This window comes from Polypterus senegalus, chromosome 1, assembly GCF_016835505.1.
Source record: "Polypterus senegalus isolate Bchr_013 chromosome 1, ASM1683550v1, whole genome shotgun sequence".
NCBI classification, from domain to species: domain Eukaryota; kingdom Metazoa; phylum Chordata; class Cladistia; order Polypteriformes; family Polypteridae; genus Polypterus; species Polypterus senegalus.
Genome location: NC_053154.1, coordinates 37,712,422 through 37,764,201, shown reverse-complemented (window position 1 = coordinate 37,764,201; position 51,780 = coordinate 37,712,422). Strand labels below are relative to the sequence as shown.

The 51,780-nt window shown below is 37.3% G+C and overlaps 1 protein-coding gene and 2 long non-coding RNA genes across 3 annotated transcripts in view; 1 reads left to right on the top strand and 2 right to left on the bottom strand.

Moving 5' to 3' along the window:
• LOC120521910 (butyrophilin subfamily 1 member A1-like) overlaps positions 1-8,212 on the top strand; it is a 19,953-nt gene extending 11,741 nt beyond the window's left edge. The window contains exons 5-6 of the mRNA XM_039743342.1: positions 7,779-7,924; positions 8,072-8,212. Of these exons, the coding sequence (XP_039599276.1) occupies positions 7,779-7,924; positions 8,072-8,212 (287 nt within the window). The remainder of the gene's footprint in view (positions 1-7,778; positions 7,925-8,071) is intronic.
• A 4,105-nt stretch (positions 8,213-12,317) lies between these two features.
• Positions 12,318-36,518, bottom strand: LOC120524782. Its single transcript, XR_005632850.1, has 5 exons — positions 36,490-36,518; positions 28,618-28,659; positions 27,307-27,333; positions 13,658-13,699; positions 12,318-12,373 (listed from the first exon to the last, which is right to left on the bottom strand). It is a non-coding gene; the product is annotated as an uncharacterized LOC120524782 (long non-coding RNA).
• A 10,153-nt stretch (positions 36,519-46,671) lies between these two features.
• On the bottom strand, positions 46,672-51,680 carry LOC120524800. The gene is made up of 3 exons (XR_005632854.1): positions 51,052-51,680; positions 49,313-49,314; positions 46,672-47,176 (listed from the first exon to the last, which is right to left on the bottom strand). It is a non-coding gene; the product is annotated as an uncharacterized LOC120524800 (long non-coding RNA).
• Between the last annotated feature and the right edge of the window lie 100 nt (positions 51,681-51,780).

The window sequence follows — 51,780 nt, the reverse complement described above, 5'->3', positions numbered from 1 at the left end:
TATTTATACTCAGTTTGTATACTCTGAACAAACTATGTTGTTGCTTGCTCTCTATTGGTCATTTTTGACTTTCAGCCACCTTATTCCCTCTGGCCTTATTTTTTTATTTTTTCCAGCCATCTTACTCACATTATGTGATTTATCTTTGAAACAGTACTATTAGTGACAAAAGTCTCTCTATTTTGGCGCATAGCTTCTGTGCATCCAAGTGGATAACTGGGAATACCCAAGAGAGTGAACACTCAGTGCAGGATGCTGATTAGATTAACACTCAAAAACAACATATAAACATTAGTGGCTGCATATTTAAATATGTCACCTTGTTAGAAAGACTGAAATTAAATTTATACTTCAACTGCCCCACAATATGGTAAAGGTATTTTTTCCATCATCAATCTATCTGAACATGCAGCTATTACAACAGTATACATTATTATGAACAAAATGTATGACAGATATTCAACAAAAATCTTGCATGAAATGAGATGAATTAGCTTACTTTATTATGTAAAATATTAAGAACTTAAATGAAAACCTACATAAATTACCAATGAGGATTCAAGTGAGTGAATCTGATTCAATAAAATAACACATTATTGTGCAATGCAACATACTGTATAAATCTCAGTACATTTGTTAGCTGGCTTCTGGGGCAAAGGAAAGACAAAAATTTACAACCATTGATCAGAAAAGAATGTGGACATTCAAACACCAAAATGACTTATGCAAAAATCCCATAAAATAATTTTCACTGATCTTTCAAAATTCTCAGTGGGTTAAAATATACAGTACATACAGTATATACAAAGCTAGAAAAGAAAAGGGAACATTTTAAAAATAACGTAACATGACTGTCAATATACAGTATTTGTTTTGTGAGTGTTACTGAGTGTTGCTGTCATCAAGGATTTGATTATCATTATTTCTTTCAATCAGGTTCGTATTTGTAGGATGTGTTGTGTTCAAGTTACATTCCGTGTTTGTCAATCGTTGTAAAGATGACAGGTTTCATTCATCGATTCGTTTCTTACTGCATCAATAAACAGCTCGTCTTCTTCTTTATCTGAGACCTGACACACTGCATGCACGGGTTTTTTTTACACTGTCTTCCTTTAGCGGGACATTGACTTTTTACAACGTGTGCTTTGTTTCGCAGTAGTTGGATTTATGAATATGCTTATCAGACGCTTCATATTTTTTGCTGCCTTTTCAATTGTGTAATTCGGTTTTTGTTCAGCGTTCTTTGGAACTGTTGCTTTTATCTGTGCACTGCGTCAGTTCACGTGAGCCACTCGGTGTACATGCATCGAAGGTTCCCAGCTGTGCTGGTGCCATCTCGTGCTATGTCCATGGCTGTATTTAATGTTACCTTAGCCCTGGCACTTAAAACTTTCTCTCGCAGTTTCGCTGAGTTTGTGTCAAACACCACCCTGACCATCTCATCTTCCTCTCCATAAGCACAGTCCTTCACCCGTGAATATTTACCCGTGGCAGTTTGCTATTGGATTGCCTCTGACGGACGGCCTTATATGGGCAGGCACTAAATTACAAACGCCAGCGCAGCCTGTCTATGAACTTAATTTAAAGTGTAGGTTTACATCGTGCTTTGTTTCAGTAGCAGAACTCATGAATATGGTTGTATATGTCACTCGCCGCTTCTTATTGTTTCGCTGCCTTCTCAATTATATAATGCATGTTTTCTTCAGCGCTTTTTTGAGGTCTTCCTGGTTTTCTATGTACTGCGTGATTACGTGGGAGGCGTGATGATGTCACACGAAACTCCGCCCCCACAGCATTGAAGCTCATCTCCATTACAGTAAATGGAGAAAAACTGCTTCCAGTTATGACCATTACGCGTAGAATTTCGATATAAAACCTGCCCAACTTTTGTAAGGAAGCTGTAAGGAATGAACCTGCCAAATTTCAGCCTTCCACCCACACGGGAAGTTGGAGAATTAGTGATGAGTGAGTGAGTGAGTGAGTGAGGGCTTTGCCTTTTATTAGTATAGATATATAAATATATATATGTTATAAAAAATGGAATGAATGACTAGTAGATCGATACGTGATCTTCACGCTAAGATCACAAAAGACAAATAAATGAACCATGAGACAAAAGAGAATGGGCAAAAAACCAAAACAGTAGTTTAAAGGGACACAGATACAAGTGTCTCAGTCATTCAATGCACAAAACGTAGATTTACACAATAATGGAACATACACTATGAGATTCTGTGAACCCGCAACAGTTAAAGCAACGACACGTTTAATTTCAAAGAAAACACAATTCGGTCAGGTGTATATTTATGATGACAGAGAAACGATCACAATGCGAGTAGCAGAGACACAAAGTAGGAAAAGGACAGCGGCTGTAAAGGCTTTAAAAGATCGAAGGGCAGCATGACAGCAGCCCCCTGCAAGTGAGCGAGCAGCATTATAAGTCCTGCAAGAGAGAATTTAACCACGCCGGGCTGTAAATAAAGGGACAAGCATTGTTTTAGAATGTCATGCGAGACCAGCCAGCGAGCCATCATTTAAAACATGTCCACAGACATCTAACCCTAGCAGTTGTTGGATTGCATCTGTCAGACAAGCATCATGTGCTCCCAGCTCTTAAAACAATGACAAGAGACAAGCAAAACATGCAGCTCGCCAACAGGAGGAAGACAGCAGATGATGCGACAGCATATCCTTATCATGCTTTTCAGACGCCCCTCCCCTTCACAATGCGAGCAGCGTTATACGACTGGTGAGGAAGAGATGTAACCACATTGCCTGCCTAAGGTAAAGTCATCCCTGATGGAGGCTCGCAGGAATCGAGGGAAAGTGGGGTCCTTTCATCGGATTAGCGCTATTTCAGATGTGGAATAGCCAAATGGGAGAGGCAGCTTGATGAATGAGGTCTCCAGGACTCTGAACAAATCCAAATCATATTATGTGATATCATCTAAAGTGAAATTCTACTCCGTACTTCTGTTCTATGTATTGTACTGTATTGTATTGACCCCTTCTTTTGACCTCCGACTGCATGCCCAACCTACCTGGAAAAGGATCTCTCTTTGAACTGTCTTTCCCAAGGTTTCTTCGATTTTTTCCCTACAAGGGTTTTATTTTGGGAGTTTTTTCTGGTCTTCTTAGAAGGTCAAGGCTGGGGGGCTCTCAGGAGGCAGGGCCTGTTAAAGCCCATTGCGGCACTTCTTGTGTGATTTTGGGCTATACAAAAAAGAAATTGTATTGTATTGTATATCCGGTAAACCAAACACGGGGTGGGCGAAGTGAGGCAAATACAATGATTTTATGAATATATAACATCATGATGTTGATGATATAAAGTCAGCATTGAAATATATAAAGTCATTCCGGTATATATATGTAGTCAAATCCTGATTATATAAAGTCAGCGTCGGAATTTATAAAGTCATTCCTGAAAATATAAAGTCAAAACTTGAATATATAAAGTCAGTCCCGGAATATATAAAACAATTCCCGAATATATAAAGTTAGGCCAATTCACAAATAAAATGGTCTAGTTGCATTAAATATTCTCTAATTACAGTGCTTGTCATTTTACTTGTACTAGTGAAAGGTAAACTTTGACAGCAGCCACTCATTGTCGATCGGGCTTGTGAGGCTCGTCCAAAAATGCACCCATACAAAAATAATAAATATAGTGTTCAAAATGCCTGGCACATATATCATTTTGAATACATTAACTGAACAGTGTTTAAATATGTACACAGACACACACACACACACACACACACACACACACACACACACATATATAATCTGACACTGACTTTATATAATTCGGGAATGACTTTATATATTCCGATGCTGACTTTATATAATCAGGCTTTGACGTTATATATAATCAGGAATGATTTTATATATTCTGATAATGACTTTATATATTCAAATTTTGACTTTATATATTCGAGAATGATTTTATATATTCTGACACTGACTTCATATATTCAAGAATGATTATATACTCAGCAAAAAGAAACGTTCCTTTTTCAGGACTGTGTATTTCAACAATAATGTTTTAAAAATCCAAATAACTTTACAGATCTTCATTGTAAAGGGTTTAAACAATGTTTTCCATGCATGTTCAATTAACCATAATCAATTAATTAACATGCACCTCTGAATGTCGTTAAGACCTTAACAGCTTACAGAAAGTAGGCATTTAAGGTCACAGTTCTAAAAAGCAGGACACTGATTTTAATGCGGACATGGCAATTTATTGCCTTAGCCACATCAGCAGTCCTCATACCTCCCTGCAGCATGCCTAATGCATGTTCACGCAGATGAGCAGGGACCCTGGGCATCTTTCTTTGGGTGATTATTTATTTAAAATGGCCTTTACTAAGCAAGCTGTGGACCCGCTATACCACACCCGACCCTATGATCTCACTTTCTGTCTTCCCCTTTAAAAGCCTGCACCTTTTCCCTATTCCCTCAGTTCTGTTCTGGACTCAGTTTTGTGCACAACAGTGCTGTATTCATTTGTTCGAAATTTGCAGCCAGGAAACCAATTAGATGGGTGGCTGCCCCAAACCTTTCCATGACTCTGTGTAGAGTTTCTGACATTGGCGTAGTCGGCAGGATGGAGATGTCCTGGAAGAGAAAGGAACAGGACCTGCAATGTACCCAGGTGGGACCGCATCGGGCATTTTCAGGTGGGGAGGGTGCAGCGTGACCCGGTACAGGCTCTGCTCCCGGCACACGTAACTAGGCCACCTAGAGAGGCCAGGGAGTGTGCGGGAGGGGCTCACAGAGTTGGGCTGCTCCAGAGGGAGGAGGCAAAGGGGCTTATTATGCTCCCTTGGAGGAGAGTGCCTGCCTCCCTGTGAAACCAGAGCCCCAATTACCACCTAGGGGTGCCCCAGACTGGCAGGCGACTAAAATAAAAAACTGGAGGTTGGACCCAGATCTGCCGACTCTCAAACAAGCCTGGTCCTTCTGGGCAATGGTAAGGCAGTGGCTACAGCCATTGGAGAACAAGCCCTACCAGATAATAGAGCAGGTAGCTTGCTATCTCCTCCTGAAAGCGCTTCCCCGTGGCTTCACCCAGCTGGTCTGGGGAAAACAGTTTATGAACATGGCTGAGCTCATAGAGCTTCTGGAAACTCAAAGGACGGCCTTGCAACCTGAGGGAGCAAAACCGTTCCTTTGTCAAACTCAGCTGGAGTACGTCCCAAAGCCTAGCCAATTACATCCTGGAGCTTGTGCTGGCGTCCCCGGAGTCACGGGCGCACAAACTGCTTAGAAGCGAGGAGGGATGGAGGTGGAGGAGGGGTTGGTGTGCTCTGACTAACCCGTTGGCGATCCCACATACAGGTGTGGTGATCGTAAATGGATACAAGACCACGGCTCTATTCGATTCCGGTAGCAACATTACTATTGTTGCCCGCTGGTTTGTGCTGCCGCGACAGTGGTTAAAAATTAAGACCAGTATAGCCTGTTTCCACGGAGAAATCCGTTGGTACAGCTCCGCTGCTTGTCACATCAGTTACAGAGGATCAGTACAAAAACTAACCATGGCCGTCCTTCTGAATCCACCACACTCCGTGATACTGGGGCAGGACTGGTCGAAAATTAGATGCAGTAACATACATACCACTCCTGGTGTTAACTTGGGCCTAGTTATAGACAGGGATGAGCCATCTCAAGCTGCCTCCACGGCGTGTAACCAGCCGGCAGACAGAGACGAAGCGGCCCCCTTGAGTAACGTGGTAACACCCGGACCGTCGCATGCCGATACGTCATCCACCAGTGGCGCGACGGAACGGGAGGAAACCACACCCCTTGAGGTCGTCCCAGACCCTCTCTCCCTTCTGCGGTTTCAATTTAGAGAGACGTCGGCTTCTTTTAAAAGGGAGTAATGGAATGACGACTCCCTAAAGTTTGCAAAAAATGCAGTGGTCCTAGTCAATGGCCAGCGCACTAGCCAGTCAATGCCACAGGGCCCTCACTTTGTGTTAGACAACGACCTTCTCTATCGCGTAGCAGTGTATGATGGGCAGGAGAGAAGGCTACTGCTAATCCCACGGACCTTCCGGCGGCAGGTCTGTGAGTTAGCACACGCCCACCTCCTAGGTGGCCACTTGGCCACCGAGAAAACCCTGGAGCGGATCAAGCTCCGTTTCTATTGGCCGGGAATTAATGAGGAGGTTCGTCGCTTTTGCACTTCTTGCCTGGAGTGTCAATTGCAACAAATTCTTGCGACAAGTTCCTATTCCCCTGATTGATATTCCCTTCCACAGAATTGGGGTCGATTTAGTCGGACCCCTAGAGCCCTCAGCCCGAGGACACAAGTACAATTTAGTCCTCATGGATTATGCTACCAAACACCCCGAAGCTGTTCCGTTGCGCTCAGCTGCTTGTAAAGCCATCACACGGGAATTGCTGAGGGTCTTTGTGTAGTGAACCCCACAGGCAATACACAGTCCCAAAAAGCACTTCATTTAACACACACTCTTCTGGCACCACCACTCCTCCCGTCTAGCTTTGTCCTCCACCTCCCAACTCTAGCTCCAAGAGTGGGGGCTGCTGGTCCCTTTTATAATTCACCTGGAAGTGCTCCAGGTGCTTGATTGGCTTGTTCCGGCTTCACTTCCGGGTGTGGTGCATACGCATGCGGGACCCAACAGGGCTGCCTCCAACTCCCGTGGAGCCCTGCACCTCTCCAGCCCAGGCGGAGGCCATCTAGCGTCCAGGGGAGATATTGCACCATCCAGGGCTGCTCTCCCTGAAGATACAGTGCAGGGCGTCCCGACTAGGCATGGAAGCCAGCAGCGTGCCACAATATATATATATATATATATATATATACAGTACAAGCCAAAACACTCATTCAATGTGTTTTCTTTATTTTCATGACCATTTACATTGGTAGATTCTCACTGAAGGCATCAAAACTATGAATGAACACATGTGGAGTTATGTACTGAACAAAAAAGGTGAAATAACTGAAAACATGTTTTATATTCTAGTTTCTTCAAAATAGCCACCCTTTGCTCTGATTACTGCTTTGCACACTCTTGGCATTCTCTCTATGAGCTTCAACAGGTAGTCACCTGAAATGGTTTTCACTTCACAGGTGTGTCTTATCAGGGTTATTTAGTGGAATTTCTTGCTTTATCAATGGGGTTGGGAACAGCAGAACTATATATATATATATATATAGTCATACACGTGCGCATGGGAGCCAGCTAAAGGACTTGAATGAGGGTAATTCAGAACCACTGACTCTTTACCTCGCTTTTATGCAGACCGTTGACAGGAAATTCAGCCTGGCCCTGATAACGTCACTTCCAGTTCTTAGCCTATAGATGAAGACCATTCCGGTTCCGGCCCCTCTGATGTCATTTCTTATACTGGCCTTTAAAAGCCACCACCTTTCCCCTATCCCCTCAGTTCTGATTTGGACTCCGAGTTGTGCACACCAGTGTTATCACTTTATTCAATTTTGCTGCCAGGAAATAATATATGGGTGGCTGCCCCAAACCTTGCTATGGAATAATAACTTCTTCTTCTCCTTCTACAGAAAGAATGATTGTCACTTCAGTAATCCATCAACCTGGACCTGTCATTTCCTCTTAGAATGCCTGACATTTGGCAAAGCTGGTGTCTTAAACAGACGACCCAAAGCAGCAGTCTGGATGGCTTATTTCTCTGCTTATTACACGTGTTTTTTATAATTACAGTTATACAGGGTTGGCTATAAAATGCCTTGAATTGTTGATTTTATCCTGGTCTTTCTTTTACAGGAGGCACAGTCAGCAGGACTTTTAGCAGGCATGACAGAATGACTAAGTCCCAAGATATTGGCTCTGTCATACAGGCGATGGCTGCCAAGATCCAAGCATTAAAGGTCCAGATGGGCAAACAGTGGACCCAGCTCGCTAAGGCAGAGGTATGTAACCAAGCATGTGTTGCTCTCCAATGGGACTTCCAGATGGGATCTGCCCAGGTGTTGTTGCCACTACATTTGGATGATGATATTGAGACATACTGTATTGGTGTTTGAAAGAACTACCACACAACTTCATTTGGATTGTAGGAATGGGTGCACATACTGGTGCCTTTCCTGAAGGGACTGACACAGCAGGCCTACTACAACCTTGATGAGCATGCGGCCAGTAATTATGATCAACTAATGGCCGAGGTGCTGCTACAGTATGCAATTAATCTGGACCAGTAGGCAAGGGCGTGTCACAAATGGACTTACGAGCAAGAGAGGCTGAGCCGCTCCCAAGCATACGACTTGTAGGGCAGATTTGGGCGATGGCTGAAACCTGAGGTAAACTCAACCAAACAAATCACCAAGATGGACACATGTGACCTACTTCTAAATGCCCTCCTCAGCTAGCCTGTCTGGAGACAAGAGCACATGAACTTGGACTCTATGATAGCAGCCCTTGAGTGCCACTGGGTCACTTTGCAAGTCAAGCAGACATAACGCTTTACGCTTCAGGTTCCGTCCTGGATGTGTCGCCAATCAAGAGACCACCCGGCACATTATAGAACCAGTGGTGCATCCCAAAGAAAAGCACACAACACCTCCCCACTGTTATAAATGCGAGGAGCTAGGACATATCATCCCTAACTGCCCCTTCTTTGGCGAGCCCATGGACTGCAGCTGGGTGTAAGGAGAGAGGTACTGTTTTTTAACTAGTCCCCTGTCTCTTCTGCACAATAAAGTAGTGTTTGTGAATAGACATTGGGTTTCCGCACTCATTGATTGCAACATCTCATTTAGACCCCCAAAAAACATCAGACAGAATTAAACTATGGTTCTATTGGCCAGGGGATAAGGAAGAGATCCATAGCTTTTGTTCTTCCTGTCCCAAATGCCAATTGTGACAGATTCTTTGGAAGGATCGTGCTCTTCTCAGCCCTGTCTTGCTCATAGACATTCTTTTAGAGCGACTATGGGTTTGATATTTTAGGTTCCCCTGCACCTTCTGTTGGAGGGCATACAGTGGCATTCAAAAGTTTGGACAACCTTACTTACAATATCTGTTACTGTCAACAGTTAAGTGAGCTGAAGATGAACTGATCTCCAAAAGTCATAAAGTTAAAGATGACACATTTATTTTCACCATTTTATTCAAGATTGGTGTATTGTTTTTGTTTTGTACAACTGTACAGTGAAAAAAGGAAAGAAGTACCATGCAAAAGTTTGGGCACTCCAAGATATTTGAGATCACAGATAACTTTTACCAAAGTCAAAGACCTTAATTATCTCATTACGGCTATGGCTTGTTCAGTCATCATTAGGAAACCCCAGGTGATGAAAACTGCAAAGCTGTATAAATTCTTTGACTTATTAAACATTGTTCTAGCAAATAGCAGCCATAGGCTCAACTAAGCAGCTACCTACCACTCTGAAAAGTAAAATAATTGATGTTTAAAAAGCAGGAGAAGGCTATGAGGAGATAGCAAAGTGTTTTTGGGTAGCTACAGTTGTACAGTACATTTGTCATGTTCAACTTCTGACAAAATAAACAATATTTAAGAAAAAATTAACCTTATGATATCTTCACATCTCACATAGGAGTAAAAAGGAAACTTAAAGCTTGACAACATGAAATAAAATATTTCCATATCACTCAGCCCTACTAGAAAGGCAAATAAAAACCCCTGTTTGACTACAAAAGACCTTCAGGAAGATTTAGCAGACTCTGGAGTGGTGGCACACTGATTTACTGTGCAGCGAACACCTGTACAAACAGGACTTTTATGGTAAAGCCAGTAGAAGAAAACCTCTCCTGGATCCTAGCCACACAATTCAGCACCTGAAGTTTACAAATGAACATCTAAACAAGACTGATAAATTGTGGAAACAAGTCCTGTGAACTGATGAAGTCAAAATACAACTTTTTGGCCACAATGTCAAATGTTTGGAGAAAAAAGGGTGCCGAATTCCAGGTACATTTCTACAACTATGAAGCGTAGGGATGGATGGATCATGATTTGGGCTTGTGTTGCAGCTGCACAGGGAACATGTCATTATTAGTGGAAGAATTCAAATAAATACCAGCAAATTCTGGATACAAACATCACACTATCTATAAAAAAGTTGAAGTTAAAAAGAGGATGGGTCCTACAAGAAGATAATGATTCAAAACAAACCTCAAGATCTACAATGGAACACCTCTGGAGGTGCAAGCTTATGGTTTTGCCATGGTCCTCACAGTCCCCTAACCTAAACATCATTGACGATTTGTGGATAGATCTTTAAAGAGCAATGTATGCAAGATGGCCCAAGAATCTTGCATAATTAGAAGCCTTTTGCAAGGATGAATGGGTGAAAATACCCCAAGTAAGAACTGAAAGACTATTAGCTGGCTAAAAGAACCGTTTCTAATCTATGATACTTGCCAAAAGGGTGTGTTACTTGTTACTAAGTACTGACCATGTTGGGTGTCCAAACTTGTGCTTCGGGCCCTATTAATTTTTTTGCCATTTTGTGCCTGTGAATATTGTAAAAGAAAATGCAATCTTGCTTAAAATATTATTGAAATGTGTCATCTTTAACTTTATGCCTTTTGGTGATCAGTTCATGTTCTGCTCACTTAACTATTCACAGTAACAGACATTTTAAGCAAGGGTGCCCAGACTTTTGCATGGCACTGTAAATATATTCTTGTCATAGTGGATTACACTACTCGTTATCCCGAAGCCATCTCTTTACAAGTGGCTAATTCTAAAACTTTTGAATGGGAACTTGAAGGGTCTTTGCCTGTGTCAGAATCTCTAAAGAAATCCAAATGGAGCAAGGGATGCCATTCACCTCAGATATTTTGAAGGAGGTTGCCAAGTTACTCCAAATTAAACAGTTAAGTATGCCACCCTCAAACTGATGGTCCAGTAGAGAGGTGTAATCACACCCTCATACAAATGCTATGCATGGTGGTCAGCAAGGATGGACGAAACTGGGATCAGTTGATTCCCCTTGTGTTGTTTGCTTATTGGGAGGTTCCACAACAGTAACAAGAGCTGGAAGCAGACATCTCATTTATCACAGAAGTGATAGATGAACGACTAGCAAATGTCATTATTGCCTACTTTAAGCCAAACATGCAGAAGTGGAACTTGAGATCAGACACATGCTGGATCTTGGGTGTGATCGAGGATTGTTTTAGTCCCTGGTCCAGTCTAGTTGGTACTTTTGCAATGACTTCCGTTGGTTGAATCAAAAGTCCTGATTTGATGCCTACTCAATGCCCCACATGAAAGAACTCCTTGAGGGGCTTGGGAAGGCGCAATATCTGACCACACTAGACATGAGTGTAAGGTCCCAATATGATTTTTATACCATTCTCTGAGTCTGCACCAGTGATTCTCAACCCTTCTGGTCTAAGGCTCCACATTTTATCAATTTTTATTCACTGATAACTCATTATTATCAGTAATTTTAAAGTAAATTAACCAGCATTTTTCTGTGAATGGGACACATTAACAAATAACAGTAAATACATAGTCAGCATTTAAATACATTGTATGCGTAAAGATTAAATACACATGGTATTCACCTTAAAATAACTTGACATGTGCATATTTAATACTGGAACAAATTTAGTTTTGATTTGTCTTTTCAATAGTAACCTACACTCATATCTGATTTTCACAACTTTTCCAAAATCAGGGTAAGTACACAAAATCAATGAGTAATATGTTTTATTGTGCTGAGGCTGACTCGTCAATTTCGGTGCAGATATCAACTGCATAAGGCAAGACAAACTGTTTTTCAATTGTGTGCGCTTTCTTATATTTGGCAATTGAATGTGCAATGAGATGATGCCCTAGGTGCATGCTGGCTTGTTGTACAAACATACTAAAATGTTTTTTATGAAGAGTTAAGATTTTAATTATTCATTTTAAAAAGTCAAACAATTTAGTTCTTTAAGTAACATATTTCATTTTCAAATGTCTTTGCTGCTGAAGGATTCATGAATTTGTTTGGTAGTGTCGCATCACAGATAACCAGAGAAAATGCGTAATGGCTGCTGCTCACCATACCTCAGTAAATATGGGTTGTATGTTCTTGAAACATTCCTATTTCGTTCAAGTTTTTAGGATGAATGTTGTGAGTCTAATACAAAGCATTTGAGGAACTTGTCCCTACTCACTGGCTTTCCTAAAGAAGCAATGGCATTTTTTAAAATTAAAGCTGATGACGATTTAGGGGTAAAACCCACTGGTTGAGAAACTCTACTTTACAACATACCAAACCTGTCCATCTTTGATTCACTTGCTGTACTTTAAGAAAACTTTCATTAAATGATCAAGTCGAGCAAGATACTGTGCATCATAAAATTAACATTCTTACCATATTTAGCCTTGAGTGCATCATATTCTGAAAGAAAAATTTTTTAATCACTTGTCACGCATTATGCACCAAAATAATTAAGATGGATAACAATTATGCATTTTCTTATATTTGGAGAATTCTGAAAGATTATTAGAATAAAATGAAAAGAAAACAAAAAAAAAAAACACATAAAATATAGACATACATAGGAAGTAAAGTCTTTCCAGAAAAAACTGTTACTGAAGTGTATATATTTTCAGATATTTTCTTTAGGTTTTAATGACACTAGTTATTATTCCAATGCTTTTTACTATTAAAAGTTGTTTGTTTTTAAACTCAACCTGTTCTGCAATTGCAAAAAAATGTACAAATGTTTTCCCAAACCATTCTGAACTATCTCTTATATCTACGCTGTGCTGTGAGCACACATTATGAACTCTGCTTTTTGGGTGTCTTCCCGCTCTTGTAATACTGTCCAGTATGACATAATAATGCTTTTTAAGAACCTGTGTGATCCTTGTGTTTAGCAGATCCAAATGTGCCAAGACATATTCCTTTACCTAACATGTACTGTTGAATTAAACTGATTTTTATTCTCACTTGATACCATTAAATCACATTAATAACTTTAATTACTAGGACACCTTATCTCTGGAAAAGACACTAATCCTCACTTGACTTGTGCAAGGTTAATACTTGAAGTGCACCTTGATGAGGATCCTCTTTTTACCCTGAGGCTGCAGTAAGAGATTTGGAAAGAAACCTTGCAAAAGATACTCCTGTTTGTGTCATCAAAAGACAATGACACACAATGTTTCTCTCTCTATTTTGCCTGAGAATAAACTGAGGTAGCATGGACACCTGCCCTTCATCTGTTACTGCTGGACTCCACTCCACTCCACTAAAGTCCTCAATAACCTTAAACTACACACAGTGTTAAGAAAATTTATATAATATAATGTTCCAGTTTTTTTAATGCCACTGCTGAAAGAATATTACCTGTAAATGTTTAGAAAGAGAAAATAATAAAGTACTGAACATAAGGTTGAGACTTACAGTGTAATCAAACAAAGTACATTTCCAAAGCAGGCGATTCTTAGTATATGTTTAGGCTTTAGAAGTAATGAAATCCTAGTTGCAGAAAACTGCATTTTCTACTCATGTGTTCTTGCAAATGACTCAGTTTTACATTATTTAATTATAAAAAAAAAATGCTAAATAAATTTAAAATAATTCATTTTATGTGCTCCTCACATTTAGCTTCTGTTTCTTGGGATTTTGTTAAAAGTCAATGTTTCATATACTGTGAATTTAAACATGAATACATACCTTCTTTCCATTTCTTATTGCCATCACACTTGACTAAATCATCTGTAATAAGGTAAAATGAAGGAAAAGAATGTTAATGTAAACATTTTTTAAGAGAGTTTTTCTTTTCATAAATGTGATAGCCGTTTGGGACATACAGGTTTAAGGATGGTGACCTTGAAGAGAGTTCACACATGCAGACTTTCTTCCAATATGTACTTGCCTAAGGTTCAAGGTTTTAATTTAGTCATGTTTAAAGAAGAAAATGTAAAACTTGTCTTCCTAGTTGCATCTAATAACAGACAATAATGAATAAACCCAAACAAATAGAGAAAAGACAGGTTAAAAACTGCAACATTTTTAATAATTTGAAAACGAGATTCTTTCCTAACCAGTTCTAGCTGTGTGATAGTGCATTTTACCTAAAATGATTACATCATACCAGTGTTAGTCCTTATAATAAAAACTAAAAAAAAAGTATGTTGTTAATGAAAAAAAAATCATAATTTCCTTGAATGAAAACTATAACTAAATAAAAATGAAAAAACAAAAACAAAGTTGAAGCTATTTTTTGTAATTTTAACTTTCACCACACTAGTCTTTGTGCATAATGTATACACAACTGTGTGGCTGCTGGTATATTTATTAAATAATATTTAAAACCTGTCTGTGCAGTCATAAATTTAGTTAAGAATGTTCATTGATTTGTGTGCATGTGTTAAGTATCCCTCACTGCTGGCATCTGAGACTGTGGATTTTATTGGTGTTTTCATCTATCAGTCAAGCTTTCCCTTCCAGAACTGAATACAAAAGCCTCAACACTTGTCAATGACTTATTCAGTGGATTTCATTTGCCAAAATTGACTGTCAATCAAAAGTGTTCCACTGTCAGCAAATGGCAGGCAATTTTCACTACACTTCAATTAAAAGGCACTTAAATTAAAAATGCCACACATTTGGAAGATATAGCTAAATTGTCTAAAGAATTAAATATGAGGAGGATTTGTTAAGTTTGATGAATAGTCATTCCCACGCTTCAAATTCAGGCATTGGCACGTAGACTTATCTTGCTCAATGGAAGAATCCTAACTCTCCACTGTTAAGTCATTGGGTAACTGATGTTATATTCTATTTGAAACTGGAAAAAATCTAATTCGCACTTACAGGATCTGTGCAGAACATTTTCAGAACCAGGCTGGATCTAATCAATAACATTTTAGAATAAGCATTTAAAGCACTGAGGAAGCAGATTCTCTCCCCATTTCAATTTCTTCTCCATTTATCTTTATTTACTTATTAATTCTCTTTCTCAGGGGTGGGGACTGATTTGTTTTCAGTCCTATTTTTGTAAAAACTGATCTGTTTGTATGTAATGTTGTGTGGTTACAATAAAATCAATAAAAGTATTTAAAAAATCAGTCATTATTTAGGCTGGAAAAAAAATGGTATCTTAATACATCAAAAAATGTACGCACGTCAGTCATTTAACCTTACTTCAAAACAGATAATGCTCATTTATTGAATGAAACTTTGCAGTGACAAATTAAGCAGATGCAGAGCACGCAGTCAATGTTATCAACCAAGGTGACATTACACATATGTGCTTAGTTTTAATTAATAATAATAATTCTTTGCATTTATATAGTGCTTTTCTCACTACTCAAAGCACTCAGCAATTGCAGCTTAAGGGCCTTGCTCACGGACCCAACAGAGCAGAGTCCCTTTTAGCATTTTACAGGATTTGAACCGGCAACCTTCCGATTGCCAGTGCAGATCCCTAGCCTCAGAGCCACCACTCTGCCTAGATAGGTTATTAGTACTGATATTTTGTTGTGGGCGGTAGGGTGTCGCAGGGAACATTCCTGCTACACTATCATGATGAACTGCTCTATGTTAAATATTTCATTGATAGCAAATTAATGATGTGCAATAATCTTAATATATTTAGAATGATGCAGCTTTGTAAAGTTTTTAACAGAGGATCTCCCTTCAAGTGTTTACTTTGCAGTAGGTCTAGCAGATGAAAAGTCATTAAATGGCTGAGACTACAAAACTGATAATGAAATCCACTCTTATCCTATTCATTGTTCCTTATTCCAAGTGTCTTGGGTAATTGTAACATCAACAATTATTTTCCTACATGTAGATGAACAAAAATCGTGTTATTTGTTCAAAGTTTTCTTTTTCTCGTTAGGAAGGCAGGCTCTATTGTAGGAATGAAGTTGCACAGTTTAACATCTGAGGCAGAGCGACGGGCGCTAAGCAAGCTCCTGTCAATCATGTAGAATCCACTGCATCCGATGAACAGTGTCATCTCCAGGCAGAGGAGTAGCTTCAGTGACAGACTGCTGTCACTGTCCTGCTTCACTGACAGACTGAGGAGATCGTTCCACCCCCACACTATGCGACTCTTCAATTCCACCCGGGGGGTAAACGCTAACATTATTCAAAGTTATTGTCTGTTTTTACATGCATTTTTATTACTCTTTAATTTAATATTGTTTTTTTGTATTAGTATACTGCTGCTGGATTATGTGAATTTCCCCTTGGGATTAATAAAGTAAAAAAAAAACTAAATACCGCTCGGGTTCAGATCGGGGGGGCCATTCCTCCCAATCACGTCATTGCCCACATAAGCATTGAAGTCTCCCAGCAGAACGATCTGAACCCGAGCGGTGTTTTGTTATTGGACTTCTGTGCTCGTCACGGATTGTCCATAATGAACACCATGTTCAAGCATAGGGGTGTTCATATGTGCACTTGGCACCAGGACACCCTAGGCCTCAGTTCGATAATCGACTTTGTGGTTGTGTCATTGGACTTGCGGCCACATGTCTTGGACACTCGGGTGAAGAGAGGGGCGGAGCTGTCAACTGATCACCACCTGGTGGTGAGTTGGCTTTGATGGTGGGGAAGATGCCGGTCAGGCCTGGTAGGCCCAAACGTGTTGTGAGGGTCTGCTCAAACGGCTGGCAGAGTCCCCTGTCAGAAGTAGCTTCAACTCCCACCTTCAGCAGAACTTCGACCACATCCAGAGGGAGGTGGGGGACATTGAGTCCGAATGGGCCATGTTCTGTGCCTCTATTGTTGAGGCGGCTGACCAGAGCTGTGGCCGTAAGGTGGTCGGTGCCTGTCGTGGAGGCAATCCCGAAACTGTTGGTGGACACCGGCGGTGAGGGATGCCATCAAGCTGAAGAAGGAGTCCTATAGGACCTTTTTGTCCTGCGGGTCTCTGGAGGCAGCTGATAGGTACCGGCAGGCCAAGCGGAATGCGGCTTTGGTGGTTGCTGAGGCAAAAACTCGGACATGGGAGGAGTTTGAGGAGGCCATGGAGAACGACTTTCGGACGGCTTCGAGGAGATTCTGGTCCACCGTTCGGCGCTCAGGAGAAGAAAACGGTGCAGTGTCAACACCGTATATGGTGGGGATGGTCCGCTGCTGACCTCGACGTTGTGGGTCGGTGGGGGGAGTACTTCGAAGACCTCCTCAATCCCACTAACATGTCTTCCAATGAGGAAGCAGAGCATGGGGACTCTGAGGTGGGCTCTCCCATCTCTGGGACTGAGGTCACCGAGGTGGGCAAAAACTCCTTGGTGGCAGGGCCCGGGTGGATTAGATACGCCTGGAGTTCCTCAAGGCTCTGGATGTTGTAGGACTGTCTTGGTTGACACGTCTCTGCAACATCGCATGGACATCGGGGACAGTGCCTCTGGATTGGCAGACCGGGGTGATGGTCCCCCTCTTTAAAAAGGGGGATCGGAGGGTGTGTTCCAACTACAGAGGAATCACACTCCTCTGCCTTCTTGGAAAAGTCTATTCGGGGGTCTTGGAGAGGATGGTCCGTCGGATAGTCGAAACTCGGATTCAGGTGGAAGAGTGTGGTTTTCGTCCTGGTCGCGGAACAGTGGACCAGCTCTACACCCTTAGCAGAATCCTGCAGGGTGCATGGGAGTTTGCCCAACCAGTCTACATGTGTTTTGTGGACTTGGAAAAGGCATTCGACCGTGTCCCTCGGGAATCCTGTGAGGGGTGCTATGGGAGTATGGGGTACGGACCCCTGATAAGAGGTGTTCGGTCCCTGTCCAACCGGTGTAAGGGCTTGGTCCGCAGTGTCGGCAGTAAGACGAGCCCATTTCCAGTGAGAGTTGGACTCGCCAGGGCTGCCCTTTTCACCGATTCTGTTCATAACTTTTATGGACAAAATTTCTAGGAGCAGCCAGGGTGTTGAAGGGGTCCAGTTTGGTGGACTTAGGATTGGGTCACTGCTTTTTCCAGATGATGTTGTCCTGATTGCTTCATCAGGCCGTGATCTTCAGCTCTCACTGGATCGGTTCGCAGCTGAGTGTGAAGCGGCTGGAATATGAATCAGCACCTCCAAATCCGAGACCATGGTCCTCAGCTGGAAAAAGGTGGAGTGCCCTCTTAGGGTTGGGGGAGAGATCCTGCCCCCAGTGGAGGAGTTCAAGTATCTCGGGTCTTGTTCATGAGTGAGGGAAGAATGGACCGTGAGATCGACAGGCGGATTGGTGCGGCATCCGCAGTGATGCAGGCTCTGCATCGGTCTGTCGTGGTGAAAAAAGAGCTGAGCCGTAAGGCAAAGCTCTCAATTTACCAGTCGATATACGTTCCTACCCCAACCATTGGCTATGGGTAGTGATTGAAAGAACGAGATTGCGAATACAAGCGGCTGAAATGAGTTTCCTCCGCAGGGCGTCAGGGCTTTCCCTTAAAGATAGGGTGAGAAGCTCAGTCATCTGGGAGTGGCTCAGATTAGAGCCGCTACTCCTCCTCATTGAGAGGAGTCAGATGAGGTGGCTTGGGCATCTGATCAGGATGCCTCTTGGACGCCTCCCTGGTGAGGTGTTCCGGTCACGTCCAACCGGGAGGAGGCCAAGAGGAAAACCCAGGACACGCTGGAGGGACTATGTCTCCCGGCTGGCCTGGGAACGCTTTGGGATTCTCCGGAAGAACTAGAAGAAGTGGCGGGGAGAGGGAAGTCTGGGCCTCTCTGCTCAAGCTGCTGCCCCGCAACCCGACCCGGATAAGCGGAACAGGATGGATGGATTAATAAAGTTTTTATCTATCTATCTATCTATCTATCTATCTATCTATCTATCTATCTATCTATCTATCTATCTATCTATTCTTCTTAAATTAATTCAATACTTTGACTTTCAAATATTTGTTAATATTTCCTATTGGTTTGTCTCCTGTGTTAGTAAAGTCATCTTTGCTTTTATTTTTATGGTATTCTTTTGACTATTCTGAAGCACTCTGAGCATTCGAAAGGTGCTATATGAATAAAATGTATTATTATTAATAATAAAAATAATAAAAATAAAAGTAACAATAATAATATTACTATCATACGGGGCCATAAGTTCAGGTTTGATTGCTAGCCTGGCCTGTGTGTCTATGCAGTTTTAATGTTCTCCCCATGTGTATGTCACTGAGTGAACGTACCTGAGATATTGTTTATTAGAAGTTTTTCCGTTAAGGTCTCTCAATTGCCAAAATCTGTTTATTAACAGAGTTCAAGTAATGACTTAAACAGTATTTTTACAAAACAAATAAAATAAGAATTACCTGAAAAAAAAACACTTTCAGAGTTTCGAAATGGGTAGATTTCATATAGTTCATATAAGGAGATATCAAAAATAAATATAAAATAACAGGATATACATGCAATGATCTTACTGCTCGCAAAAGGAATCTCAAAGATAAAAAAGAGATTTTGAAATAAAAAAAAATGTAATTAAACTTGTTTCAAGATAATAGCATCACAGCACACTTGTTCTTTGATTCTTGCATTTTTTGATTATATCGGAAGCTTGAACTCTCACATTATGATAAGAAAATAAGAGTTTTGTCACAGATAGTAAAACTGTATGTAGTAACTTGACAGGTAAAACATGAATTACATCAATTTCAAACACTTTTAAAGAAAAACTGTGTTTTTACACTTGTCCACATTTTTGATGAGTTATGCAGAACTAAACAAAATGTAACAAAACTAAAAGTTGGTAACTGAATAACTAAAACTAAATGAAAAAGATGAAAAAATAAATAAATAAAACCTAAAACACATAATTAAAAACTAAATTAAAAACTAAAACTAAAGCATATCTTAAAACTAGAAAATCGCTCTGTACATGAATTAAGGAAAGGGAGACCCTTACAATCAAATGGGCTTTTAACTATCTGAGGTACTAACCCCATGGGATGCAAGTTCACTGAAAAAAGAGTGCACTGATGTTGAAAAAGGAGAGCAGTCAAGTTTGTGTATGGGTGTGGAAATTCCCCTTAGTGGATTCCACAGACTTGTAAATCAACAAAAGAGCACACAGTCCAGCAAAACATTGAACATCATCCATATAGTGTAAGATACCAATATGATTTTCATACCATTCTCTGAGTCTACACCAATGATTTTCAACCCTTCTGGTATAAGGATTCACATTTTATCAATATTTATTAACTGATAACTCAGCATTTAAATACAGTGTACATAACATATTAAATACACATTGCACTCATATTAAAATTACTTGAAATGTGGGTATTTAATACTGAAACAAATTTAGTGTTGATTTGTCTTTTCACTAGGTAACCTGCACTTATCTGATTTTCACAAGTTTGCCAAAATCAGGGGTAAGTAAACAAAATTCAAAGAGTAATATGTTATATTGTGCTGAGGCTGACTCGTCAATTTCGGTGTAGATATCTACTGCATAAGGCCAGACAAACTGTTTTGCAATTGTGTGCGCTTTCTTATATTTGGCCATTGAATGTTCAATGAGTATGATACCCTGAGTGCATGCTGGCTTGCTGTACAAAACATACTAAAATATTTTTTTTATGAAGAGTTAACATTTGAATTATTAATTTTAAAAAGTCAAACAATTTAGTTCTTTAAGTAACATATTTTATTTTAAAATGTCTTTGTTGCTGAAGGATTTATGAATTTGATTGGTAATATCGCACCACAGATAACAACAGAAAATGCATAATGGCTTTTGCTCACCATACCTCAAGAAATATGGATTGTGTGTTCTTAAAACATTCCTATTTGGTTCAAGTTTTTAGGATGAATGTTGTGAGTCTAATACAAGACATTTGAGGAACTTGTCCCTGCACACTGGCTTTCCTAATGAAGCAATGGCATTTTTCTTTTAAAATTAAAGCTGATGACACATTTAGGGTGTTTAATAACCCATATTTGGGGTAAAACCTACTGGTTGAGAAACTCTACTTTACAACCTACCAAACCTGTCTATCTTTGATTCACTTGCTGTACTATGAGAGAGCTTTCTTTAAATGATCAAGTCGAGCAAGATACTGTGCATCATAAAGTTAACATTCTTACCAAATTCAGCCCTGAGTGCATCACATTCTGAAAGAGAACATTTTAAACCTTTGGTTAGACATTAAGCACCAAAATAATTAAGATGGATAACAATTATGCATTTTCTAATTTTTGGAGCATTCTGAAAGATTATTAGAATAAAATAATAAATAAATAAAATACACACATACATAAAAAATAAAGTAGTTCCTGAAACAAGTGTTACTGAAGTGTATATATGTTCAGATATTTTCCTTAAGTTTAAATGACACTGGTTATTATTCATATTATGGGATTATTATTATTATTAATCATATTATCGGATATCATCTACTGTTAAATTCTGGTCCATACTTGTAAATTTCTTATTTTTTATACTGATTGAGGATTTGTTTTGTTCTGTGTATTGTATTGTTTTGACCCTCTTCTGTTTGACAACCACTGCACGTTAAACCTACCTAGAAAGGGGTCTCTCTTTGAACTGCCTTTCCCAAGGTTTCTTCCATTTTTTCCCTACAAGGGTTTTTTTGGGAGTTTTTTCTTGTCTTCTTAGAGAGTCAAGCCTGGGGGTTATCAAGAGGCAGAGCCAGTTAAAGTCATTTGCTGCACTTCTTGTGTGATTTTGAGCTAGACAAAAATAAATCGTATTGTACTGTATTCCCATTTTTAACTATTAAAAGTTGTTTCTTTATAAACTCAACCTTTTGTCCAATTGAAAAAATTACAGAAATGTTTTCCCAAACCTTTCTGAAGGATCTCATTGATCTACGCTGAGCTCTGAGCACATGCTATAAACTGTGTTTTTTGTGTGTCTCCCCACTCTTGTAATATAGTCCAGTGTGACATAATAAAGCTTTATTAGAACTTGTGTGATGCTTTTGTTTAGCAGTTCCAAATGTGCCAAGACATATTCCTGTACCTAACATGTGTTGAATTAAACTGATTTTTATTCTAACTTGATACCATTAAATCACATTAAATAACTTTAATTACTAGGGCATCTTATTTTCTGGAAAAGACGCAATAATCCTCACTTGGTTTGTGCAAGGTTAATACTTTAAGTGCACCTTATTGAGGATCCTCTTTTCTCTGAGGCTATAGTAATTGATTTAGAAAGATACCTTGCAAAAGATACTCCTGTTTGTGTCATCAAAAGGCAATGACACACAATGTTTCTCTTTCCATTTTGCCTGAGAATAAACTGAGGTAGCATGGACACCTGCATTTCATCTGGTATTGCTGAACTCCATTAAAGTCCAATAAAACCTTAAACTACACACAGGGTTAAGAAAACTTATATAATTCACATGGCAATTTTGAAAGGATATTACCTGTAATTGTTCACAAAAAGAGGATAATAAACTACTGAGCATAATGTTGAGACTTACAATGAAATCAAACAAAGTACATTTCCAAAGCTGGTGATTACTGGTGTATGTTTAGGATTTAGGAGTAATTATATCCCAGTTGCAGACAACTGTATTTTCTTCTTATGTGTTTTTGCAAATGACTCAGATTTACATTATTTAATTATAAAAATGCTAAATAAATTTGAAATAATTAATTGTATGTGCTCTTCACATTTAGCTTCTGTTTTTTGGGATTTTATTAAAAGTGATTGTTTCATATACTGTGAATTTAAACGTGAATACATACTTTTTTTCCATTTGTCACTGTCATCAGGCTTGACCGAATCATCTGTAATAAAGTAAAATCAAGGAAAGGAATGTTAATGTAACATTTTCTAAGAGAGATTTTCTTTTCATAAATGTGATAGCCATTTGGGACATACAGGTTTAAGGATGGTGACCTTCAGAAGAGTTCACATATGCTGACACTTCTACCTCTATGTACTTGCCTAAGGTTCAAGGTTTTTATTTAGTCATGTTTAAAGAAGAAAATGTGAAATTTGCCTTCCTAGTTGCATCTAATAACAGACAGTAATGAATAAACACAAATAGAGTCAAGACAGGTTAAAAACTTACTCAAACAATTTTAACATTTTTACTTCATTTGAAAACGAGATTCTTTGCTAACCAGTTCTAGCTGTGTGATAGTGCATTTTACCTAAAATGATTACATCATACCAGTGTTACTCCTTATAATGAAAACAACTACAAAAATATGTTGTTAATGAAAAAAAATAATTTCCTTGATTGAAAACTAAATAAAAAAACCAAAAACAAAGTTTAAGCTATTTTTTGTAATTTTAACTTTCACCACACTAGTCTTTGTGCATAATGTATACACAACTGTGTGGCTGCTGGTATATTTATTAAATAATATTTAAAACCTGTCTGTGCAGTCATAAATTTAGTTAAGAATGTTCATTGATTTGTGTGCATGTGTTAAGTATCCCTCACTGCTGGCATCTGAGACTGTGGATTTTATTGGTCTTTTCATCTATCAGTCAAGCTTTCCCTTCTAAAACTGAATACAAAAGCCTCAACACTTGTCAATGACTTATTCAGTGGATTTCATTTGCAAAAATTGACGGTCAGTCAAAAGTGTTCCACTGTCAGCAAATGGCAGGCAATTTTCAATACAATTCAATTAAAAGGCACTTAAATTAAAACATGCCACACATTTGGAAGATACAGCTAAACAGTGTGTAAAATTAAATATGAGGAGGATTTGTTAAGTTTGATGAATAGTCATTCCCACGCTTCAGATTCAGGCATTGGCATGTAGACTTATCTTGCTCAAGTGGAAGAATCCTAACTCACCTGCTCTAAGTCATTGGGAAACTGATGTTAAATTCTATTTGAAACTGGAAAAAATCTAATTCGCACTTACAGGATCTGTACAGAACATTTTCAGAACCAGGCAGGATCTAATCAATAACATTTTAGAATAAGCATTTAAAGCACTGAGGAAGCAGATTCTCTCCCCATTTCAATTTCTTCTGCATTCATCTTTATTTACTTATTAATTCATCTATGTACTTATTTTTACTAGCTTTAAGTTTTATTCTGCTGGCTATGCTCTCTTTCTCAGGGGTGGACACTGATTTGTTTTCAATCCTATTTTTGTAAAAACTGATCTATTTGTATGTAATGTTATGTGATTAGAATAAAATCAATAAAACTATTTAAAAAAATCAGTCATTATTTAGGCTGGAAAAAAATGGTATCTTAATACATCAAAAAAGGTATGCACGTCAGTCATTTAACCTTACTTCAAAACAGATAATGCTCATTTATTGAATGAAACGTTGCAGTGACAGATTAAGCAGATGCAGAGCATGCAGTCAATGCTATCAACCAAGGTGACATTACACATATGTGCTTAGTTTTAATTAATAATAAATTCTTTGCATTTATATACTGGTTTTCTCACTACTCAAATTGCTCAGCAATTGCAGCTTAAGGGCCTTGCTCATTGACCCAACAGAGCAGAGTCCCTGTTGGCATTTTACAGGATTTGAACCGGGAACCTTCCGATTGCCAGTGCAGATCCCTAGCCTCAGAGCCATCACTCCGCCTAATTAGGTTATTAGTACTGATATTTTATTGTGGGCGGTAGGGTGTCGCAGGGAACATTCCTGCTACACTATCATGATGATCTGCTCTATGTTAAATATTTCATTGATTCCAAACTAATGATGTGCAATAATCTTAATATATTTAGAATGATGCAGCTTTGTAAAGTTTTTAACAGAGGATCTCCCTTCAAGTGTTTACTTTGCAGTAGGTCTAGCAGATGAAAAGCCATTGAATGGTTGAGACTACAAAACTGATAATGAAATCCACTCTTATCCTATTCATTGTTCCTTATTCCAAGTGTCTTAGGTAATTGTAACATCAACAATTATTTTCCTACATGTAGATGAACAAAAATCGTGTTATTTGTTGAAAGTTTTCTTTTTTCTCCTGCATTCTTCTGAAATTAATTCAATACTTTGACTTTCAAAAATGTATTAATATTTGCTATTGGTTTGTATCCTTTGTTAGTAAAGTCATCTTTGCTTTAATTTCTGTGGTATTATTTTGACTATTCTGAAGCACTCTGAGCATTCGAAAGGTGCAATATGAATAAAATGTATCATTATTATTATTAATAATAATAATAATAACAATAATAACAATAATAATAATAATAATAATAAAAGTAACAATAATAACATTACTATCACATGGTGCCATAAGTTCAGGTCTGATTGCCAGTCTGGTCTGTGTGTCTATGCAGTTTTAATGTTCTCCCAATGTGTATGTCACTGAGTGAACGTAACTTCAGATATTGTTTATTAGAAGTTTTTCCGTTAAGGTCTCTCAATTGCCAAAATCTGTTTATTAACAGAGTTCAAGTAATGACTTAAACAGTATTTTAAAAAATAAATAAAATAAGAATTACCTGAAAAAAAACACTTTCAGAGTTTCAAAATAGGTAGATTTCACATAGTTCAAATAAGGAGATATCAAAAATAAATATAAAATAACAGGATATGCATGCAATGATCTTACTGTACGCAAAAGGAATCTCAAAAATAAAAAAGAGTTTTTGAAATTAAAAAACATGTAATTAAACTTGTTTTAAGTTAATAGCATCACAGCACACTTGTTATTTGATTCTTGCATTTTTTGATTTTATTGGAAGCCTTGAACTCTCACATTATGATCAGAAAATAAGAGTTTTGTTACGTAAAACTGTATGTATAACTTGACAGGGAAAACATGAATTACATCAATTTCAAACACTATAAAGAAAAACTGTGTTTTTACACTTGGTCACATTTCTGATGAGTAATGCAAAACTAAAATAAATGTAACAAAAACTAAAAGTTGGTAACTGAAAAACAAAAACTAATTGAAAAAGAAGAAAAAATAAAAATAAAACCTAAAACACAAAATAAAAAACTAAATAAAAACTAAAACTAAAGCATATCTTAAAACTAGAAAATCACTCTTAACATGATGCAGGAAAGGGAGACAGTCGCAATCAAACGGGCTTTTAACCATCTGAGGTACCACTGGGATGTGAGTTTACTGAAAAAGAGTGAACTGATGATGTGGAAAACAAACATAAAACATTAACCTTCAAAGGAAAAACAACCTAATTTACAGTAATCTAAAGCCTAATACAAAAGCATTTAAGATAATGTATAAACAATAGGATAATAATATATCCAATAGAAGAGCAAATAAAAGGAGGGCAGTCAAGTTTGTGTATGGGTGTGGAAATTCCCCTTAGTGGATTTCAAAGACTTGCAAATCAACAAAAGAGAACACAGTCCAGCAATAAAATTAACATCATCCATATAGTGTAAGGTCCCAATATGATTTTCATACCATTCTCTGAGTCTACACCAGTGATTCTCAACCCTTCTGGTCTAAGGCTCCACATTTTATCAATTTTTATTCACTGATAACTCATGATTATCAGTAATTTTAAAGTAAATTAACCAGCATTTTTCGTGAATGGGACACATTAACAAATAACAGTAAATATATAGTCAGCATTTAAATACATTGTACATAACAGATTAAATACACATGGTATTCACCTTAAAATAACTTGACATGTGCATATTTAATACTGGAACAAATTTAGTTTTGATTTGTCTTTTCAATAGTAACCTACACTTATATCCGATTTTCACAAGTTTCCCAAAATCAGTGGTAAGTACACAAAATACAATGAGTAATATGTTTTATTGTGCTGAGGCTGACTCGTCAATTTTGGTGCAGATATCAACTTCATAAGGCAAGACAAACTGTTTTTCAATTGTGTGCGCTTTCTTATATTTGGCAATTGAATGTGCAATGAGATGATGCCCTGGGTGCAGGCTGGCTTGTTGTACAAACATACTAAAATGTTTTTTGTGAAGAGTCAAGATTTTAATTATTCATTTTAAAAAGTCAAACAATTTACTTCTTTAAGTAGCATACTTTATTTTCAAATGTGTTTGTTGCTTAAGGGTTTATGAATTTGTTTGGAATTATCGCACCACAGGTAACCAGAGAAAATGTGTAATGGCTGTTGCTCACCACCTCAGAAAATATGGGTTGTATGTTCTTAAAACATTTCTATTTGGTTTAAGTTTCTGGGATGAATGTTGTGAGTCTAATACAAGTCATTTGAGGAACTTGTCCCTACTCACTGGCTTTCCTTAAAGAAGCAATGTAATTTTTTTTTAATTAAAGCTGATGATGCATTTAGGGTGTTCAGCAACCACATTTGGGGTAAAACCCCACTGGTTGAGAAACTCTACTTTACAACATACCAAACCTGTCCATCTTTGATTCACTTGCTGTACTTTAAGAGAGCTTTCTTTAAATGATCAAGTCGAGCAAGATACTGTGCATCATAAAATTAACATTCTTACCATATTTAGCCTTGAGTGCATCATATTCTGAAAGAAAAAATTTTAATCACTTGTTACGGATTATGCACCAAAATAATTAAGATGGATAACAATTATGCATTTTCTTATTTTTGGAGAATTCAGAAAGATTATTAGAATAAAATGAAAAGAAAACAAAAAAAAAAAAACCACATAAAATACAGACATACATAGAAAATAAAGACTTTCCAGAAAAAACTGTTACTGAAGTGTATATATTTTCAGATATTTTCTTTAGGTTTTAATGACACTAGTTAATATTCCAATACTTTTTACAATTAAAAGTTGTTTGTTTTTAAACTCAACCTGTTCCCCAATTGCAAAAAAATGTACAAATGTTTTCTCAAACCATTCTGAACTATCTCTTACATCTACGCTGTGCTGTGAGCACACATTATGAACTCTGCTTTTTGGATGTCTTCCCGCTCTTGTAATACTGTCCAGTATGACATAATATGCTTTTTAAGAACCTGTGTGATGCTTGTGTTTAGCAGATCCAAATGTGCCAAGACATATTCCTTTACCTAACATGTACTGTTGAATTAAACTGATTTTTATTCTCACTTGATACCATTAAATCACATTAATAACTTTAATTACTAGGACATCTTATCTCTGGAAAAGACACTAATCCTCACTTGACTTATGCAAGGTTAATACTTGAACAGCACCTTGATGAGGATCCGCTTTTTACCCTGAGGCTGCAGTAACAGATTTGGAAAGAAACCTTGCAAAAGATACTCCCGTTTGTGTCATCAAAAGACAATGACACACAATGTTTCTCTCTCTATTTTGCCTGAGAATAAACTGAGGTAGCATGGACACCTGCCCTTCATCTGTTACTGCTGGACTCCACTCCACACCACTAAAGTCCTCAATAACCCTAAACTACACACAGTGTTAAGAAAATTTATATAATATAATGTTTCAGTTTTTTTAATGACACTGCTAAAAGAAAATTACCTTTAAATGTTCAGAAAGAGAGAATAATAAACTACTGAACATAAGGTTGAGACTTACAGTGTAATCAAACAAAGTACATTTCCAAAGCAGGCGATTCTTAGTATATGTTTAGGCTTTAGAAGTAATGAAATCCTAGTTGCAGAAAACTGCATTTTCTACTCATGTGTTCTTGCAAATGACTCAGTTTTACATTATTTAATTATAAAAAAAAAATGCTAAATACATTTAAAATAATTCATTTTATGTGCTCCTCGCATTTAGCTTCTGTTTCTTGGGATTTTGTTAAAAGTCAATGTTTCATATACTGTGAATTTAAACGTGAATACATACCTTCTTTCAATTTCTTATCGCCATCATACTTGACTAAATCATCTGTAATAATGTAAAATGAAGGAAAAGAATGTTAATGTAAACATATTATAAGAGAGTTTTTCTTTTCATAAATGTGATAGCCGTTTGGGACATACAGGTTTAATGATGGTGACCTTGAAGAGAGTTCACACATGCAGACTTTCTTCCAATATGTACTTGCCTAAGGTTCAAGGTTTTAATTTAGTCATGTTTAAAGAAGAAAATGTAAAACTTGCCTTCCTAGTTGCATCTAATAACAGACAATAATGAATAAACCCAAACAAATAGAGAAAAGACAGGTTAAAAACTGCAACATTTTTAATAATTTGAAAACGAGATTCTTTGCTAACCAGTTCTAGCTGTGTGATAGTGCATTTTACCTAAAATGATTACATCATACCAGTGTTATTCCTTATAATGAAAACTAAAACAAAAGTATGTTGTTAATGAAAAAAAATCATAATTTCCTTGAATGAAAACTATAACTAAATAAAAATGAAAAAACAAAACAAAGTTGAAGCTTTTTTTTGTAATTTTAACTTTCACCACACTAGTCTGTGTGCATAATGTATACACAACTGTGTGGCTGCTGGTATATTTATTAAATAATATTTAAAACGTGCCCGTGCAGTCATAAATTTAGTTAAGAATGTTCATTGATTTGTGTGCATGTGTTAAGTATCCCTCACTGCTGGCATCTGAGACTGTGGATTTTATTGGTCTTTTCATCTATCAGTCAAGCTTTCCCTTCCAGAACTGAATACAAAAGCCTCAAAACTGGTCAATGACTTATTCAGTGGATTTAATTGGCCAAAATTGACTGTCAATGTCAAATGGCAGGCAATTTTCACTACACTTCAATTAAAAGGCACTTAAATTAAAAAATGCCACACATTTGGAAGATACAGCTAAACAGTGTGTAAAATTAAATATGAGGAGGATTTGTTAAGCTTGATGAATTCTCATTTCCACGCTTCAAATTCAGGCATTGGCACGTAGACTTATCTTGCTCAAATGGAAGAATCCTAACTCTCCTCTGTTAAGTCTGTGGTAACTGATGTTATATTCTATTTGAAACTGGAAAAAATCTCATTAGCACTTATAGGATCTGTGCAGAACTTTTTCAGAACCAGGCAGGATCTAATCAATAACATTTTAGAATAAGCATTTAAAGCACTGAGGAAGCAGATTCTCTCCCCATTTCAATTTCTTCTCCATTTATCTTTATTTACTTATGAATTAATCTATGTACTTACTTTTAGTAGCATTAAGTTTTACTCTGCTCGCCATGCTCTCTTTCTCAGGGGTGGGGACTGATTTGTTTTCAGTCCTATTTTTGTAAAAACTGATCTATTTGTATGTAATGTTGTGTGGTTACAATAAAATCAATAAAAGTATTTAAAAAAAAAATCAGTCATTATTTAGGTTGGAAAAAAAATGGTATCTTAATACATCAAAAAAGGTATTCAAGTCAGTCATTTAACCTTACTTCAATAGAGATAATGCTCATTTATTGAATGAAATTTTGCAGTGACAAATTAAGCAGATGCAGAGCACGCAATGTTTTCAACCAAGGTGACATTACATATATGTGCTTAGTTTTAATTAATAACTAGCAAAATACCCGCTTCGCAACGGCGAAGTACTGCATTAAAATTTTTATTAAGAAGAAAATTAAACCTTTTAAACTGAGGGAAAATATACCAATAATTATTTGTTAAGGATCACTTTCTATACCACATTGTGATTTCAGCCCTCCGGTTGTAATATGACCAAGCTGTACGCTGAGCTTACTCTTGAGCATGCAACTTACAGTTGGCCATGTGAACAGTAATCTTGTTTCAAATCTCACAGCTTGAATTGCTGCTGTCATAATCGGTTTGAGTTTCATGGTTTGTTTCGATTACGACAGTATTTGCAGGACTTGTGTTTAAGTGACATTCGGCATTTCTCAAGCGTTGTAAGCATACAACTGGTTTCATCGATAATTTCACATCCAGCTTTTGAGAGTTTAAACATTCATAAACATCAAAGTGTCCACTACTGAAATCGTCACCTGTGAATCTAAGATGTTTATGAGGCATTGGCAGTTGTCGAAAGGTGTAAAATATTTGGCCATTTTGGTACACTTAAAAAGCGATAACCGAACAATTCAGCAGCAGCCATCAACTCACATGCAGAACCATAGGTGAAGGGCTTAAGCATTTTACTCTTCTAGTGCTCCTGTATAGTATAATTACCTCCTGTACCGTCATCAGTCCACACCTTGATCCTATACCATTCATTCAATACATAAAACACAATGTTCCTCCGGATATCAAGAGTGAGCCTGATATGGCCGTGCAATATGTAACACAGAGAATGGAAAGGTAGGTGCCATGCCGGGCATGGAAACCACTCGGTAAGTGACAGATGTCTGATCAATGGTGATCACCTCGATAGACATGGCAATGGGGAATACGGTTGGAATGATAAAGGAAATGGGTACCTGAGCAATGTAAATTAAGTCTAAAATACCTACACAATAACTATAATCGTAATAAACGAACAATAAAACAGCGGAGAAGCCGAGGATTAAATAAAAGGCTGTAGTTATCAGTAGGGAGACGTGAATCCGTGGTGAAGCAAGGAAGAGAATGTAGAGACCGCAGCGACGGACGGCTTTATATAGGCAGGCAGTCAACAACGTGGGTCCCTTTCCCAACGCCGCCTCACACGGTGACCGAGCTGCAGGCTATGGACGATATATGTACGTAAGTAGGATTCAGTTAGCGCTGGGAACCCGTGTACCAAATTTCTTGAAGATGGGCCCATAAGTAACAAAGGCAGTTGAAAAGTTCAACATGGCGGCCGACAGTGGCATCATACCACTGAAATAAGTATGTACATCGGTTTTGGTTAGCTCAGGAAGCCTCCTACCAAATTTCGTGAAGATGGGGCCATAAATAAGAAAGTTCAACATGGCGGACGTTGTTGACCGTTATGACCGTTATGTGTAGAATTTCGAAATGAAACCTGCTTAACTTTTGTAAGTAAGCTGTAAGGAATGAGCCTGCCAAATTTCAGACTTTCTACCTACACGGGAAGTTGGAGAATTAGTGACGTTGGAAAGTTCAATATGGCGGCTCACAGTGGCGTCATACCACTGAAATAAGTACGTACATTGGTTTCGGTTAGCTCAGGGAAGCCGCCTACCAAATTTTGTGAAGATGGGGCCAAAAATAAGAAAGTTCAACATGGCAGACTTTGTTGGCCATTATGACTGTTACGTGTAGAATTTCGAAATGAAACCTGCTCAACTTTTGTAAGTAATCTGTAAGGAATGAGCCTGCCAAATTTCAGCCTTCTACCTACACGGAAGTTGGAGAATTAGTGACGTTGTAAAGTTCAATATGGTGGCTGACAGTGGCGTCATACCACCGAAATAAGTGCGTACATTGGTTTCGGTTAGCGCAGGGAAGCCGCCTAACAAATTTCGTGAAGATGGGGCCATAAATAAGAAAGTTCAACATGGCAGATGTTGTTGACCGTTATGACCATTACGTGTAGAATTTCGAAATGAAACCTGCTTAACTTTTGTAAGTAAGCTGTAAGGAATAAGCCTGCCAAATTTCAGCCTTCTACCTACAGGGAAGTTGGAGAATTGGTGATGAGTGAGTCAGTGAGTGAGTGAGTGAGTGAATCAGTGAGGGCTTTGCCTTTTATTAGTACAGTGGAACCTCGGTTTACAAGTAACTTGGTTTACGAGTGTTTTGCAAGACGAGCAAAAATTTTAATAAATTTTGACTTGATAAACGGCGATGTCTTTAAATACGAGTAGTATGGATACACTTTGTCTGCTGAGCGTCATGTGATCACAACTGAGCTGATGGTTCTCTCTCTCTTTCTCCTAATCTCGCCGCCAGCGCATCTCTCTCTCTCTCTCCTTATCTCGCCGCCGCCAGCGTCTCTTTCTCTCTCTCTCCTTATCTCGCTTACTGCCCAGCGTCTCTCTCTCTCTCCTTATCTCGCCGCCTCTCTCTCTCTCTCTCTCTGGCAATCGTCTCCTATTCTCCGTCTGAGTCTGTGTGCCTCACTCATATAGTCAACATCCGTGCGTATACTGTTTACTACAGCATTGTGACTGTGTGTGTGTGTGCGCTGTGAAGTGCGAGTCCCTATCTTGCTCACCAAAACACGAAGCTGAGTCTCAGTACTTTAACACCAGCTTTATTCAGCTTGAAACAGCAACAGCGCTGTTATTTATTGTAGCGGATCTTTATAATGTTCCTTGTATGACCAATTGACGACAGGCGCTAATAGCATGTCTGCGATCTATATGGATGCGCTTATACGCAAACTGCTACAGCGCTGGGAGACTGCGATTGCTTCGGGACGCTCTTAAGCGTGTCGTCCTGTTGGGTGGAATCCCACATGAGTTTAGAAACTCACACCAGCCATGATTCTTTTTAAAGGTAAAGTGCAGGTTAATTTGTATTATGTATTTTACTTTATATTTTGTATTAATCATTTTATATGAATAGTTTTGGGTTGTGGAACGAATCATCTGAGATTCCATTATTTCTTATGGGGAAATTCGCTTTGATATACGAGTGCTTTGGATTGCGAGCACATTTCGAACAATTATGCTCGCAAACCGAGGTTCCACTGTATAGATAATAATAATAATTCTTTGCATTTATATAGTGCTTTTCTCACTACTCAAAGCGCTCAGCAATTGCAGCCTAAGAGCCTTGCTCATGGACCCAACAGAGCAGAGTCCCTTTTAGAATTTTACGGGATTTCAACCGGGAACCTTCCGATTGCCAGTGCAGATCCCTAGCCTCAGAGCCATCACTCCGCCTAATTACGTTATTAGTACTGATATTTTATTGTGGCCGGTAGGGTGTCGCAGGGAACATTCCTGCTATATTATCATGATGATCTGCTCTATGTTAAATATTTCATTGATAGCAAATTAATCTTAATATATTTAGAATGATGCAGCTTTGTAAAGTTTTTAACAGAGGATCTCCCTTCAAGTGTTTACTTTGCAGTAGGTCTAGCAGATGAAAAGCCATTGAATGGTTGAGACTACAAAACTGATAATGAAATCCACTCTTATCCTATTCATTGTTCCTTATTCCAAGTGTCTTGGGTAATTGTAACATCAACAATTATTTTCCTACATGTAGCTGCATAAAAATCGTGTTATTTGTTGAAAGCTTTCTTTTTTCTTGTTAGTAAGGCAGGCTCTATTGCAGGAATGAAGCTGACCAGTTTAACATCTGTGGCAGAGCGACGGGCGCTAAGCAAGCTCCTGTCAATCATGGAGAATCCACTGCATCCAGTGTACAGGATCATCTCCAGGCTGAGGAGTAGCTTCACTGACAGACTGAGGGGATCGTTCCTCCCCCACACTATGCGACTCTTCAGTTCCACCTGGGGGGGTAAAAGCTAACATTATTCAAAGTTATTGTCTGTTTTTTACATGCATTTTTATTACTCTTTAATTTAATATTGTTTTTTTGTATTAGTATACTGCTGCTGGGTTATGTGAATTTCCCCTTGGGATTAATAAAGTATCTATCTATCTTATCTATCTATCTATCTATCTATCTATCTATCTATCTATCTATCTATCTATCTATCTATCTATCTATTCTTCTTAAATTAATTCAATACTTTGACTTTCAAATATTTATTAATATTTCCTATTGGTTTGTCTCCTGTGTTAGTAAAGTCATCTTTGCTTTTATTTTTATGGTATTCTTTTGACTATTCTGAAGCACTCTGAGCATTCGAAAGGTGCTATATGAATACAATGTATTATTATTAATAATAAAAATAAAAGTAACAATAATAATATTACCATCATACGGTGCCATGATTTCAGGTTTGATTGCTAGCCTGGTCTGTGTGTCTATGCAGTTTTAATGTTCTCCCCATGTGTATGTCAGTGAGTGAGTGTTAACTTGAAATATTGTTTATTAGAAGTTTTTCCGTTAAGGTCTCTCAATTGCCAAAATCTGTTTATTAACAGAGTTCAAGTAATGACTTAAACAGTATTTTATAAAATAAGTAAAGTAAGAATTACCTGAAAAAAAAACACTTTCAGAGTTTCGAAATGGGTAGATTTCATATAGTTCATATAAGGAGATATCAAAAATAAAAATAAAATAACAGGATATACATGCAATGATCTTACTGCTCCAAAAGGAATCTCAAAAATAAAAAAGAGATTTTGAAATAAAAAAAAATGTAATTAAACTTGTTTCAAGTTAATAGCATCACAGCACACTTGTTCTTTGATTCTTGCATTTTTTGATTATATTGGAAGCCTTGAACTCTCACATTATGATAAGAAAATAAGAGTTTTGTCACAGATAGTAAAACTGTATGTAGTAACTTGACAGGTAAAACATGAATTACATCAATTTCAAACACTATAAAGAAAAACTGTGTTTTTACACTTGTCCACATTTTTGATGAGTAATGCAGAACTAAACAAAATGTAACAAAAACTAAAAGTTGGTAACTGAATAACTAAAACTAAATGAAAAAGATGAATAAATAAATAAAAGTCTAAAACACATAATTAAAAACTAAATAAAAATTAAAACTAAAGCATAAATTAAAACTAGAAAATCGCTCTGTACATGAATTAAGGAAAGGGAGACCCTTACAATCAAATGGGCTTTTAACTATCTGAGGTACTAACCCCATGGGATGCAAGTTCACTGAAAAAAGAGTGCACTGATGTTGAAAAAGGAGAGCAGTCAAGTTTGTGTATGGGTGTGGAAATTCCCCTTAGTGGATTCCACAGACTTGTAAATCAACAAAAGAGCACACAGTCCAGCAAAACATTTAACTTCATCCATATAGTGCAAGACACCAATATCATTGTCATACCATTCTCTGAGTCTACACCAGTGATTCTCAACCCTTCTGGTCTAAGGATCCACATTTTATCAATATTTATTTACTGATAACTCAGCAGTTAAATAGTGTACATAACATATTAAATACACATTGCACTCATATTAAAATTACTTGAAATGTGGGTATTTAATACTGAAACAAATTTAGTGTTGATTTGTCTTTTCACTAGGTAACCTGCACTTATCTGATTTTCACAAGTTTGCCAAAATCAGGGGTAAGTAAACAAAATTCAAAGAGTAATATGTTATATTGTGCTGAGGCTGACTCGTCAATTTCGGTGTAGATATCTACTGCATAAGGCCAGACAAACTGTTTTGCAATTGTGTGCGCTTTCTTATATTTGGCCATTGAATGTTCAATGAGTATGATACCCTGAGTGCATGCTGGCTTGTTGTACAAAACATCCTAAATTTGTTTTTTTTCATGAAGAGTTAACATTTGAATTATTAATTTTAAAAAGTCTAAAAATTTAGTTCTTTAAGTAACATATTTTATTTTAAAACATCTTTGTTGCTGAAGGATTTATGAATTTGTTTGGTAATATCGCACCACAGATAACGACAGAAAATGCATAATGGCTTTTGCTCACCATACCTCAGAAAATATGGATTGTGTGTTCTTAAAACATTCCTATTTGGTTCAAGTTTTTAGGATGAATGTTGTGAGTCTAATACAAGACATTTGAGGAACTTGTCCCTGCACACTGGCTTTCCTAATGAAGCAATGGCATTTTTCTTTTAAATTAAAGCTGATGACGCATTTAGGGTGTTTAATAACCCATATTTGGGGTAAAACCCACTGGTTGAGAAACTCTACTTTACAACCTACCAAACCTGTCTATCTTTGATTCACTTGCTGTACTATGAGAGAGCTTTCTTTAAATGATCAAGTCGAGCAAGATACTGTGCATCATAAAGTTAACATTCTTACCAAATTCAGCCCTGAGTGCATCACATTCTGAAAGAGAACATTTTAAACCTTTGGTTAGACATTAAGCACCAAAATAATTAAGATGGATAACAATTATGCATTTTCTAATTTTTGGAGCATTCTGAAAGATTATTAGAATAATAAATAAATAAAATACACACATACATAAAAAATAAAGTAGTTCCTGAAACAAGTGTTACTGAAGTGTATATATTTTCAGATATTATACTAGTTATTATTCATATTATGGGATTATTATTATTATTAATCATATTATCGGATATCATCTACTGTTAAATTCTGGTCCATACTTGTAAATTTCTTATTTTTTATACTGATTGAGGATTTGTTCTGTTCTGTGTATTATATTGTTTTAAACCCCTTCTGTTTGACAACCACTGCACGTTCAACCTACCTGGAAAGGGGTCTCTCTTTGAACTGCCTTTCCCAAGGTTTCTTCCATTTTTTCCCTACAAGGGTTTTTTTGGGAGTTTTTTCTTGTCTTCTTAGAGAGTCAAGCCTGGGGGTTATCAAGAGGCAGAGCCAGTTAAATCCCATTGCTGCACTTCTTGTGTGATTTTGGGCTAGACAAAAAGTAAATTGTATTGTATTCCAATTTTTTACTATTAAAAGTTGTTTCTTTATAAACTCAACCTTTTGTCCAATTGAAAAAATTACAGAAATGTTTTCCCAAACCTTTCTGAAGGATCTCATTGATCTACGCTGAGCTCTGAGCACATGCCATAAACTGTGTTTTTTGTGTGTCTCCCCACTCTTGTAATATAGTCCAGTGTGACATAATAAAGCTTTATTAGAACTTGTGTGATGCTTTTGTTTAGCAGTTCCAAATGTGCCAAGACATATTCCTGTACCTAACATGTGTTGAATTAAACTGATTTTTATTCTAACTTGATACCATTAAATCACATTAAATAACTTTAATTACTAGGGCATCTTATTTTCTGGAAAAGACGCAATAATCCTCACTTGGTTTGTGCAAGGTTAATACTTTAAGTGCACCTTATTGAGGATCCTCTTTTCCCTGAGGCTGCACTAATTGATTTAGAAAGATACCTTGCAAAAGATACTGTCGTTTGTGTCATCAAAAGGCAATGACACACAATGTTTCTCTTTCCATTATGCCTGAGAATAAACTGAGGTAGCATGGACACCTGCCTTTCATCTGGTATTGCTGAACTCCATTAAAGTCCACAAAAACCTTAAACTACACACAGGGTTAAGAAAACTTATATAATTCACATGGCAATTTTGAAAGGATATTACCTGTAATTGTTCACAAAAAGAGGATAATAAACTACTGAGCATAATGTTGAGACTTACAATGAAATCAAACAAAGTACATTTCCAAAGCTGGTGATTACTGGTGTATGTTTAGGATTTAGGAGTAATTATATCCCAGTTGCAGACAACTGTATTTTCTTCTTATGTGTTTTTGCAAATGACTCAGATTTACATTATTTAATTATAAAAATGCTAAATAAATTTTAAAATAATTCATTTTATGTGCTCTTCACACTTAGCTTCTGTTTCTTGGGATTTTGTTAAAAGTCAATGTTTCATATACTGTGAATTTAAACATGAATACATACCTTCTTTCCATTTCTTATTGCCATCACACTTGACTAAATCATCTGTAATAAAGTAAAATCAAGGAAAGGAATGTTAATGTAACATTTTCTAAGAGAGATTTTCTTTTCATAAATGTGATAGCCGTTTGTGACATACAGGTTTAAGGATGGTGACCTTGAAGAGAGTTCACACATGCACACACTCTTCCACTATGTACTTGCCTAAGGTTCAAGGTTTTTATTTAGTCATGTTTAAAGAAGAAAATGTGAAATTTGCCTTCCTAGTTGCATCTAATAACAGACAGTAATGAATAAACACAAATAGAGTCAAGACAGGTTAAAAACTTACTCAAACAATTTTAACATTTTTACTTCATTTGAAAACCAGATTCTTTGCTAACCAGTTCTAGCAGTGTGATACTGCATTTTGCCTAAAATAGTTACATGATAACAGTCTTATTTCTGTTAATGAAAACTAAAAAATAAATGTTGTTAATGAAAAAAGTCATCATTTTGCTAAAACATAAAATGGTATTAAAAGAAAATAAAAATGAGAAAAAAAAAGGAAAAATAACTATTTTTGTAATTTTAACTTTCACCACACTAGTCTTTGTGCATAACGTACACACAAATGTGCGGCTGCTGGTATATTTATTAAATAATATTTAAAACCTGTCTGTGCGGTCATAAATTTGGTTAAGAATGATCATTGATTTGTGTGCATGTGTTAAGTATCCCTCACTGCTGGCATCTCAGACTGTGGATTTTATTGGTCTTTTCATTCATCAGTTAAGGTTTCCCTTCTAGATCCGAAAAGAAAAGCCTGAACACTGGTCAATGACTTATTGTGTGGATTTCATTTGACAAAATTCACGGTGAGTTAAAAGTATTACACTATCAGCAAATGGCTAGCAATTTTCAGTACACTTCAATGAAAAGGCACTTAAATTAAAAATGCCACACATTTGGAAGATATAGCTAAATTGTCTAAAGAATTAAATATGAGGAGGATTTGTTAAGCTCGATGAATAGTCATCCCCACGCTTCAAATTCAGGCATTATTTAGGCTGGAAAAAAATGGTATCTTTATACATCAAAGAAGGCACATACGTCAGCCATTTAACCTTACTTCAAAACAGATAATGCTCATTTACTGAATGAAACTTTGCAGTTACAGATTAAGCAAATGTGGAGTATGCAGTCAATGTTATCAACCAAGGTGACATCACACATACAGTATGTGCTTAGTTTTAATTAGGTCATTAGTACTGACATAAAATTATGATAATGAAATCCACTGTTATCCTAAATTCATTGTTACTTATTCTTACTGTCTTGGGTAATTGTAACATCAACAATTATATTTCTACATGCAACTGAATTTGTTGACAGTTTTCTTTTTTCTCCTGCTTGTTTCTTACTTTAATTCAATACTTTGACTTTCAAATATTTATTAATGTTTGCTATTAGTTTGTCTCCTGTATTAGTAAAGTCATCTTTGCTTTTATTTCTATGGTATTCTTTTTAGTATTCTTAAGCACTCTGAGCATTTGAAAGGTGCTACATAAATAAAATTTATTATTAATAATAATAATAATAATAACAATAATAATAATAAGTAATACTAATAATAATAAAAGAAATAACACTAATAATATTACTATCACACAGTGCCATGACTTTAGGTTTGATTGCTAGCCTAGTCTGTGTGTCTCTGCAGTTTCAATGTTCTCCCCATGTGTATGTCACTGAGTGAGTGTTAACTTGAGATATTGTTTATTAGAAGTTTGTCAAGTAATGACTTAAACAGTATTTTAAAAAATAAGTAAAATAAGAATTACTTGAAAAAACACTTTCAGAAATTTCAAAACAGGTAGATTTCATATAGTTCATATAAGGAGATATCAAAAATAAATATAAAATAACAGGATATGCATGCAATGATCTTACTGCTCGCAAAAGGAATCTCAAAAATAAAAAAGTTTTTGAAATTAAAAAAACTTAATCAAACTTATTTCAGGTTAATGGCATCACAGCACACTTGTTATCTGATTCGTGCATTTTTTGATTATATTGGAAGCCTTGAACTCTCACATTATGAGAAAAAATAAGAGTTTTGTCACAGATAGTAAAATTGTATGTATTAAGTTGACAGGTAAAACGTGAATTACTTCAATTTTGAACACTATAAAGAAAAACTGTGTTTTTACACTTGTCCACATTTTTGATGAGTAGTGCAAAACTAAAAAAATTTAACAAAAACTAGAAGTTGGTAACTGAAAAACTAAAACTAAATGAAAGAACCAAAAAATAAAAATAAAAACTAAAACACAAAATTTAAAATTAAACAAAAACTAAAACTAAAACATATCTTAAAACTAGAAAATCAATCTTTACATGATACACATGAAAACTTATACACTGCTGAAATATTGTATTATGTCCAATATTCCTTATTAAAAAATACATATGGCACTGGGAACAGTGAGAACTCTGGAGTGATATGTTTTGCTTTTTAAAGCAACTATCCTCTCCAATTTACTGAAGTTAAGTTGTATGTGTAATGGGTGTCTGTCATCAATGGATATGATCTCCAGTTTTTTTAACATTGTTCCCTGACACACACTTACTAAATCATCTATCTCAGCCCCAATAACTTTAGCTGCATGTTTCGTAATCTGCTGGACAGCTTTTAAATTTTGATGTGTCTCTTATCTTGGGTAGTTCTTAAGTATTTATATTCAATCACTATTTCTACCTTCTCCCCCAGAAACATGGTGGATGAATATGCAGATTTCTGCCTTTTAAAATAAAATATAATTCATTTGCTCTTTTTGACATTCAACTAAGGTAGTTCTTATTACACCAGTTTACTAAACAATCCACTTGTGATTTAAATAATGGTTTTCATCCTATGCAAATTTGTGTTCTATCAGCATGGTGTAATCAGTATACCGAATAGTCTCAGGTCACTTGTGCGAAATGTAAATAGTAATGGAGGCAAAAACAGATTTGAATAGACTCAGTAGTTAATAGAATAACTTTTGAAAAAAGTGTAAGATACTTTAACTACCTGGGAGCGATTTAAAAGAAAGTCCTGAATAAATAATGTAATAAATGGATTAACATTTATACTGTTTATCAATCAGTATGTGAGGCTGGATGGTGATGAAGTCTGAAAAAAAAATCCAAAAATAACGTTTTTTTGATTAAGTGTTCACAAAGTTTCTTTCAAATGGACTTCAAATATACAGTATGTGAACAAGGTGGGGCTCTCTATTTTTAACCAATTTAGAACTGAAGGATGACAGAAATCCACTGCATTTTTAAGAGCATGATGGCAAGACTCCACAGACGTTTTGGAATGTGAGAGACTATAATCATGTCATGTAAATTCCTCTCATTTACTGAAAAATTCAGAGTTTGTTGATGATAGTTCTGTTATCTTTCAATATACATTGGTACAAAATTTGATGTCATTTTTGAGAGTTACAGTACCTGTATAGTGTTCAGAAGGGTTGCCTTGATGGAGAATTCATTAATGTGTTTGGTATGCCCACATGCAAAAGTCCAAACTACTTGAAACAGAAGTGTTCTGTTGATAGAGGAATGCAACTTCGTGAACATATCAATGTGCACTTCTAATTAACAGGATTGGAGGATTGTCTGCTGGGACTGGTTTGAGAAATCCCACAGGTATACAAAAAAGCACAACTGACACTAGGCATTGTTCTTTTATCTTTTGTCTCTCATTTAGACAAATCTATGTTGTGCCTTCGTTGATCATCAATTAACCTCTTAATACAGTGATCCTCGCTATATCACGCTCGACTTTCGGCTTCACTCTATCGCGATTTTTTCTCATACACGCTTATGTCACTACGCATGCTTTCTGAGAACTTTTATCTAACCCCTACGATGGCTCCTAAACATGCTGCTTTTTCTAAGCCTTCTGACAATAAAACTAAGCGCGGAGGAAGATGCATACTATCCAGGAGAAGGTGAAATTCTTGGATATGATTAAAGATGGCAATACCCTACAAAAGCCTCCTCATGCATATGAAAAGACAGTGCCAGCAACTGCCTATCAAGATGTTCTTCAGCCGCACCCAGACACCCACTGCCTACTCCTAGTACTTCTTCACTGAAGACAACAACGCACCTGCTGAAGATACTGCACCACCTCTGAAGACTCTCCTACTGAGGTCGTGCCTTCATAGGTTAGTGGTTGTGTGCAATGAAATGTACAGTACAATAATCTACTATATAAAAGCGTTCGGGATTGTCCTTCCGTCCGTGAGTGCAAAGTGTAGCGGTATTCCGCTTATTACAGACTTACTACTTGCAGCTTGAGGTGCGGCGGCGATGTGAGCAGAGTTCTGGTGCTCTCATAGTTCCCTTGCTTTTGTGCGCGATGCGCTGGAAAAATAGACAAAATTATGTCTCTGGAAATAATTAATGTTGATGGAGTATAAATGCCTCACCGTGTAGTAAATATCAGGAGATGGTTCTTGCTTATTCTCATCTATAGCTTATTTAGTGCATGAAACTCCGTCTTTAGCGGTACAGATTCAGGATGACATTGTACGACTTTGGATAGGCACTTGAGGGGATAAAAAACTTAGGTTTTCAGGAGATGTTATGAATGGGCACTTTGATGTTCTCATTCCCTACACTTACATGCCTGATGTACACATGAAGCGCACAAAAATTGAGGATATAAGTCGGATCGAAGCCGGCGATGTGAGCAGAGTTCTAGTGCTCTCATCGTTCCCTTGCTTTTGTGCGCGATGCGCTGGAAAAATAGACAAAATGATGTCTCTGGAAATAATCAATGTTGATGGAGTACAAATGCTTCACCACGTAGTAAATATCAGGAGATGGTGCTTGCTTATTCTCATCTATAGCTTATTTGGTGCATGAAACTCCGTCTTTAGCGGTACAGATTCGGGCTGACATTGTACGACTTTGGACAGGCACTTGAGGGGATAAAAAACGCTGGTTTTCGGAGATGTTATGAATGGGCACTTTGATGTTCTCATTCTCTACACTTACATGCCTGATGTACACATGGAGCGCACAAAATTGAAGATAAAAGTCGGTCGCCTTTAAAGGCGAAAGCCTAGTAATATGATATTTGTAACATCTAATATGTCTTATTTTCTCTTATTTTGTCTAATATATTGGGTAATACGAGTGTAATGGTGACTAAAGGGTGTTATTTCATGTCTAGAGGGCTCTAATAATGTTAAAAAAACGTATTTAGAAGGTCGTAAACAGGTTTTCTATACTCTAACTGTGAAAATATTCGATTTATAAATAAAGAATCCTACTTCGCGAAAATTCATTTATCACGGTAGAGTCTGGAACGGATTAACCGTGATAAACGAGGGTTCACTGTATTTGTATTACTGGTGAAAGAGACCTCCAATCAATCTAGAAAGTGGAGGTAGATTTTAGGAGTCTAGTGGTGAGCCATTTACCGGTGGATTATTTTTAGTTTTTGAAGTTTCCCAGAGTATCTTTGTGGAGTGAGAGATGGAAAAGAATCAAAAGGATATTTTTTGTATTTTATTTGTTTTTGTGCTTTATTTTTTTTTTGAAGTGTTGGTGTACTTGAACTGCTTCTTTGACCATTAATGACTTGATACATGACTGTGATTTTTTGTGATTGGTTTTAATAAATAGTGTTAGCGTTTTTTTCTAACCATCCTTTTCTGAAAGGCAAAAATAAAGGATTGTGAGAAGCCATGTCTTAGAGCTTAGTTTTACATATTTTATAGATTTTCATTTTCATTATTAAACAGTTTTATACATTTACCTGGTTGATGTGAGGTGGTGAAGATACGCGAGAATCTGAGGCTAAAAGCGCTGACATCCTGGCGATGTTTCGGTATTGTGAATAGAGAGCTACAGGTTAGTTGCCATCAAGGTAAGGAAATGGATAAGAAGGGGGAGAGACACAAATGAGCTAAGGGTCCAAAGCAGGTACAGGAAAGTTACCTTTATGGAATTCAGGAGATATACGGGAGGGTTACCTGGATGGTGAATTTATTAGCGTGTTCATATGCCCTGCACGCACAAGTCTGAACCCCTTTAAATAGGAGTGCCTTCCTGATGGAGATAGCAGCATCATGAATATGGCGATGTGCGCTTCTATTGAAGGGGATTGGAAGGAGGTTTATTAGGATTGGATTAAGAGATCTCGCAGGCATATAAAATGACACAACTGACACTAGGGGTTGTTCTTCCATCTTCGTCTCTCATTTAGTAATCTTCTGAAGAACCTGTGATAAACAAGATAATGCAATGCTTGTAGTGGGTCCTTTCATCTTTAGGCAGATCATCCATTAAACTTTTGATTTACTACCTGAAAGAGAGAGTGGTGTGGTGTTGGTGAAAGAGACCTCCAGTCAATCTAGAAAGTGGAAGTAGATTTTGGGAGTCAAGTGGTGAGCCATTTATCCCGTTGGATTATTTTTATTTTGGGAGTTTGTTTTTCCATGAGTATGGTTCCAGAAGGGAAAGAAAGAAAAAAATCAAAGGCAACTGTTTTGTGTAATTTTTTATATATATACTTTAGTACTTTTTAAAGTGTTTGTTTGAGAATGAATGGCTTGACACATGACTGTGATATTTTCGCATTTATTTGAAAAACAGTTCTTATATTTTTACTACATCTGTGCCTTTGTCTCTCTACCACCCGGTTAATCCTGAGTTTACGAAATACAAGATGCCAATGTGAGTTGTGCTGAGGCCCCTGGAACATGCAGCATCATATAATATAGTGAAAAGCTAGGCATGTTAGTAAGAAGCAAAATAGTATTATGTCAAACAGTTTAAAATTTTCCAACAGACTCAATATTCCCACTTCCTTACTTAGGTTGTGGGTAGATTTTAAAATTGTAAATTCAAAAAGTGTTTTGGATTCAAAGTTCTGCTTCTCATCACCCCATAAAGACCACAACAGCACAAACTTATTACTTAAAATTTTATGGGTTGGTATTCAACTTTGAAGAAATTCTAGTAAATATACATGCATCTAATGTGGACAACAGAGAATTTATTCAAAATGCATTTGCACTAATACAAGCACTCATAAAATTAATGTATAATGGCTGGACATTTTAATTGGGTTTTAAATCCAGACATAAATAGGTCCTTAACAACAGCAACTTTAACATCTAAAACTGATTCTTAGCAGATGACAATCTCTTAGATCCATGCCGATTTTTATATCCAAATTCAACAGAACATTCCTTCTATTTACCCGTACATCGCAGTTATTTAATAATTGATTTTCATTGATAATAATTTCTTGCCCACTATCTCATCTTGTAAGTGCAATGCTATTGTTACTTTTGAAAAACTCTTCTTCTGGAGATTACATCATTATGTCCTTCGTACTTAACTCACAAATGGTGTCTTACCCCTGAATTTAATGGAATTACTCAGTAATCAAATTGATTACTTTTTGAAGACCAATGCATTCTAAGGTTTTCCATATGGGCACTCTGGGAAACAAAGATGGTTGTTTTAAGAAGACAGATTATTTAGTATCTCTCTTATAAAAACACACTAGAGACAAGGAAGGTTCAGAAATGATTACAGAGACTTCCAGAATAGATCACAAATATGTCACATTTCCAAGTGAGGTTCTCTGTAAAGAACAAAGACGGGACTTACAAACAGAATTGAATCTCTTGAGAACAAGAGAAACTGAACAACTTTTTTAAATTGTGGCATCTTTATTACAAACATGGAGAGATGACTAATAAGATTTTAGCACAACAAATCCACAAACAAGAAGTTCGCAATGCAATAACAGAAATTATCAACGCAAATGGTAATAAAATCAGTGAGTATAAAGATATAACAGACACATTTAGGGAGTACTATAAATCCTTTTATTCTTCTCAGTATAAAGAAGATGAGACATAAATTAAGAGTTTTTCGATAAATTACAAATCCATTACAAATATTCTAAGTGCACAAGAACTTGAAAAACCACTGACAGTGTTAGATATACAGGATTCACCACCAGATTAGTGAGGAAGTGGAACCTGGAGGCTGAAATGGCACTGAATGTCTGCTTCAAAATGACAGACTGGGAAATGATATGTGAGTCACATGGGGACAATATCAAGGGTCTCTTGTCACTGCATTACAGATTATATTAGCTTCTGTGTTGACGTAGCGGTACCCAAAAAGACAGTGTGTATATTTCAAAATAAACACGCTCTGGATTACAAAGGACCAAAAATTTCTCCTGAATGAGAAAAACAAGGCCTTCAAATCAGGTGACAAAGAGACAATGAAGGATGTACCACGTGTGTAAAGAAAAGGAAGCTTACAAAGCTAAAACAAAAAACAAACTCACTCAGTAACGTGAAGGATGTCTAGAATGGACTGGGCATAATTACTTCCTTAAGCAATCCAGGTGCTAAGAAGGGGCTATGGACAAAGCTAATGCCCTAAACCAATTCTTTAATAGATTTTCCCTCCCACCCTCCTCAAATTACCAACCTTCCTACACCATCCCTACTACATCAACAACTCCTACCATGTCAACTGGAATGGCCAGTGACAAGTTCAACTCTGACTATCAGTGTGGACTGTCCATAGCTGAAGACAGAGTAATGAGACAACTATGGATGCTACACATAGGAAAAGCTGTGGGACCAGATGGAGTGAGTTCTCGAGTTCTTAAGGGTTGTGCTGACCAACTTTGTGGTGTTCTTTATTACTTGTTCAATCTGTTTCTAGTCCTTCATAAATTATATTTATTTATTTAAAGAGCTTCTGTAAAAAGGCAAATTTCCCCTTGGGGACAAATAAAGTTTCTTTCTTTCATAAATTATGTACTCTGTGCTAAGAATTGTTTGTATTGTATGAATGATACAGTATAACTACAGATTATTCAATCATTTAATTTATTGGGAAGTTTTGTAACAGTCACCCCTTCCCAGTTTCCTTAGTTCCTCTGTACTACAGGTAAAGAAGTTCAGGGGATCATCCAGAGGATGAGGCCCTCAACATGTTCTTTGGATCCCTTTCCTACACCTCTGGTAAAAGCTAATGTATCATACATAAGCCGTCTCATTGCTGATATCATTAATCACTCTCTCCAGAGCAGCTCAGTCCCACTGGCCTTGAAATCTGCAAAAATTAGACCTCATTTAAAATAATCTTCTTTGGATCTTAAGGTTGGGTTCCCTTGGCAAATTCAGCATTCAGGACCATCCAGAGGAGCCGAGACTCATCAATGCGGATAACTTGCCTAGTCCAGTAGCAGACATGGCTGAGCAGCATGGCCTCAATGCTGGTTAATGAGTAGTGTTCCAGAATTTTGGTGTGTGGGATTCTATCTTCCCAAGTGATGCCTAGGATTGTCTGGATGCAGCAAATGTGAAACTCTTCTAAGATATAAATTTGTTTGCAGAAGGGAGTCCAGGACCTACCAACTTACAAGATTGTGGATATACACACCCTGTGATAGACCATAACCTTGACTACTGTGTGAAGATTCTGGTTAGAGGAAACTTTTTTGTGAATGTAGCCGAATGCAGAGGCAGCTTGTCAGAGGTGGTTAGTGATCTGCTTGGTCACAGGGGCATCACTAAATATTATAACCTGAGGTAAGAGATGGATCGCCTGTTCTCCTGTGTTGTTCCTGACATTCAGTGGAGGAGCTGTGTGCTAAAGGGCAGTCTGCAGGGTCAGCATCTTGGAGGTGCTGGCTTCCTGGCCTATCTAGATACAGGCCAAGTATAAGGACACAAAGGTCCTTTGAAGGCTTTCTGGGTATAAAAACATTTGGAGCTCATAGATGATTATATACTGTAGCCACCTAGCTGGCAGTGGAGTTGCAAACCCTTCAGCGGAACACAACGCATTTCTGGAGAGAAGAGTGACAACAACAAACAATGTTAAACAATATTGGAGCCAGGACACAACCCTGATCGACAGAAACCATTGTTTTTAAGGAAGCAAGTTCCCTATTAACAAGGACATTTGCTTACATTCCATTATGGAAGAAATGGAGCATGGTGAGGAATATCGGGGAACACCTGAACTTATGAAGCCCTTCTCAAAACATCTTACAGTTGATGGTATCGAATGAATTTTGCAGTTCGATGAAAGTGAAGTCGATGTCTCACTGTTGTTCCTGAGCATTCTCCAGGAGCCTTCTCCAGCTTGCAACTTTGGAGGTACACTGTCTAAAACATGACAAAGGAGCCAGGAAAGCATGATACAACCAAAGACTTTACCAGCAACATCCGGATGCTGAATACTGTGTCTGTTAAACCAGTCTGATTGACCCTCGTTCTTCATGTACATGGCAATAATAGTAGCAGGTTTTCATACATCAGGAATCTTTTCAAGCTTCCAACACAGAATAAAGAAGTCAGTCAACTTGACAAGAAGGTTAAGTCCCCTATATTTATAGATTTTGTGATGATCATTGCCTTCACGTTCTTCAAGGATTGGACAACAGGTTGAACTTCCTTGAGAGTTGGAAACTTATCTACTTCAGGGACCTGCTGGAGTAGGACTATAGGATCCTTCGAGGGCTCCCAAAAGGGCTCTGCCCAGAGATACAAGATCTCTTGTTTTTCAGAAATGTTGTGCCATTTGTGTACTGGACTGGAGCCAAGTTACATCAAGAAGGACTGTAAATTTCTTTGATGGCACTGTAGAACTCATAGGTCTTCCTTTCTGTAACCCTGTTGATCCAATAGTCATTCTGAATTTCACAAACCCTACATTGTGTAATCAATCTCACTTTTTTCCACTTTTGCAGAATTTTGGATGGATTTGCAAGGTGGGCTTGAATCGAAACTTTCTTGGCCTCCAGTAGGAGGAAAATCTCATCTGTGATCTCAATAAACTAGTCTGGATTCCTCCTTTTGGACAGTTCAAGGGCTTCATTGGAGGAGGACCGACAACACTGTAAGTAGTGTGGCAAACAGTTCAACGACATAAGGACTTGTAGCCATGATGTGATCATCTGTGGTTGGGAGTAGGGTATTGCCAGGCTGAGTGTGATGTTTAGTTGTCAACACGTCTCTGGTGTCAATGGTTGTATTGAATGCAACATTTAGGCTTGGCTTGGGGTGTTGTCTTCTAGTAGGTGTCTGAAGTATTCTGCTCCTTGCATTGTTCAAATGATTAGGACGTTCTGGAGATTAAGCTGCTGGACAATGATATTGTTGAGAGCAGTATTTCTTGACCACTGGATTGCAACCCATATTTGGTTTGCGTGCTTATTTTACAGTGGGGTCACTTCCTCTCCTTCTATCTCTGACATTCATGTTCATTTAATCACGTGGGACCACAAATTTAAGAAGGTAAAATGGGTCACAAAATCATTAAAGGTTAAGAAACAATTCGGTGAATCTGGATCAATGCTTGTGGCCAGCTTTTTAGCAGAATGTATACACGGCTGTGGTTTCAGTCAGGTCTCGCTGAAGGTGCAGATGTCCACTCTGCAATGTTGGAGCTCCAAAGTTACAAGGACTTTTCTCAAAGGTGGTTGGTCAGTAGTGGTCAAAATCATGAATGTGCAGACTTTCAAATAAGCAAAACATGAAAGATTTTGAAGATTTATGACCACATGAAGATGGGTGATTTGTCAGGTGCCACTGCCTGGCCAACTACAGGAGGGACAAACACTGTTTAGGAGGTCTTTTTGTTGTACACCTTTCAGAGGTAGGCTGTGCTAAATTTGGAAAAGGCTGCCTTGTCATGCTGACAGGACATGGAGGAAGCACGTGTGTGTACCTTTAAATGGACATCACACCAATGTATCACCCTACATGCAAATTCCAAACTACGAACATACACCATCACCCAATGTCAGTTCTCTCCCTCATTTGCCCGTTGCTGAAGGACTTTGGTACAGGAAAAGGATGAAGTAGATGGATGGAAGGAAAAGCCTGCACACAAAGGAATTGTTGATATTGGTGGTAGTAAGGGTGTGCAATGTTATCACACCTCTTTGCTTCCTGTAGGAACTCTGCCTGGCAACAGTGTGCAGGACAATGAGGGGTGGTAGGGAATTGTAAAACTTTGGATGGACCCCTTAGTGGGACAATAGGGGTTGGGACAGTCTTCATCTGGGCATGACATCCATTGTTGCTGCCACTGGTGGCCAAGCAGGAGTAGACAACTTCACAAGGCATTGTTCGGGGGATCATTGTTCATGCAAAACACTCTACCAAGATAAGACTCAATGAAGGGATTTTTGTAAAGGATACATTAAGGATTTAAATATAAAAAGAAATAACTTTCATTTACTGAAAACCTCAGTGCTGGTCAATAAAGTCTTTATCTTCTAATATACTTTTTTCCCCATCATATTTGTATTCCAAGGAATACACAGGCTAACATTATAAAACAACACAAGCATACATATGTTATAAATAAAGATAAAATTCTTACCAGGAATTATTTTATGGGCACCATTTTCTGAAAAGAGAGACAGAAGACATTTTATTTATATACTAGCGATCAAAATTAAATCACAATTTATGAAAAATTGCTTCATTCAAATATTGGTGACTGACACTGTTTAAAATTTAAAGTCATAGTACTAGAATGTTTAAAAAATAACCAAGGCAAAAAAGGGCATTCAACAAAAAACATTTAATTTTGAAAAATACAGTGATCAAAATTAGAGAAATGTTACAAGTGTATTGGAAAAAAAGCCTGCAAATTAATTTTGTCAACACTTTTGAAAATTATAGTAGGAAGTATAGAGACCCTTGCTTTCAGTGACATTGGCACATTTGTGCCCATAGAACATGACACATTTCTTACACTGCTCTGGCTAGTAAATGTAGTGGGCTTGTTTGTCATAACTTTGTTGCCAATTATTTTCCAGAGATTCCTAATTAGGTTAAGATCATGACTTTGGGCTGGCCATTTCATCACTTGAATATTCTCTGCTTCTAAGAGTTGCTTCACCCACTTTGCATTGTGGCAAGGGGCATTGCCATGCATAAAAATGGCTGACTGATTGAGTGATGCTCGCAGGGATGGAACCGCATGTTGTTAAAGGAGGTTCTGATACACACTAGCATTCACCTTACCATGTAGCTGTATGAGAGATGCTCCTCCTGCAGCACAGAACTTCCCCACATTATGGTGCTTCCTCCTTTAGACTTCATTGACTTCTTCAAACATTTTGGGTTCAGTCTTTTCTCAGTTAGATGCCAAACATAGGTCCATAAAGCATGCTTCTCAGCAAAGGATAGTCTAGTTTTTTAAATTTTTTGTTCATGAGAGGCTTGGTTACTGCTGAGGAGGCCTTCAGGCCCATTCTCTCAGATAATGAGACACTGTCTTTCAAGACAAGATGTGCCCAGAATTACAATAAATGACACAAGTCGCATTATTCAAACATTTTGGCTAACTTCACAAGCTAAAAAGGAGGAGGACTTCAAACTATATGTTTCAAGCTACATCCACAATTATGAAGGTAGGATCCAAACGTATCAAAAACTTGTGACTACTATAAACTTACATGGGATAAATATCTGACATTAGATTTCCTTAAAAATACAGAATATTCAATAATTTGTCATTAAACTTTATTCAGGGACAGACGAGTATGTATATAAGCTTAATACATAATAACACAAGTCTGCTGGACAGCAAAACAGTGAATGCCAAACCACTGCTTCATTGTAAGGATCTC